The 72089-nt window shown below is 46.0% G+C and overlaps 3 protein-coding genes, 1 long non-coding RNA gene and 1 other non-coding gene across 10 annotated transcripts; 3 read left to right on the top strand and 2 right to left on the bottom strand.

Moving 5' to 3' along the window:
• Positions 1 to 8347: 8347 nt before the first annotated feature.
• On the bottom strand, positions 8348 to 9259 carry LOC125512618 (auxin-responsive protein SAUR32-like). Its single transcript, XM_048677719.1, has one exon. It carries the CDS (start codon positions 9099 to 9101, stop codon positions 8724 to 8726), a length of 378 nt encoding a protein of 125 aa, XP_048533676.1. The 5' UTR covers positions 9102 to 9259; the 3' UTR covers positions 8348 to 8723.
• Positions 9260 to 20840: 11581 nt separating this feature from the next.
• On the top strand, positions 20841 to 25474 carry LOC125514814 (protein ALP1-like). 6 transcript variants are annotated; one of them, XM_048680173.1, is made up of 6 exons: positions 20841 to 21059; positions 21781 to 22673; positions 23278 to 23792; positions 24033 to 24819; positions 24907 to 25017; positions 25132 to 25474. In XM_048680173.1, exons 4-6 carry the CDS (start codon positions 24171 to 24173, stop codon positions 25356 to 25358), a joined length of 987 nt encoding a protein of 328 aa, XP_048536130.1. In that variant the 5' UTR covers positions 20841 to 21059; positions 21781 to 22673; positions 23278 to 23792; positions 24033 to 24170; the 3' UTR covers positions 25359 to 25474. The 6 variants fall into 6 exon arrangements, with proteins under 6 accessions (XP_048536130.1, XP_048536125.1, XP_048536126.1 ...); XM_048680168.1 differs by having other exon boundaries at positions 24907 to 25474; XM_048680169.1 differs by lacking the exon at positions 23278 to 23792 and having other exon boundaries at positions 21781 to 22364; positions 24907 to 25474.
• Positions 25475 to 26782: 1308 nt separating this feature from the next.
• Positions 26783 to 28043, bottom strand: LOC125512617 (auxin-responsive protein SAUR32-like). The gene has a single exon (XM_048677718.1). It carries the CDS (start codon positions 27890 to 27892, stop codon positions 27530 to 27532), a length of 363 nt encoding a protein of 120 aa, XP_048533675.1. The 5' UTR covers positions 27893 to 28043; the 3' UTR covers positions 26783 to 27529.
• A 34054-nt stretch (positions 28044 to 62097) lies between these two features.
• Positions 62098 to 62549, top strand: LOC125512616. The gene is made up of 3 exons (XR_007285455.1): positions 62098 to 62177; positions 62269 to 62359; positions 62466 to 62549. It is a non-coding gene; the product is annotated as an uncharacterized LOC125512616 (long non-coding RNA).
• Positions 62550 to 63134: 585 nt separating this feature from the next.
• Positions 63135 to 63217, top strand: LOC125517703. Its single transcript, XR_007287746.1, has one exon. It is a non-coding gene; the product is annotated as a small nucleolar RNA SNORD24 (small nucleolar RNA).
• The last annotated feature ends 8872 nt before the right edge of the window (positions 63218 to 72089 follow it).

The following is a 72089-nucleotide window of genomic DNA, read 5'->3' as shown; positions in this document are numbered from 1 at the left end:
TATTCTCATAACTATGCTCAATTCTGTCAATTTCTCAACGGTAATTTGTTCGCCCACCATAATACTTATGCTCTCGAGAGAAGCCTCTAGTGAAACCTATGGCCCCCGGGTCTATTTTCCATCATATTAATCTTCCAATACTTAGTTATTTCCTTTGCCATTTATTTTACTTGCATCTTTATTTCTCTTTATCATAAAAATACAAAAAATCTTATCTTATCATATCTATCAGATCTCACTCTCGTAGGTGACCGTGAAGGGATTGACAACCCCTTTATCGTGTTGGTTGCAAGGAGTTTATTTGTTTGTGTAGGTGCGAGGGACTCGTGCGTGGCCTCCTCCTGGATTGATACCTTGATTCTCAAAAACTGAGGAAAATACTTACGCTGCTCTGCTGCATCACCCTTTCCTCTTTAAAGGAAAACCAACGCAGTGCTCAAGAGGCAGTGGGGCAGTAAGCAAGGCAGACAGAAACCAGTGTGGGTATCATGGAAGATCGTGACAATACCTAAGTACATGGGAGGCCTGGGCTTCCGCGATCTTGAGATCTTTAATCTTGCTTTACTAGCTAGGCAGGCATGGAGAGTGCTAAACAATCTGAATACCCTCAGCTCTTTAATTCTGAAAGCTGCATATTTTCCTGAAACAGGGCTGCTGGAGGCCGAGCTGGGGGCGCACCCTTCACAGATTTGGCGTGCTATCATTGGTGGAAGAGATATAATGAAGCAAGGAGTCATAAGGAGGATAGGGACAGGAGAGAGCACGATGATCTGGGAGCACAATTGGATCCCGAGGCATGAAATTCTGAGGCCAATAGCCTCGTTGGTTTCCAACCCTCCCGCTCGAGTGCATGAACTGATCGGCCAAACAATGTCAACATGGAGAGTGGATGGACATGGAGCAGAGAAAAGAGAGGGAATTTCACTGTCCGCTCAGCATATTGCATGATCCAAAATACGAAGCTCAGTCGTGAGAACTGACTATATGGCACCGAGGGCCCGTCCAGCACCGAGGAGAGCAGAAGTTGGTCATCTCTCTGGCAAACACAAGTTCCTAACAAGATTCAGGTGTTTTTGTGGCGATTGGCAAGGGAGTCTATACCCATGTATGATATTCTTCACCACCGCAATATAGCTACCTCACCGGCGTGCCAGATGTGCGGGGCGGCGGACTCCTAGAGGCATGCCTTGCTTGATTGCACAATGTCGAGAAGCGTCTGGGCCTTGGTGCCTGACTCCTTGGTAGTGCATATGAGCACCTGCGACTACCCAAGCGCAAAAACATGGCTGTTCACTATGAAAAATTTGTTATCACATGCGGACTTCACAAGGCTCGAGGTCACTCTGTTGCCGATTTGGAGCTTAATGAGAAAGTTGATTCACGAAGGGGGTGCACCAAACACCATACTCAACTAACGCATTCGTGACCTCTTTTATCAATGATCTCCAGGTGTTAGCTAAACCATAGGGGAGGCCTACAGTTGCACAGCCGCGCTCGAGTCAGTGGGTGCCACCCCAGGAAGGAACATGCAAGATCAATGTCGATGCTGCGCTGATGATAAACAGACCGGTCGGCGCGGTTTTAGCGGTGTGCAGAGATGGGCATGGAGTTTTCTTAGGCGCGTCAACGATTACCTTCCAGGGATTGGACGATCCTACAACGCTTGAGGCCTTGGCAGTAAGGGAGTCACTTGCTTTGGCGGATGACCTCTACAAGCGCATGATTTCAGTGGCCTCGGACTGCAAAAATGTTATTGATGATATCAGATAGGGGAGTGCAGCGGCCTATGGTGCTATCATTAGGGAGATTGTAGATCATTCCAAGTCTTTTGCTACTTGTCTTTTTAGCCATGAATTTAGGAGCTCAAATGTCGAGGCTCACAATTTAACAAACCATGCTCTCTCACTTAGAGTTGGCCGCCGTGTGTGGTTAGGCAACCCAGATGATCTTTCTTTTGTTCCTGTAAACATTGTGACGAGTTAAATAAAAGCTTCGTGAGATTGTCTCAAAAAAACATAAATGACAAACACCCTTAATCAAATTGGATGGCTATATAATCTGATCGACTGATACTTCATTAAGTCTCAGTCGACTGAGATTTAGCATAACCGAATAAAAAAAGGACTGGGCATGTCAACCACCAATAAATTAAATTTATGAATCAAAATGGTTGTTGATCAGGCAGTTAATTGTAGCGTGGAGCTTTTAATTGCACTTAGGCTAGTCGTAATGGGAGTATTATATCATGCACGCCAACTAAGCAATTTTGATGAGGTGACATAGAATTAAATGAAGAAAGAAAGACTTGAGTATCATGTCATGATACCGTATCATATTAAATGATGTGCTACTTTGTGTCATGCATAACAATAAATGTTGTCTGATATGATATCAACATATGATACCATGCATTACGAATGTAGTGTGATACATTAGTATCATATGCATGATATTAGTATATGATACTCCCCATTACAACCAGCATTATGTAATTGTATAGAATCGCCTAGCACGTACGTCAAGCAACACAATAAGTTGTAGGGCTCCGCATGTCAAACACCATCAGCTTAAGTTTATACCATATCAAAATGGTGATGCGCGACGTATATACACTAGTTGGTGCATGACTTGTACGTATATATTAACCAGCGCCCAAGGAGGAGGTACATGCATGCACTTGGGCCATCAAGAGGCGCAGATCAATTGTACCCATGAAGATCACATTTGCTTCTAGATCGATGGAGCAGCCATGCATGGGGCGGCGATGCCATCATCAGAAAAGAAAAGATAAATCCTCAGTGTATGCACCGATTGCGCCACTACAAAGCGGTTCGAGACGAGTCATGCATGTGTTGTTTGCTTTCTTGATCTCTCTTTTCTTTTTTCTCCTTGTCCTTCTCCTTTGACGCTTTGACTTCACCTTTGGGACCGGATCCTCCATTCCCCCCGCCCAGCTTTAGCGTGGATCGCTGTCAGCTGAGCACATTTTCATCATGCAACCGTACCAAAATGTACTGGTGGCCGGTGTGTCACGTTGTCATCTGCACATTTGCGTGGCCAAATCAAGCCGGAGAAAACGGCACGATACACTGCACATCCCAACCAACGAACGAATCCGCCAGGAATAGTAGGAGCGTAGCGGTAGCTAGGAGGACCACCTCACCACCGTATCATCAGGCCGGGCGGCACAAGTGAAATGCCATTGCTTTTTCTGTGCAATAGATGCCCGTCTCCAGGCCAAACATCGGGCATCTTCAGAACTGAAGGAGCTAGTGGCTGTTGACTCTGGCTGGCAGGAACTAACGCCACTTCAGAACTGAAGGGATCCTGTGCCGAAATTTCCTCCTGAGATAACACGGTCGCTATGCATGCATGAAATGCGTGGTTGCTCCCGATCTCAGAATATAAATCAGCGAGACGCAAGGAATATCCAACGGTGCAGGGCGGGCTTTCTGCGGAGAGAATAATGCTGCTTACTGCTGTAGGATGTCTCGCCACTTATGCTAAAGGGCGTGATAAGCACGCTTTGGGTTAGAAGATGGGGGTGATTTGGCTTATCGCCTCAAGATGCCGATGCCGCCTCCACACGAACGTACTTCCTCCGTTTCTTCTTACTCCGCATATAAGATTTGGTCAAAGTCAAATTACACAGAGTTTGACCAAATTTATATAAAAAATATGGACATCTACAATAATAAAACTATATAGTATGAAAATACATTTCATGATGTATCTGATAATATTGATTTCATATTGTGAATGTTTATATTTTTAATATAAAGTTAGTCAAACTTTACAAATCTTGACTTTGATTAAATCTTATATGCAAAGTAAAAAGAAACGGAGGGAGTACATGGTCGCTATCCAGGCCTGGTAATGGTTGCCATCCATTCATCCTTCAGTCCAGAAGCTGGTCAATAGTTCTCGACCCGTTTGTTCCTCTCTCTAGCCTGCTCCTAGTTGTGCTATTTCCTAACATTACAGTGTCAAAAAATGTTCTTATATTATAAGATGGAGGGAGTAGGTAAATGCAATTTTGCTATGACAAAACACGAACGATTTATGCACTACGGTGAAAATCCAGCCGAGCATGCATGTGTGCAGGGGAGCAACGAAATTGCTTCGTGCACGATCCTGCTGCCCGACGCATGCACGACATCGAAATCCAGCGGCCAGTGCCCGATATACGCATGCATGTGTGACTGGATTTTAAACATCGTCTATGAGTCGTCCATATTTTGTCGTGTGTATAGCACAGCTCGGGGAGCAAAGGCCGCCGGATTCTTGGTCGTCCTCACATCGTCTACGCTTTTGTTGTCTGTAGAGGAGTGTCTAGTGGTGTATTGGTCACGCCAAGTCCGATCAACTCCCCGAGTGAGAAAACACTCACGATCGAACGTACGTGCAGATGCTCACCGTTCGGCCGGCTCCTGTCCCGTCGGCTGCCTGTTACGTGGCCAACTCGACTGCACTACACTCCACTCCGCCACCGTGCTTTGTGCGCTTAACCTGACCGGCACCGCACCGCACCGCACGTACGTGTCCTCTGTCGACTGGCCGGCGCCGGCCGGACCCCTAGGGTCTCGTGCTGCGCCGCCGTGCCTCATCCTTGCCCCTCTCGCTTGACAGATCGCGCATGCACCGTCCCTCGCGCCCTACCATTTCCCCAGCCGATCTCCCGTCACCCAAAAGCGCCAGAAAGGATCCTTCGCCTGGCTCCGAGCTTCAAAGGAAATCACTGTGCCATTGATCGACAGGCCTCGCGTCCAACTATTTCCCTGCCGATCTCCCGTCACCGAAAAGCGCCGGAAAGCCCCTTCACCAGCTCCGAGTTTCAAAGGAAATCACTGTGCCATTGATAGACAGGCCACGGCACGCCACTAACACTTGCGTCCCGTACCAGTCTGGTTTCGACTTCGACGTCGATGTGTCTAACGCAGCCTCACTGGTCACTTGACACGACGACGCAAGAGGCCACGGTAGAAGTATGTTCCGTTTCGTTTCTCGGTGCCTAGCTAGGGCTGGGCTAGCACACCTAGTGAGAGCAGCACTGGCCACAACTTGCACCGTACGCACGTCCCCGTCTCACGTCTGACGATGCTGGCCTAACCTTGTACAGTGACAACTGATACCAGGCTAATAGCTCGGTTCAATCACATTTCCCTTCGCTAGAGTACAGAAGAAGTCCGACCCAATATTCTTTGCCGGCTACGAGTGTACACTAGAGTACATCTCTAGCAAGTGCTGGCAAATGCGCGCTTCCGCTGCCGAGATTGCGACGAGCCGTCCAATGGCGACTCGTTACGCCGGCGAGGGCTCCCAAATTCCGATCTCCACTCTGCCTATAAACAAGTGTATCGCGGCCCGTTCGCGCGGTCACCTCACTCGCTGCTTTCCCGCTTTGTGCACTCGCATTGCTTCGTTTTCCATAAACTGGTTTTCTTTATCACCGTCTAAAAGCGTATGCTTTCTTATCGTTTTGAGTTTTGAGTTCTGACGCATCTCACAAAATGATCCAGAGTAATATTTGTATGCATTTTATGTTGCGTTATGAGTTCTGAGTTGTGTGACGTGCGACGTGCGTTAGAAATTTTTCTCCCCATGATAATGTCATTTGTAGATTGCAAAGGAAAGCAAGTTAATTTTAAGCCAAAGTCCTATGATCACGATCTGTAAACTAAGCATGAGAGTTCCCGGAAAAAAAAAACCAAGCATGAGAGAATTGTTCGGTTAATTGAAGAAAAATCAAGCGAAAGGTAATATTCCCTCCGTTTGGAAATATTTGTCGGAGAAATGAATATATCTTAGGCGTATTTTAGTTTTAGATACATTCATTTCTCTGACAAATATTTCCATATGGAGGGATTATAAGATTACAACTTGCCCAAATTGGCCACTGTGAAACATAACAAGTATAGTTCGGATGTTGCCTCGCAAAAGAAAAAACAAGGCACTTTGAAGACAAGCATCATCGTCATAGTCATCACACACCATCCTTGATCTAGTGGCTGACTTCTACTTCACCGTAGGCGACCACTCGCGAAGTGATCACCGCAATGTGGCACGAGGCCCACTTTAATCCATGCCAATAGTTGCCTACACAAGAGCCAGTGACTCGGCAATCTTGATTTGAATGGTGAGCTTCTTAGGGAGTGTATGTAGTATCCGGTCGACCAGTACCCCAACAACATGACCGCCCATCACCTGGACGACACCATCGTAACACGACTTCACAGCTACGAACGGAAAATGAACGCAAAGACCTCCTCAACACGTTAGAATACAGACTACCAAGACCTCGTTGCGGTGACCATCCCCATGATCATGATTTTATGAGATTTTGCAAGTCCACACATAAAATATAGCATGTACAGAGTACATGGTCGTTATTATTACTTGAATTTCTAGAATTTTCATCATTAAAAAAACTACGTCGAAACTACACGAGTGCATCTACACTCTCTCATGAATAAACAAAGTAAAAAAATGTGTATTTTCTTCCGAGTGAAACATCACTATCTCCGTGGTCCTTGATACTTCGATAGAGACCGGCCAGTGGCCATTACCTATCTCTTATCCTAGTAGTAGTTAACTAAAAGTACAATAAGACACTCAGATTAAAGCGTAAAACAGGGCAAAAGCGCGGAGGCGGGCAGGGGGGGGGGGGGGGGGGGTTGTTTAAAACAGTAATGCTAGAGCTACAGGCTTGTTTTACCAGGTTTATCGTACAGACTGATGTGTAGCAAACTGATTAGTTTAGGATTAGCAGCAGGGCCCCCACCCCCTGAAATTAGGAAGGGACGAGTGAATTAGCGAGAGGGGGTCCGTAACAGACGCGTAAAACATCTGTACGTCTAGGATTATTGGGGTTAAAAGATTGGAGACGACGGCTGGACGTTCGTCAGTTAACGAGCTCCGCACTAGGTTTTTTTTCCCTTGCTTTAATTACTGGGAAAATTTAAACTAAGCAGCTCAACTACGCACGGACGTACAGAATACAGAAACGGACGGACTAAAACGACCTTCTTTGGTTCATACCTTTGCCTGCAACTAGGCTGGCGAATGGTATATACGGCGTTTTGTACCAGTTTGACAGTGCGGCGGTGTGATCACTTAAATAATAGTTATGTGCGCCGGCGACTTTGCTTTTTTTTTTTTTGAGACTTCGGCAACGAAAACTCTTGCGTGCTATCGACCGATCGTCTGCCTGCTTCCTTGTGGCCTGGGCTACCAATTAATTAACAGAAGCTTAATCAGTATTATCATTATTTTAACCGAGAATCAGAGGCTTGGGCCTATCACACCGTTTAGTACTATACTAGTCGTGTTTATTTTAGCAGAAAAAATGCAACTTTTTTTATAAAGAGAAAAATTGCACTTACCTTATGTAATTATGTAGAATCGCCTAGCACGTCAAGCAACATACTCCCTCCGTCCCAAAATTCTTGTCTTAATTTAAGACAAGAATTTTGGGACGGAGGAAGTAATAAGTTACAGGACCCCGCATGTCAAAGAGCATTATGTTAAGTTTATACCGAATCAAAAATGGTGATGCACGACCGCACGCATGCGTAATTGTCATATGTACTGGCTAGTTGCTGCATGGCTTGTATCCATCCACTACGTTGCAAATGGGTTAATTCAATGTCGTTTAAAACAAGTAAAAGTGTAACCCGTCGCACAAAAAAGCAGAGAAGAATTAGGTGAATGAAACCTGTACTTTCAAAAGTGTTTTGTGCCGCTGAAACTGTACTACTACTCTCCGTCAAAAAATGACGGAGGTACGTACGCAGGCGTGCATGGTGTGGTACGCGTGTGTATCATGCGTTGCGATGGCCTGGCTTTGCATCAGGAAAGCCAAGTAGGGTCTTCGAATAATAATCCAGAAAGCAAGAAAGGGATAGCTAGAGGTAGATATGGAGGATGTGCTGGGGATCAGGCCGCCTGAAGCGAGTGCTGCCTGTTCCCACCTCTTTCCTCACCTCCTCCTCTCAGACTCGATGCTGATCAAGTGATGATCGAACCCCCACCCCTGAACGACACGACGTGAATCCACCAGCGGAAAGAAACGCGGCACCCGAAATTCCCCAAGGACCCCATGCATGCTTCATCATGATTAATTGGAATATATGATTGCTTTCATGAAAGGATTGAGGCAACACAAGATCATATGTACGCCTATCGAGCTCGAAGCCTGTCTGCCATACAGTAATCCTGATCTTGCTTCATCGCCGGTTCGACATTAGCACTGCTGAACTGTGTGTTCCATTTTGAACTTGATCTTGTTCAGTTTTGGGCTCGAAGTTTGCAGAAAGATATGGAAGCAAGTCAAGCGGAACAAGTTGCGTATGTAGACGGGGCTGTATATATATGACGACTGTGTTCGAATTCAACTGTTAATTATACATCGGTGGTCTGTTAATTAATCAATCTAGTAGTAGTATACATGCACATGGGCAAGAATCAGAAGAGAAAGAAAGCCGTACAAAAACCAAAATCATAAGCAATATGGATCCCAGACTAATCACCTAGTGTGACTGCCTCTCATACCTCTCCGTATCTGGTATCTCTCTCCCTGTCTATGTACGTGTACGTGTACATGTGTACATGTGTGACTGTCGTCTCCGGCAGGTGGCAGAAACACGATGAACTCCTCCCGCTCGCGCGCTCCGGTGCTCAACAGACGAAAGCCGGCCGGCCGGGGCTCGATGTTGGATAATCGATCAGGAGGTGACCTTGGCGCGGGTGCACGGGGCGAAGGAGTAGCCGTGCTGCTGCTGGTGGTGGCCGCCGGCTTGCACGTGCACGCGGTGCGACGACGAGGAGTGCGAGTGCGCCGTCTCCCGGTCGACGAGCGCGCGCAGGCGGAGGAACTCGTCGACGGAGCAGGGCAGCCAGAGCGGGCCGGCCGAGCTGTAGCCATACGTGTCCCGGGCCGCCTCCAGCAGCCGCTGGAACAGCGGGTGGTAGAGGTAGGCGATGGGGATGACGAACCGCCGGAACCCGTCGCCCTGCTCCGCCTCCGCCTGGGCCTGGCCGACCCGCACGGCCAGCCACCCCTTCTTCACCTTCCCCCTCTTCTCCGCCTGGTCCCCTTGCATGATGGTGGCAGCTCCCTCGCCGGCGGCCCGACTGCAGCCGCCCTCTCGCCGTCGCTGCCGCCGGGAAGCTACTTGCTGCTGGATAGCTGGCTAGAGGCCTAGAGCCGAGCGAGAGGTGTGCGTGTGTGGTCTGTGGTGCGGTGTGCTTCGCGGCACTCGCGGTGGTTTTTATAGGACTGCTTCTGCTTGGCTCGACCGGGCCGGGAGGAGATTAGGTTAGAAGATTAAGCCGCAGGTGCGTGGCGCACCCGTGCGCTGCCTGTACGTACGGCGTCCTTTTTGCTACGGAACCCGGCCGACCTTGGGCCTTCGTGTCGGATGGATCGTGTGCGTCGCTGACAGGCCGGCCCGTCGGAATAATCGGGTTACGGTGTCGGGGTCGCTGGCCGTACCGGGCGATCGTCGCGTGCGCGTCAGGCCTCAGTTGCGGTGAGCGGGATAGCCGGATAGGTACGGCGGAGCAGTGAGAGTGGAAGGTGGAGGGATGGCTACGGTGAGGAGGGGGCACGCTGTCGCCGGGCCCGACCGACGGGGTGGTGCACAGGTCGTACGTACGTCGTCCTTTGGTCCCGGCGCGCCTGGCCCACGACGGCGGACTGGCGTGTCAGGTGGAATTGTTTTCCGAGTGTGTTCCTGTACGCGACTGCTGCTCCACGGCCACAAGAGATGTTGATGCATGGGGGCAATTAATTTGTCGGGCTCTCGTCTAGCTTCGCTCATCGCCGAATTGTTGGATCGTAGCTGTTGGAGTGACCCTCTGGGTTAAGTTCTGGTAGTTTTTGTTTGATTTGGTGACCCTCGTGGGCATGCTTCTAGCTGTTCCCGTTGAGGTCTCATGCATACATGGTTTATTTCTCGTTGGCATCGTGTCATCATGATGAGTAGGATGTACTATTTCCTTTTTGTCTAGCAGACATGCTACGTGTATAAACGTAGCTTGTTTCTACTACTATATTAAGAAAAGGAGGGTAGGGTAGGGACTGTTGTTTCTCAAGCCCATCATGATATCCTTAGTATGTTGTCATTTGAACAAGCGCAGGAAAACGTCATACTACCCCGACTCCCACGCCGCCCGCTCTGCCGACACGGGGGTAGAAACCCTAACGCCGCCACCGTTCCTCACTGCTCCCTGCTCCCCCCCCCCCCTCCACGGCCAGAGGGCATCCGCTGGGGAAGCCCGGTCTGGCCCTAAGAAAGGCGGCAGCGGGGCCCTGCTGATGAGGCGCATAGTATAGGGCTACTACTCGGCGCGTCGAGGGGATCTCGAGCTTGCCGGTCTGCGCGCCCTGGATCCGCCCCGATGCACGCCCATGGGGGTGAGATGGAGCGGTTGGCCGTACCCTCGTTGCGACGTGGAGGTGTTGGGCGCGGTTAGTGCGGTGTGGAGGCTATGGCCAACAAAAACCAACATAAGAAGAGGCAAGATCACCGGATGCCTAACTCAGGTGGTGGTGTTGCTCTTGGTTTGATGTCATATGTTAATGTTGTTTGCGTTGGGTATGGAGAGCCTAGGCACCATATGGATAAGTGCACTAAACCAAAAGCTTATTTCATCTGCAAGATGGTGAATCACAGGTGGAGAGTTGTCGCACTAGAAAGAAACCTCATATTGTTGCTAGGTATTGTGGTAGTGTTACTAGAGATCTAGGGTTTTACCATCTCGACATGCCTAATGTTAATGCTCAACACCTAGGATCACTGAAGAACATTGGAATAGCGTATACTGAATATGGCAAGATTAATACACATGAATTAGCTAAACAGTTCTAGGACATTTACAAAAAGATTGGCCCTCGCACATAAATGCACTTGATGACAGGACCTTCCTAGTTAAGTTCTCACATGAGATTACAATAGAGTATGTGGTTGGCTATCCTTGTTTTGGTTTGACTAAGGGGAGTGTGGTAGTTAATTTAGAGGTCTGGAAAGGTGGTGTTGATGTTATTGCCTCAGTGCAAGAGGTCTAGATTAATATTAGGAAAATGAACCCAAAATGGTGTGACTAGACCATCATTGGTCTGATCACATCTGTTTTTCGTGTTCCTTGACATATTGATTGGCATCACAATTTCCAAAGTTTCTATAAGACTATCAGGGTGAAGATTACTTGCCAGGATTACGCCAAGATTCCTGAGGATAAAGTGTTTGGAATAGATGGAGAGTTGTCAAGGTCCTGGTTGACGTTGAGCGTCCAAGTGATGTAACTAAACTACCTGCTATTGAGGATCCTACTGAGGCTGTTAGACAAGAAACTATGGATATGTATGGGATTTCTGATAGAAACAACAACAATATGGCTAAAGATGACAGGTCCGGTAGAAGCTCTATGAAGAGATTCAATCAAGGTGACGGTTAACATGTCTATGAGAACATCAACTCAACTAGACATGTGGTTATGGACTTCTACAACAAATACTCGATGACTATGTTGGGCCTGAGATTCTACTTCTCTATTAAAAGGCCAGGTGCCCGAATCTCTACAGAATGCAAGGAGAGATCCTATTACAGTAGATCACCCAAAATAAAGAATGATGCTTTAACCTGCTTGGAGAAATGGAGATGGTGAGGAAGATGTACAATTTGTTTATGGAAATGGCCAGGATAGTAGAGACAGGATAATGCTGAAGATGACCAAGACACTAATGCTCAAGGCGATGCTGCTATTGTAGCCCATGTTTCTATTCATCCTTGAGAAAGATCGATTTGAAGAGCATTTCCTCGATTTCCTTCCAATTACCGCAGTTGCAGGTAAGAGGTGGGGCCCTATACAAGTAACGAGACAAAGTAGTGGGATTCAGTTCATTGGAACAACTATTATGCAAAGGGCTCATGAGATCAAACAAATTCAGAATCATGCGAAGCCTAAGAACATGACAGGTAATATCAACAAATCTTTTGTTTGTCTTTAACAATACTTCCTTTGAGTCAATACCTAGTAAAATAGGTCTGGACGTTGACAGTCAATTTATTACCCGCATTCTGGCTATTCCACCCGATTTAAATTTATATATTGGTACTTTGGATGAGAGGACTCAAAGAACCGCCAGTTATGTTGCAAAAGAGTTTCATTTTTTTGAATTTTTTACTATTTATTTGATTTTACTGCTCACCGGGTTTAGATGAGCCGGGCTCCGAATTGAATCATCGTGTTTTTCTTTATTTTTAAGGGCACCTTAGACTAGTCAATTATGCCCTTGTTTTTCCTCCCCACCAAGGATGTTCGTGGTAATTTGTACGAGTATAAACACCCTATGGTCACTTGTAAATGATCTCGCATTTGAATGAAAAGTGTTCTCACTAAAGGTGGGACTGGTGGGACCGTGGGCTTCCACTTTAACAATAGGGCCGAGTGGATTCTCATCAAATGGAGCAATTGCTGCCAAAATTACACATGTATAGGAGGTAAAAGGTAGAATTCACTTTAAAAAGGGCCAGACAACTTATCTTACAGGTAGAACCTTTTTTCTTGTGAAGTACCTTATTACTTGCAACCTTCATTACCGCACCAAACTTTTTGCAACCCAAACTTGATCAATAAAAAACAGCTTTGCGAGATAATTAAGCATATTATTTACTTTGCCAATGTTGCTTGTCGTAAAACCACGAAGGTCGCCTTCGGTTTAGCTCCTGAAACTTCGTATAACATGGCGACAAGTTTCGGTTCCACTCAGAAGTTACTGTTACTGCAAAATTGTTTATGATATCCAATAACAAGCATACTTTTGTAATAAAGGTGCGCGAGTTACCTTTGATAGACGTTGAAATGTTCTTACGCGTGGAGATGCTAACTAAGGTTGGTGCTGAGCTTTCCAAGTCCTAACTAAACACGGTGTGTAATAATGAATAGATAAACGAACTGAACCCAACCAAATCTCGGCCTCTCAGCTCCAGTGATAGGAGGATTCGTTACCGCCTCCCAAAGTTTAAACTAACAGTTTGCCTAATTCACATCTAGATGTTCTTTGAGAATGTCACATCTAAACTCTCACAAATACATAGCAACAAGGAACAAAAAAATAGATCACAAACATAGTGAACATCAAGTTAGATGTGACATCATCTAGATGTGTCCTAAACAGATCCATTAATTAAAACTAAAATACGGCCGTTGTAGGCTCGAACAGCCAAACCCAGGGCCAAGGCCAGCGGCGCGCACTCGGGCGGCACTGGCATCGCACCTCCATCCGACGGCATAATGCCCCGACCACCAGCCCCCAGCGCAACTCACCGGGTCCCGGACGGTGCCCATCATCCATGGCCGATTCATGCGCGTTAACACCACGACGGGATAAGCTAGGCAGGCGCGGGTGATGGCGCTGCCACGTCACAGCAGAGATGGACGGCGATGGATGGACGCGGCGCGTGCGTGCGCCTACATCGCGGTCACCCTCGCGCGGCCGCGCAGACGCCCGACGCACGCGTACGAGATGTCGAGATGTGCTTGGTGCGCCCGCGCTTTGCTAGTTTTGCTCGCTTCTCTCCCGCTTCGGCCGGTGAAAACACTGGACCAGTCGATCGGTGCTGCGCGCCCGGACCCGTACGTACTACGGTGGATTGCTCTCCTCGATCCGCGCCCGGGAGCAGGCCGGCATGGACATGGCCGCATGGAGCGGTCTGCGGTGCGCGCGCCGGGAAATGCAAATCACCAGAGGAATATTTGTTTGCTGCTTTGCAGGCTGGCAAGTGGGCAAGTGGCACTGGAGATTACGGACTACGGGTAGATATCAGGTGATACCATCTTTTACATGCTTCCATGATACAAATTTTGAAAAGTCATATTTAGATGTTTCAAAAAATTCTACAGCTCTAGACGGCACGTCCATCTCTCTCGCGCGCGATTGTGTCACCGCGCATTGATCTCCTCGGATAACCAACGGATAAGAGTATCTATAGCCGGACCTCTAAAACCTGTCTCATACGCTTGGACGACCATCGGGTCACTGTCGTCATGATTTTTTGTTCTAGACGGGCCACTCAAATGGTCGTCAAATGCCCGGGCTGGTCGGCACCCCATATCTAGCTCAAATATGGGACAGATATAGGGGCGCCTAGATGCGTCGGGAACGCCCGCTATGTCGGACCTGACCCACGCTGACCGACCCGACCCCACATAAATTCCTCCCCATCTGTACGCCGGACCAAACCTAGCCACTTCACTCCCTTCCTCTTCAATCCCCTCTGTCACTCAAGCTCGTCTCTGGCTCCTTCCGGCTATCTCCGGCATAGCGGGCAGCGGATTTGAGTCCTTCAGCTTTAGATCCGTCGACCCCGAGCTCATCTCACGCGGCCTCAAGGAGGAGATGGCCGTCCGGCTTGCGCCCGTCGTGCCCGGGAGAAGGCCCGTGCACGGCTGCTCTCGAACTCCATCCGTCGGGAATACATTGCGTCCGTCCAAATGGCGCATGTATCCGGCACTAGGCCAGTCGTAGCTGCCTCGCCGGAGGCCGTGCGGTCCTTCTAGCGACCGAACGCGCTGGCAGATGTGCAACCCCTCCGTTGGCACATCTATTGGACGCCGTGCCCATCGTGCAAGGCACCGGACGTGGGAGACGGCGCCAGCCCTTGCGGCGGCGGCCTATGTTGAAGAGGCGGAGTCACATTCTCCGGCGCCCCGTATGGGGCATCAGTCTGGGTGACGCAACCGCATCGTGGTGGACGTCGGCGGCTCGTCCTTGGACTGATCCTTCATCGATCTGATGTCCACTGGCATCATTCGGGTTCCGAGCTCCGAGAAAGAAGAGTAGGGCATGCGAGACGGCGGCGCCTCGTGTCACATAAGCCGGCTCATGTCTCATGCCTTACTCTACCTTGCCGGCGACCGGACCAACACTCTGAGGAGCGCAGCCAGCCTACGGACATGGCCAGGGCGGAGCCGGGCGTGCGGGGAGCGCAACCGGACGAGCTTCGCTTAGATTAGATTTCACGTTGCATGTAATAATATGGATTTAAAGTTTCTAATTTAAGATATCCGGATGTGAAATGCATTTTTTGAGCCATGACCAGTTACTGTCCACAGACGCGTCTACGGGTATTTAAGGGGTTGGATTTATCAAATCCGGCTGCAGATACTTTCACGCGGGAGGCAAAGTTTATACGACGCTTAACATCGAATAATCATGAGTAGACATGGTGGCACGCGCGGTCGGTATCAGGCCCGCTCGTTTCCACGTGATTCGTGCCATCCTAATACGACTAGCATGTATAGTGAGATGCATGCAAGCGGTATAGCAGGAGTATTACCTACGCCCTGGCCAGCAGATGGCCCACAAGGCAACGTCATGCATTCAAAAGAGCAGTGAATTGAGTATACGTCAATTAAGCCGGGCCTGCACCACCCAGGAACCCCCTGCAGCCCATCAAGTCAGCCAGCAAGTAATTAATGCAAACATTTCAGGGCTTTTTGTCTTTGAAATCACCCAACGGATACCCTTTGGCTTAGTTTGACAGGCGAGTCTGATTTTGATTGTAGCGTACTTATTTTCTTAAAATGAGAGAAAACATGTTTCTTGACAATTAGTTTTATAGAAGAGCGAATTTTTTAGAAGAGTGCACCGATACCGATATCTAGCGAATGTTTCAATCTTCCTTTCTAAACGAGTGAATTATAAAAGAGTGAAATGTGTTGTTTTAAAGGGGTGAATCACTATTTGTTTTTAAAATGATTGTAATTTTTAATTTTGAATTGATTGAAATGAGTGTAATATGTTTTGTGAAACAAGTGAAATCATTTTTTGAAAATAATTGAAATTCTTAGTTTGAAATGACCGGAATCTGGTTTTTTTAAGGAGTTGAATGAACGACTGAAATATGTCATTCTAAGAGAATGAAATCATTCTTTTTGAAAATGATTGACATTATTTATTTGAATGAAGTGAAATGAGTGGAATCGGTTTTTAGAAATGAGTGAATGGAGTATGTTGTTTTAAACGAGCATAATCATTTTTTAATGATTGAAAATATTTGTTTGAATAGAGTGAAATGGGTGGAATCTTTTTTTGTTGTTGAAAGGAATGAAATAAACGAGTGAAGTAAGTCATTTTAAATAAATTATTGGAAACATTTGTTTGAATCGAGTGAAACGAGTGGAATCTTTTTTTTTAAGGAGTGAAATAAATGAGTGAAGTGTGTTGTTCTAAACTAATGAAATTTTTATTTTTGTAAATGATTGAAATTATTTGTTTGAATTAAGTGAAATGAGTGGAATCTGTGTTTTGAAACAAGTGGAGTATGTTATTTTAAAGGAGTGCAATCGTTATATCTGAAAATCAGGTTAGGGGTCGTTTCCAGTGCTTGCTGTTCGCTCGTCATGCATCGCTGCTCTCATTTTCCTGCACGCATCGGGCAAAAGAAGGACATGTGAGACTAAGATGACAAATTCTAACACATTGGTACAAAGTGGCCAGCTTGGTAAGTTACCAACAAAAAATTGCAATCAAAAAAATAATTCTAACACATGGCATAATCAAATCATCCCTTTTAACTCCTCCAACTGTATCATCAAGGGCTACATATCTGTTATCCATCCTCTGATGTTTAACCTCATCTGAGTCAACCAGATCTATTCCTGGAATAGCCTCCACAGAATCCAACAAATCTGCGAATTTGTCGGTTTGGTCATCTTCAGTTACCTCTCGCACGATGTCAAGCCTCCCCAAATGGCTAACAAAAATAGTCGAAGTCAGGAAAACAGGCAACTCCCACGCCCCCTAGCACCCCGATCCAGAACTCTCTCCAAAAATACTGACATGCTAAGGGACGGACATGATGGATATAAGTCAGCGCGTTCGTACTTGTACCCAAGAAGCGCAGGAGCAAGCTCAGTGTCAATACGCTAACCTGTGCATCCATTTCTGCTCTTCTTGTTCTTCTACTTACCCATAGGACACAGCTTGAAGAAGAGCTAGTACAGTGCACCACGTCCAGAGCAGTTATGACCGACCAACCCTGCAAGGGGCGCCCCTACCAGACACGCTAGTATTCATACAAAAATAAATGAGACCTGGCCCACTCCTGTGAGGTATATCGCTACGTATTCACCTCGGCCTACTAATAACCCGCACCGTATCACGCAGGGCCTATATTAAGTAGCAATCACGACGCCTTGCGGATGACCGGGATAACGGCAGCGCGTAGCCGCATGTCCCAAAAATTCACGTCCGCTTAACATACAATATAATCTGGGTGGTGCTTGAGTTAACGTACTTTAATTAGGTCTCGAGTTTGCGCGTGCCAACAAGATAAACTTCGAGTTACTTGTTTCGCTCTCACTCCCCGGGTGAAAAGCGATCGATCGAGCTCGACGGCCATGATAAAAAGCGGGAGGCGACATCGTACCACCGATCAACTTCGTGCGTCGGCAGTAACTCGATCACCTTTCTTTTCGAGTTCGATTCATTCTAGTACTTCACCTACAAGAAAACACACGATCGATCGACTCGCCTGATTGGCCACCGGAGCAGCAAATGGATCGATGAACTTGCGTGCGTGGTCACCTTCGCCGGCGACCATAATGTGACAGCATGACGATGACGAGATAGCGCGTGCATGCTGAAGCTGCAGGTGCCTTATGAGCGAAGCAGTACGTAAGAACTCCGTTCCATGCAGTGTGCAAACCCGGTAGAAATGGAGCAGGCGGCAGTACGTCCAGTGCGTCAGCAAATCAAGAATGGCTTGTGCGCGCTGCCTGACGGAGCATGGCTGCCGTCCCATGTACCCGCAAAAAAAAAAAGACTGAACTAGATGATGGAACACAAACCATGTCCATCCGGCCACCAATCTCTATCTCTATCTCTATCTCTATCTCTACTACCTAAAAGAAACGGAGTGTTCCGTTTCCCCTCTTCGTCTAACCTCTCATACGACCCCCTCTTTCCTGTAGCGATTTTCTTTCCCCCCCTGCACCGGTTTTCTCCCTGCCGGTTCTGCCGGTTTTATCATCATCACGTAAGGTAACCAGACGCAATCAATTTGTCGCTGGATGGAATATTTAGTATACGATACAATAAAACGGAGCGATATCTCTGGAGATTTTCTTGCTCCCGATATTTTTTGCATGCGATAATGGTGCTAGCATCAGAAGGAAGCAATCACGTGTATGTAGGGAATATAATCGCGGAGATTGCAAGGCAGTTAAGGCCGTGTCTCACATGCAGGAAGGAATTCCCGAATTCAGCGGAAGAGAAGACGACGGCTGCCTCAAGATCGCCTCAAGATCGTCCTCTAGATCACATGCAGGAAGGAATTCCCGAATAAACCGGTTTTGATTTTTCCGGACAAACCAGGATCAATCTTTGGTAACACATTCAATTCTCACATGGTAATCAATCTCTTCTTTGGCAATGCATAACGCAATCAATTCTCACATGGTGATCACAGGCATATTCTTCCCTTCCTTATCTTGGTTTATTTCTTGCCTTTTCTGCGTGCTGATTTTTTCTCTCCATAAATATCTCTCCCTTCCTTATCTAGGGTACCTGCGCCGTGGATATATAGGATCCCGCTCGCACCGCGCCGGGAGGCCACCATCCTCCTCGAGGAGAATCGGCCGGAGCACCAAAAATCATGGTGTTGTCCAGTACTCGCCTCGAGTCTACAACAACAGTGCAGGACACTAGAGGCCCACCAAACCCGCATCGCCTCTGCGCACCCACGTTGATTGTCGCCGCAGAGCCCTTTTCTCCAAGTAGACGGCGGCGCGACAAAGATCCTCAATGTTTTATAATTTTCTGCTATGTTTCGTATCTGCTTGATTGCCATTTGTAATGTACTTTTTCCTTGGTATAGTTACGGGGATCTGCATGATGACAAGCTAGCCTGCATGATGCAGTCATGTAAGATATGGGCAATGGCCTGATGGGAGCTAGCTTGTTTCTTAATTGCTTCATTGTTCATCTTCCTCTTTGTCAGGGTCATCCCATGAATATATTGATTATATTTCTCAGGAAAAACAGGCTCTCAATACACACTGATTATTCTTTGTATTGCAGAAAACGTAAATCATTTGCGAGCTAGAAGGAACTCATCATTCTAAGTCTCCAGTTGTACTCTTAGTTAGGTTGGATTTTTTTTTTGTAAATATCCTTTTAAGACTAGCACTATTTATATTCCCATGCTTTTTCCAGCATATACTATCTGAGTTGGTTAATTCTTTTCAAATCTTTCTTCTTTTTAAGTTGTGATGCAATGCCACTGTCCATTGTTTTCGTCACAAGAATTTATTATTTAGTCTAGCATGGTCTTATGTATTTGCATGATTGTGCCCAGTATTAAGGTTAGTTTGTTGATAAATGAAAAAAAAGGCTTGTTTGGCTATTAAGATACATAAGAACACGATGAGGCCATGCTTGTGCATCATCAGTTCATCACCAATAATATTAATTGTGGCCATGTATGTACATTATTTTGGAAGAATAATATTTGGGAAAATATTTGTCGAGGACAATTGGAGAGAAGGATTGATGACATGATTCCATTCATGGCGAGCCAAAAGTAGAATCAGGGCAGAACATGCATTTGCATGTGTGATAACTCAAGGAAAGATAAATGGATTATTTATTTATATGTGTCGTTTGAGCTATACATATCTACATTCCCGTGGCAACGCACGTTCAATTACCTATGAACCTACGATAAGCTAGCGATGGGACTCCCCGTGTCGCCGTCGCGGATCTTCAGCCAATAATGTTACCGACCGGTCAGGTCATCATATGCTAGGCTGCCTCACGGCCTCACAGGAACGGCTGACACAACCATTTACCACGGTGTATCTGGACGCAAAACTGCGTGCACTTCCGATTCCCAGCCGCGAGAAACCAGTCACCACCACGCACGCGCGTTCCTTCCTTCCAAAGGGTACGTACCACAGCTCCACCAGTCGCTCGAGATTGCTCTCGCGCATACAGTACATAGAAAGGTGTTGCGTGGCCGTGAACGATCAAGCAACAATGTTCTTCGTGGAATCGGGGTCGATGATGCCATGATGGTAGTGGTACGTGCTCGCTATCTATCTATCTAAAGGGCCCCTTGGCGCTTTGGCACTGAGAGCAACGGAGCCACGGGGGGCACGCAAGCGCAACGCGGCAACGGATGTCCATCGAAAGCCACCATCGTCGATCTGTATCATCATTATGATCGCTCATCACCGGCAAATATTCCTTGCAAAAGCTTCGCCATTGGTGGCCGTCACTGTTCACTCGCTGGTCCCATGGACGAGACGGGAAGCCGATCCTCCTTTGCTTTGATTCGCGGTTGACTGTCAATGGCGGCCACGCGTGGGCGAGATGAGATGCCAAGCAAACACGGTGCACTGCATCAAGTTGGAGCCGGGCACGTACTACGTGCCGCCAACCAAAGGAAAAGCCGAAGGGAGGAGGGAGGGAGGGAGAGGCTCCGGAGTGCCGGGCGGCGGTGCCCCGGTTCGGGCGAGAAAATAAAGTCAAGCTCAGCCGCGTGTGGAAAAGGCTCTCGCGATATGCCATGGCCATGATAAGGGACACCGAGACAATGGTTCTGTTTGGATCCTAGAGTTAGTGTTAGTTTGAGTTATTTTGGGCTCAAATAGCTCAAAAGGATCCAAACAGGTGGGTTAGATTTGATTAGTTGCCTCTAACCCATGTAAAAAAAAATATCCCGGTGGAGAGGTGCTAGTTGGGCTAGTTTTTCCAGGGCCCACACAAAAAATAACTAAAAAAATCGCCCCCCACACCAGATCCCTCCCTCCCGCACCAGATCCCCCCCCCCCCCCCCCCCCCCCCCCCGCGACTTTCCTCTTGTTCCCCACCGCGCCGCCGGCCCGGGCGCCGCGCTGCCCGCCCAAGCCGCGACCTCCTCCGGCCGCCGCTCGTCCTCCTTCGGTCGTTGCTCGTCCTCCTCCGGTCGCCGCTCGCCGCTCGCCCCGCTCCCGGTCGTTTCTCTCTCTCGTGCGCGGAGGCGGCGCATCTACCAGGGATCCAGCGAGAGGTGAGTCCGTCCGTTCCTTCTGTACTCGTGCTCTCCCTCCTCGTACGCGTCCGTCTGTGCAACAAGTCAGCAAGAGTAGTCCATAGCTAGATTTATTGGCGGAACTTCTTGTTGGTTAGCTAGTGAGCAGCGGCGTGGCTGGATCTTTCTGATTAGTTAGCTAGTGAGCAACAAGTCAGCAAGAGTAGTCCATAGCTAGATTTGTTGGCGGAACTTTTGATTAGTTCATAGCTAGATTTTGTACTATTTTATGTTAACAGCACTGGCAGTGATGGTTAAAAGAAAACCAATGATGCATTTTACATAAGAAAGAGACGCGAATGTGAAGAACATTAACTGAATCAGAGTGTGAAGCTAATGAACTGACATTTTGAGAGTTGAATGTGAAGCTAATGAACCAACAGTAACTGGATCAGAACACCCTGTTCAGCCTCCTCTCTTGTTGCAGATGTTCTTGCGCAAATTAGAGCATTAAGAAACGAAGAGCTGATCTATATAGTGTGATCAACTCAATACTTCATCATTAAATAATATTTTGGTACAATTTCATTTTTGTTATGCACTAGCTGTTATAAATAATCAAAGTTAGAAATGTATCTCATAAATTAATATGGACAAGATTACTTATTCCAGAGAATAGCACGACTGCGTGTGCGCTGTTGAGTTTGGCTTGCTTGTAGTACTTCCTGGATGCGCTACTGATTCTTCTCTTCTGGTGCAGGTAGTATAGCTTGGAGCAGAGCACCCGCGATGAACGGAGACGGCTTCGACGTGTGGGTTTCGCAGCCGTCGGCAAGCGGTCCCGCTACCCATGCCGGTCTTGACCTCAACTCGCAAGCGCCGGCGTCGGAGGGGTTCCCGGGGCTTGGGCTCTACGGAGCCTTCCTCTAGAGCGACGATGATGAGCTCCTCCCTGGGCGCGTCAGAGGCTCCGGGTTCCCTCCCTATCGCCCACCCTATGCCCGGCGACTGAACTTCGGCGGCACCTTGTCGGCAGCAGCCGGTCGCGGGGGAGGAAACGGTGGTGTGTTCCTCGACGGGTCATCGTCGGGGGCAGGCGGCGGTGTTCGGCAGCGCGCCAACTGGGCCGTCGCGGCCCCCAGCCGCCGTAACCAGCGCAGCAGGATGGCGTTCAGTGGCGGTGACGTTCGGCAGCGTGCCAACTCGGCTGCCGCGGCACCCAGCCGCCGGGCACCGAGGAGTGCCGTCCGTGGGCAAGCATCCGGCTCCGGCGGTCCCTTCGCCAATGGTGATGAAGAATTGGAGAATGATGTGGAGGAGTTAGCGAGCTCCGGAGGTCCCCTGGTGAGCCAAACAAATCGAGCCCAATGGAATGATGCTAACAGTGCTTGCTTGTTAGAATTATGCCTTGAGCAACGTGCAGCAGGAACGTATAATGGTGTACAAATGACTGCTGAAGGGTACCAAGCTGTTATCGACGGCTTGCTTGCTAGAAGGGGGTTGGTGTATTCCCGTGTGCAGGTGAAGAACCAGATAGTCGTACTCAAAAACACCCACTCTTTTTGGCGATACATGCAAGTGCACACAGGGTTGGGGAGGAAACCAGATGAAACCATTGATGCCGACTCTGAGTTCTGGATAACACATACAAAGGTACACTTTTACTGTTTATATCAATGTAGTATATCTTTAAATATGTTCCACCGCATGTAGAATGTCTTGGGTATGTTAGAGTTTGAGGGGAGTAATATATAGACGTAACTACTGTATTTCTAGCCTGGGAGTAACTAATCCTGGGTATACTCCCTTCATCCATCCAAACTCTATCGTGGGAGTAATATATGTTTAATTGTAACTAATCCTGGGAGTAATATATAGACGTAACTACTCTATTTCTAGCCTGTTATGGATGGATGGGTCACTGTGATTATTTTTCATTGCCCTCAGGCAAGAAAGAGTTAGAGTTTGAGGGGAGTAGTTAAGTCTATATATGCTTTTATGTAAATAAAAAATGGACTGTATACTATCGTAGTTTGATTGACTGCTTGCAACGGAAAGCAATCTGCTACTCTTCCTTTTTACCTTTTCTTGGGTGCACGTACAGGATGACCGACTCGTATACTTACTGGCCATATATATGTTGATGAATCTGAGCAAGTTAAATAATTTAAGTCTCGAGCAGTACATTTTGATCGTTCGTTTTCTATCTGAGCCAGTCTCATATCTTAACTAGTTTTACTTTTTCACTATCCTGCAGAAGAAACCATACCTAAGGAAGTTGCAGTGGGGTCCTCCAGCAAACGAGGAGTTGCTTGATCGACTCTTCAGAGGTTACACTGTGGATGGAAGCACAGCCTTTGTGCCTGGAGATGATTATGGTCAGAATCAAGGGCAAGACGATGCAGGGGCAGAAGAGGAAGAGGAGGGGTTTCAAGGAACACCTACAAGTACAAGCAACCAAAGGAGCCAGAGGGGCAAGAGGTCATTAAGCACTTCAAGCACTTTGACCAGTCCATTGAAGAAGAGCAAGAGCCCAATGGTGAAGATTGTCAAGGACATAGCCAATACCTACAAGGAGTCTGTCGCAGCCAACACTAAGCAAATGCAGAAACGTGCAGATGAGAAGGCTGCATTTTCTGTGAAGAGGTGTCAGGAGCTGGCGTTTGAGTGTGGCGTTGAGCAAACAGTTGAATCTGTCTATGCTATGTCTAAGATGTTCGAAATAGAGTACCAAAGGGAGTTCTTTTGTGGCCTATTAACTCCTGAGCTTAGGTTGGTTTACTTCAAGAAATGGTGCAGGGACAACAATTTGGAGTAGTTCTGAAGTGTGCGTTAAGATGTTGAACCTATTTAAATTGTTGTATGTTGAACCTATCGTGTGTTTGTGAGGTGTTGAACTATTATCTGTGTTGAACCTATTTTGCTTTATCTGCGGGCTGAATTAATTTCATTTGCTTACATTCCTTCAAGTTTTATGATATGTGTTGACAATTTGATACATGTGTGAAGCAGGAAGAAGATCATGTCCCCATGACTGAGGAAGAAGAATATGATGGAGGTAGCACAAGTGAGGATGAGATCATATCCATGTGCCGCAACAATTTGGTGTAGTCTGAGAATTTAATCTTCAAGTTGGTTCCTATCTTGGGTATGTACTCTGATAACTACTTTGTGAAACTACCTAGGAGGGTCAGTGGATATTCTGGTTTGGATTGGGTGCAGGAGACACTAGCCCGAGATACCCAATGCTATAACATGTTTAGGGTTGAGAGACCTTTGTTTAACCGGCTACATAATACTTTGGTGCAATCATATGGCTTGAAGTCCACTTCAAAAATGACATCTGTAGAGGCTCTAGCAATGTTTTTATGGATTGTTGGATCACCAAAGTCAGTTAGACAGGCTGAGAACCGTTTTAGGAGGTCTATGGAGACAGTAAGTAGGACATTTAACAGAGTTTTGACATGCCTCCTCAAGTTAGCACATGACATAATTGTACCCAAGGACCCAACATTTTCAGAGGTGCACCCAAACTTAGAAAATCCAGCATTCTGGCCACACTTCAATGACTGCATAGGAGCTATAGATGGGACACATGTGAATGTTGTGGTGGATAAGAGTAAGAGGATTCCATACTTGAACAGACACAATGAAACCAGTCAGAATGTGCTTGCTGTTTGTGATTTCGACATGAGATTTACATTTGTGATGTCGGGATGGCCTGGGTCAGCACATGACATGAGAGTTTTCAAAGATGCCATAACTACTCATCATCAGAAATTTCCACATCCACTACCAGGTTTGCTACTTGAACTGTCTTCCAACATTTTTTATCCAATTACACTTGTGCATCTAAGTCTCATTGTGTGCCTTCCACAATATGTAGGGAAGTATTATGTGATTGATGCGGGCTACCCAAACCGGCCGGGCTACCTTTCATCATACAGATGCACAAGGTACCATGTGGAACAATGGCAAAACGGCCCGCCGCCGCAAGGTATGAAAGAAACCTTCAACCATGCACATGCCAAAGTTAGGAATGTCGTTGAGCGATCCTTTGGAGTGTTGAAGATGAAATTTAGGATTTTATTGAACATGCCAAAATTTCCAGAGGACAAGCAAAGTAGAATTATTGTTGCTTGTATGGCTCTTCATAATTTCATTCGAGAGAGCAGAATTGCGGATAGGGAATTTGATGCATGTGATGCTGATGAAAATTATAACCCAATGCCTAGTTCCTCTGCATCTGCATGGCCAGAAGACGAACCTCTTGTTAAAGATATCGACATGAATGACTTTCGTGATGAGTTAGCTCATACTTTGTTTCATGGAGTGTAATTTTTTTTATGAAGCTTGATTGACGATATGTATGTTTAAGTGGGACATCTCATTTGTATGGACAAAATAAAATTTATCATGTTTTGGACCCTTGATTTATAAAGATCATTTATTTATGTCAACTGTGAGGGAGAGGAGGCCACATAAGAGCCGGCCACACCAAATCCGGCAGGAAAAAGGGTCTAAAGGAGCCAAATGATTGAGAAAGTACATTTATTGTTAATCTAATCCTGTCATCCAAACACCTTATTGGTTAAAGTTAGTTTAAAGTTAGTTCGGAGTTAGAATCTAACTCTAACATCTAACTGAGTGAGTTAGAGTATCAAACAGGCCAATGGCGGGCAGCGCGACGATGCCGATGCATTTTCTTTTCCCCGTCCATCGTACGGAAGAGAGTTGGATGACGCTACTGACTAACCAGTGACTCTGTGGGATACTGCAGCAGCAGTGGCTTTCGGTGGAGCTGGGGTCGCTTTGCTTGCACGGTCGCCGGCCTGACCACCACTCATGGAAACTTCTACGGCCGGTGCATGTGTTTCTTTCTTCAGAAATTCTTTGTTTTCGAGAAACATCCAATCTATTCATTTTTAGTCATGACTCATGAGAGTAAAAAACAACAGAGCTAATAAAAATTACAACCATGTCCGTCGACAACCTAGCGACAATTATAAGCACTGGAATAAGCCGTAGGCACGTCCCCGTCATCGCCCCTCTCTCACTGGAGCCGGGCAGACCTTATTGTAGCATACAGTCGAGAAGTCGTCGTGCTAAGACTCCATAGGATCAGCGCACCAGAGCAACAATCATCACTGATGAGAAAAGTTGTAGATCAGAAGGATCAAACATGTAAACACTCAAACGAAGACCAGATCCAAGTATATCTACCAAAAACCAGCACCAGACGAATCCCGCGAGATTCGACGAAGATACACCTCCACACACACATCCTCCGATGATGCTAGACGCATCATCGGAACAGGGATAGAACATGGGAGATATTATTCCTTTTTTTAGAAAAGGAGGAAGACCCCCGGCCTCTGCATTTGAACGATGCATACAATCATTTTATTAATTATTGACATAAGACCTTACAAAGTCATACAACAATAAGACTAAAGCCACCGTCTAAGCAACATCTGTCGCTACTCCTATTCAGTTGATGAAGGGACGCTGAAGGTCTAGGCTTAATACCAAACAGACCTTGCAGTCAAACCTAACATCTAAGACTTGAGGTCCCAACCAGGACGCCTTCACTCATTGTTGCTCCACACATTGTCTAGCATGCACGAGCTGTTGTAACGTAGTACAGGTCAGAGAGCAGACCATTCATGCACATACATTGTTGGATCAAGCTCAAGGTGTAGTATGTGTGGGATAACATAATCAATTCATGAAAAACTTGTTGAACATCCAGTTAATCTCGCTGAGTTGAACTATTATTGTACTCACTCCGTTCCCAAATACAAGAGATTCCAACAAATGATTACATACGGAGCAAAATAAGTGAATCTACATTCTATAATATTTCTATATACATCTGTATGTTGTAGACTATCTAAAATGGCTAAAAAGACTTATATTTAGGAACGGAGGGAGTAGTAGACACATTTGCATGCTATTATGGATGATTTGTCTATTTTTCTATCCGAACTTTGATAAATTCGGCGCGTTTGATCAAAATCGTCTGATTAACTGAAATCCGATTTGAAATATATGCAGCTATAGTTAGATGGTCCGCTCCTACATCCGTATCGGCGAACTGGTTTTCTCTAATCCGTGGACGGATGCTGTGTTCGGTTTGGAGATCAGTGTTGAAGATTCCCTAACTTCTCATTTGATGTTGTCTTACAACATAAATCACTTTAATCCTAGAAAAAATATATCCAAAAGCCTACTGGTTTCATCAGGCGACCTGATACCAATCAATACAAAAAGGACCAATCAAATCTTGGCCTGTGCTATACCTGCTCTCGCCGGTAACTGACTAATCAGTAATCACCTACTGACTGCCTCTCATGCACCTCCATATCTGGTATCTCTCTCTATGTACGTATACATGTACATGTGTGAATGTTGTCTCCGGCAGGCCGATGTACTCCCGCCGCTTGATCTCTCCGGTGCTCAACAAACGAAAGCCGGCGGGCCGGGGCTCGATGATCGATGTGGGTCGATCAGGACGTGAGTTTTACGCGGGTGCACGGGGCGAACGAGTAGGCTTGCTGCTGGTAGCCGCCGGCGTGTACGCGGTGCGAGGAGGAGGAGTGCGAGTGCGCCGTCTCCCGGTCGACGAGCGCGCGCAGGCGGAGGAATTCGTCGACGGAGCAGGGCAGCCAGAGCGGGCCGGCCGAGCTGTAGCCGTACGTGTCCCCGGCCGCCTCCAGCAGGCGCTGGAACAGCGGGTGGTAGAGGTAGGCGATGGGGATGACGAACCGCCGGAACCCGTCGCCCTGCTGCTCCGCCTGCGCCTGGCCGACGCGCACAGCCAGCCACCCCTTCTTCACCTTCCCCCTCTTCTCCGCCAGGTCCCCTTGCATGATGATGGCAGCTCCCTCGCCGGCGGTCCAACTGCAGCCGCCCTCTCGCGGTCGCTGCTGCTGCTAGTGGTGCTATTGCAGGCAACTAGAGAGCCAAGGAGCCAATCAAGAGGTGTGTGTTCGTGTGTGTGGTGCGGTGTGGTTCGCGGCGCTTGCGGTGGTTTTTATAGGACTTGCACGGCTCGTGCGGGCCGGGAGGAGATCAGAAGATTAGATTAGCCGGCGGTGCGTGGCGCACCCGTGCGCTGCCTGTACGTGAGGCGTGGTCCGTCCTCGGGGGTACCGTGTCAGGCGGGGACGACGGATGATAGATGATAGATCTTCTGCGTCGCTGACACGGCGGCCCGTCGGAATAATCGGGTTACGGCGTCGGGGTCGCTGGCCGTACTGGGTGACTGTCAGGCCTCAGTTGCGGTGAGGGGGGTGGGTAGGGTGGGGGTGCGAGGAAAAGTGGATGCAGAGGCCGAGCTTCACTGTTCTTGATATTTGAATTTTTTGAAAAACACACTTTTGATGTTCAAAAATATCTGAAAACAAATATGTGAATACGTACACATATTCCTAAGGACTGGTAGAAATCTAGAGAAGAAATACTTTGTATTTTGGGAAATAGAAAAAAAAGAAATTTCTGACAAAAATGACATCTTTTTTCTCCTATATACTGTCAGAAATTTGTTTTTTTATAGTCCAAAACAAAACGAGATTTGTACCGAAACTTGCAACGGGTATTCGGAATGTGTATATGCATCCCGGGAAATAATTTCACATTTTTTTAAAACTTCAAAAATACAAATTTAAAAAAGTCAAATATAGAAAGCACTGGTGCTCGGGCGCTGCAACGCTGCTCTCGGGGATGTGGTTTGGACGGACGGAGAGGAGGAGGAGGGGCACGCTGTCGCCGGGCCGGACCGGCGGGTGGTGCACAGGTCGTACGTACGTCCTACGTCGTCCTTTGGTCGTGGCGCGGCTGGCCCACGACGGCGGACTGGCCGTGGCAGGTGGAATTGTTTCCTTGAGCTGTGCGAGCGGGAGGATTGGCATGTTTGCTGTACGTGATTGCTGCCCCACGGCCACAGGAGATGTTGATGCATGGGGGCAATTAAATTGGTGGGGCTTCAGTCTGGCTTTGCTCATCGCCCAACTGTTGGATAGTAGCTGTTGGAGCGACCCTCTGGATTAAGTTCCTGTTTGGATTTGGGGACTAGGTTTAGGCAAGGTCTTTTTCTTTTTCGGGTCCCTTCTACTAGTTGTTTCCGTTCAAGGTCTCAAACATGGTTTATCTCTCATCGGTTGTACTAGCACATATGTCTGTGCGTTGCAACGGAAGAGAAATTATTGTGCCCACTGTCCATCGAAACTACCGTCATCGTGACATGATAACATCCGAAAGTGCCACCTAAATATGTTTGTACGTTGCAATAGGAGAAAAAAATCACCTCACTCTCCTATCCCAGTAAGCAAGTGATGATTTAAGCCTAAACACAGCCTAAAACATAAGCAATAATTTGATTTAGGATACACATCAATTATTCCGAGATGAATCAAATTGGGTGCTTTCACCATCTCTGCAAAAGGCTACTTTGCATGACTATTCAACAATCAATACTATAGAAAAGCTAACCTTGATTGATCAATGTGAGCTTGCACGGGTAGTTGTTCAGTTGCTCCTTTGCATATACCAAGATATGCAAATTAGCATAAGTAAGTATCAGTTTCCTGAAAGCACGATGAAAATAATATTATGATTTTGGCTTTGAAGATGAACAAAAAAAGTAATTCTCCTTGAAGATGAGGAAAGAAAAGTAACATGCATGCTAATCTGCATTGCACTGAGAGGATCCCAATCCTTGCAAAACATTTCTCTAGCACGTTTCGAGTTATGCAAAATCCATATCATGTCACATAGGAATACATGAGCCGGTGGAAAAAAAAGGAATTTTAGGAATATGAAAATACCTCATTTTCTCCTCCTTATAGAATAGTTACTTATTGTGTAGTCAGTTTAGCTACGAAAACCTGATGCGTGGACGATCGGATAGGAAGAGCAGAAAAGAAAACAATTCAAGTAGCTATTAATAAAATACTAACTTGACTCATTGAAGCTAGGGTTGTGCACATGTTAATTGAATCACGTGCAAGTTCTCAGGGAGCAATTAATCGAGCCATGTAGTTGCCGCCGGATCGATCCAACAGCCTGCTTGACATATACTCATGTGTTTAGCCGGGAAAGAATCAAGCTAGCTGGCACCCTGCAGCTCGTAGCTAGTTTGGACTCCCATGTATATTTTTGGGTCAGGTTACGAAGTGCGGCCGGCCACTTCGCTTTTGTTTCAGTTAAGTTTCCTTTAAAGGTACGTCCTGGTTTCATTCGTATTGTCCCGGTTTTGTTTGTTTGCATTTATGTTTGTCACAAACGGACAAAACTAAAAAATAGTGGACGTAAAAATACTCAAAACTAGTGTGAACTGTTTTTGCGTGTGCCATTACGCATCACGCAGAGAGAGAGAGAGAGAGGAGGAGGAGGAGGAGGAGGGGAGGAGGACAGGGAGGAGAGGGTCATGTCTAAGTGCCATCTCTACATTTTCAATTTTCATCATCGCTATGTGTTCGCAACCCAGAAACCTCAGTTCACCTACTATGGCACTGCCCGGAGGCGCGGCGGACCTATAGCACTGCGGCCAGCGGGTACGGCTGCGCCGCCCTCGACCCGAAAACTTGGCCGGATAGCAACTGCTCGAAGACATTCTGGTCTCATATCCTCAACGCCACATCTGTTGAGCATCAGAAAGGTGTCCGGTCTCTCACCATACTCATCTCATGGGAGCTTTGGCTCGAACGCAACCGTAGAGTGTTCCAGAAGAAGATAGCCGCGCCCTCGGCCATCCTCCAAGCAGTTCGGGGATCCTTGGAATCATGGAGATGTTGGAAATATGCCCTAGAGGCAATAATAAAAGTATTATTATTATATTTCTTTGTTCATGATAATTGTCTTTATTCATGCTATAACTGTATTATCCGGAAATCGTAATACACGTGTGAATACATAGACCATAATATGTCCCTAGTAAGCCTCTAGTTGACTAGCTCGTTGATCAACAGATAGTCATGGTTTCCTGGCTATGGACATTGGATGTCATTGATAACGGGATCACATCATTAGGAGAATGATGTGATGGACAAGACCTAATCCTAAGCATAGCACAAGATCGTGTAGTTCGTTTGCTAGAGCTTTTCCAATGTCAAGTATCTTTTCCTTTGACCATGAGATCGTGTAACTCCCGGATACGGTAAGAGTGCTTTGGGTGTATCAAACGTCACAACGTAACTGGGTGACTATAAAGGTGCACTACAGGTATTTCCGAAAGTGTCTGTTGGGTTGACACGGATCGAGACTGGGATTTGTCACTCCATATAACGGAGAGTATCACTGGCCCACTCGGTAATGCATCATCATTATGAGCTCAGGTGACCAAGTGGTTGATCACGGGATCATGCATTACGGTACGAGTAAAGTGACTTGCCGGTAACGAGACTGAACAAGGTATTGGGATACGACGATCGAGTCTCGGGCAAGTAACATACCGATTGACAAAGGGAATTGTATACGGGGTTGATTAAATCCTCGACATCGTGGCTCATCCGATGAGATCATCGTGGAGCATGTGGGAGCCAACATGGGTATCCAGATCCCGCTGTTGGTTATTGACCGGAGAGTCGTCTCGGTCATGTCTGCTTGTCTCCCGAACCCGTAGGGTCTACACACTTAAGGTTCGGTGACGCTAGGGTTGTGAAGATATGTATATGCAGTAACCCGAATGTTGTTCGGAGTCCCGGATGAGATCCGGACGTCACGAGGAGTTCCGGAATGGTCCGGAGGTAAAGAATTATATATAGGAAGTGCTGTATTCGGCCATCGGGACAAGTTTTGGGGTTATCGGTATTGTACCGGGACCACCGGAAGGGTCCCGGGGGTCCACCGGGTGGGGCCACCTGTCCCGGGGGGCCACATGGGCTGTAGGGGGTGCGCTTGGCCTGCATGGGCCAAGGGCACCAGCCCCAAAAGGCCCATGCGCCTAGGGTTTCCACAAAAGGGAAGAGTCCCAATGGTGGAAGGCCCTAGGTGCCTTGGGGGGGAGGGAAACCTCCCTTGGCCGCCGCACCTAGGAGATTGGATCTCCTAGGCTGGCGCACCCCCCCTTGTGGCCCTCCTATATATAGTTGAGGAGAGGGAGGACTTCATACCCACAGCCCCTTGGCGCCTCCTCTCTCCCCCGTTACGTCTCCTCTCGTAGTATAGGCGAAGCCCTGCTACTGTGACGCCCTGCATCCACCACCCACGCCGTCGGTGCTGCTGGATCTTCATCAACCTCTCCTTCCCCCTTGCTGGAATCAAAGAAGGGGAAGGAGACGTCATCCGTCCCGTACGTGTGTTGAACGCGGAGGCACCGTCCGTTCGGTGCTAGGATCTCCGGTGATTTGATTCACGTCGTGTTCGACTACATCATCCCCGTTCTTTGAACGCTTCCGCTCGCGATCTACAAAGGTATGTAGATGCATCCGATCACTCGTTGCTAGATGAACTCCTAGATGGATCTTGGTGAAACGAGTAGGAAATTTTTGTTTTCTGCAACGTTCCCAACAGTGGGTCTATGCGTAGTTCTCTTGCACGAGTAGAACACAATTTGTTGTGGGCGTTGATGTTGTCAACTTTCTTGCCGCTACTAGTCTTATCTTGCTTCAACGGTATTGTGGGATGAAGCGGCCCGGACCAACCTTACACGTATGCTTACGTGAGACCGGTTCCAACCGACTAACATGCACAAGTTGCATAAGGTGGCTGGCGGGTGTCTGTTCTCTCCTACTTTAGTTGGAGCAGATTCGATGAACAGGGTCCTTATGAAGGGTAAATAGAAGTTGACAAATCACATTGTGGCTTTCACGTAGGTAAGAAAACGTTCTTGTTAGAACCCTACTTCAGCCACGTAAAACCTGCAACAACAATTAGAGGACGTCTAACTTGTTTTTGCAGCAAGTGCTTTGTGATATGATATGGCCAAAGTTGTGATGAATGATGAATGATCTATATGTGATGTATGAGATGTTCATGCTATTGTACAAGGAATCACAACTTACATGTCGATGAGTATGACGGTGACAGGATGATCATGGAGCCCCAAGATGGAGATCAAAGGAGCTATGTGATATTGGCCATATCATGTCACTATTATTATTTGATTGCATGTGATGTTTATCATGTTTTGCATCTTGTTTACTTAGAACGACGGTAGTAAATAAGATGATCCCTTACAACAATTTCAAGAAGTGTTCTCCCCTAACTGTGCACCGTTGCTACAGTTCGTCGTTTCGAAGCACGCCGTGATGATCGGGTGTGATAGATCCTTACGTTCACATACAACGGGTGTAAGACAGTTTTACACATGCAAAACACTTAGGGTTAACTTGACGAGCCTAGCATGTACAGACATGGCCTCGGAACACAGAAGACCGAAAGGTCGAGCATGAGTCGTATAGAAGATACGATCAACATGAAGATGTTCACCGACGTTGACTAGTCCGTCTCACGTGATGATCGGACACGGCCTAGTTAACTCGGATCATGTAATACTTAGATGACTAGAAGGGATGTCTATCTAAGTGGGAGTTCATTAATAATTTGATTAGATGAACTTAATTATCATGAACTTAGTCTAAAATCTTTACAATATGTCTTGTAGATCAAATGGCCAACGTTGTATTCAATTTCAACGCGTTCCTAGAGAAAACCAAGCTGAAAGACGATGGCAGCAACTATACGGACTGGGTCCGGAACCTGAGGATCATCCTCATAGCTGCCAAGAAAGATTATGTCCTACAAAGCACCGCTAGGTGATCCACCCGTCCCACAGAACCAAGACGCTATGAACGCTTGGCAGACACGTACTGATGACTACTCCCTCGTTCAGTGCGGCATGCTTTACAGCTTAGAGCCGGGGCTCCAAAAGCGTTTTGAGAGACATGGAGCATATGAGATGTTCGAAGAGCTGAAAATGGTTTTTCAAGCTCATGCCCGGATCGAGAGATATGAAGTCTCCGATAAGTTCTTCAGCTGTAAGATGGAGGAAAATAGTTCTGTCAGTGAGCACATACTCACTATGTCTGGGTTACATAACCGCTTGACTCAGCTGGGAGTTAATCTCCCGGATGACGCGGTCATTGACAGAATCCTCCAGCCGCTTCCACCAAGCTACAAGAGCTTTGTGATGAACTTCAATATGCAGGGGATGGTAAAGACCATTCCTGAAGTATTTGCTATGCTGAAATCAGCAGAGGTAGAAGTCAAGAAGGAACATCAAGTGTTGATGATGAATAAAACCACTAAGTTCAAGAAGGGCAAGGGTAAAAAGAACTTCAAGAAGGATGGCAAGGAAGTTGCTGCGCTCGGCAAGCAAGCTGTCGGGAAGAAGTCAAAGAATGGACCCAAGCCTGAGACAGAGTGCTTTTATTGCAAAGGGAAGGGTCACTGGAAGCGGAACTGCCCCAAATACTTAGCGGACAAGAAGGCCGGCAACACCAAAGGTATATTTGATATACATGTAATTGATGTGTACCTAACCAGTGCTCGCAGTAACTCCTGGGTATTTGATACCGGTGCCATTGCTCATATTTGTAACTCACAGCAGGAGCTGCGGTATAAACGGAGACTGGTGAAGGACGAGGTGACAATGCGCGTCGGGAATGGTTCCAAGGTCGATGTGATCGCCGTCGGCACGCTACCTCTACATTTACCTACGGGATTAGTTATAAACCTCAATAATTGTTATTTAGTGCCATGTTTGAGCATGAACATTGTATCAGGATCTCGTTTAATACGAGATGGCTACTCATTTAAATCCGAGAATAATGGTTGTTCTATTTATATGAGAGATATGTTTTATGGTCATGCTCCGATAGTCAATGGTTTATTCTTAATGAATCTTGAGCGTATTACTACACATATTCATAGTGTGAGTACCAAAAGATGTAAGGTTGATAATGATAGTCCCACATATTTGTGGCACTGCCGCCTTGGTCACATAGGTGTCAAACGCATGAAGAAGCTCCATGCAGATGGACTTTTAGAGTCTCTTGATTATGAATCATTTGACACGTGTGAACCATGCCTCATGGGAAAAATGACCAAGACTCCGTTCTCAGGAACAATGGAGCGAGCAACCAACTTATTGGAAATCATACATACTGATGTGTGCGGTCCAATGACTGTTGAGGCTCGCGGTAGCTATCGTTATGTTCTCACCCTCACTGATGACTTGAGTAGATATGGGTATGTCTACTTAATGAAACACAAGTCTGAAACCTTTGAAAAGTTCAAGGAATTTCAGAGTGAGGTTGAGAATCAACGTGACAGGAAAATCAAGTTTCTACGATCAGATCGTGGAGGAGAATACTTGAGTCACGAATTTGGCACACACTTAAGAAAATGTGGAATAGTTTCACAACTCACGCCGCCTGGAACACCTCAGCGTAACAGTGTGTCCGAACGTCGTAATCGCACTCTATTGGATATGGTGCGATCTATGATGTCTCTTACCGATTTACCGCTATCTTTTTGGGGCTATGCTTTAGAGACTGCCGCATTCACTTTAAATAGGGCTCCGTCGAAATCCGTTGAGACGACACCGTATGAATTATGGTTTGGGAAGAAACCTAAGCTGTCGTTTCTAAAAGTTTGGGGATGCGATGCTTATGTCAAGAAACTTCAACCTGAGAAGCTCGAACCCAAGTCGGAAAAATGCGTCTTCATAGGATACCCTAAAGAAACTATTGGGTATACCTTATACCTAAGATCCGAAGGCAAGATCTTTGTTGCCAAGAATGGAATCTTTCTGGAGAAAGAGTTTCTCTCGAAAGAAGTAAGTGGGAGGAAAGTAGAACTTGATGAAGTATTGCCTCTTGAACCGGCAAATGGCGCAACTCAATAAAATGTTCCTGAGGTGCCTGCACCGACTAGAGAGGAAGTTATTGATGATGATCGAGATACTTCTGATCAAGCTCCTACTGAAATTCGAAAGACCACAAGAACACGTTCCGCACCAGAGTGGTACGGCAACCCTGTCTTGGAAATCATGTTGTTAGACAACGGTGAACCTTCGAACTATGAAGAAGCGATGGCGGGACCGGATTCCGACAAATGGCTAGAAGCCATGAAATCCGAGATAGGATCCATGTATGAAAACGAAGTATGGACTTTGACTGACTTGCCCGTTGAACGGCGAGCCATAGAAAATAAATGGATCTTTAAGAAGAAGACAGACGCGGATGGTAATGTGACCATCTATAAAGCTCGGCTTGTCGCTAAGGGTTATCGACAAGTTCAAGGGGTTGACTACGATGAGACTTTCTCACCGGTAGCGAAGCTAAAGTCCGTCCGAATCATGTTAGCAATTGCCGCATTCTACGATTATGAAATATGGCAAATGGACGTCAAAACGGCATTCCTTAATGGTTTCCTTAAGGAAGAATTGTATATGATGCAGCCGGAAGGTTTTGTCGATCCTAAGAATGCTGACAAGGTGTGCAAGCTCCAACGCTCGATTTATGGGCTGGTGCAAGCATCTCGGAGTTGGAACATTCGCTTTGATGAGATGATCAAAGCGTTTGGGTTTACGCAGACTTATGGAGAAGCCTGCGTTTACAAGAAAGTGAGTGGGAGCTCTGTAGCATTTCTCATATTATATGTAGATGACATACTTTTGATGGGAAATGATATAGAACTCTTGGACAGCATCAAGGCCTACTTGAATAAGAGTTTTTCAATGAAGGACCTTGGAGAAGCTGCTTATATATTAGGCATCAAGATCTATAGGGATAGATCGAGACGCCTCATAGGTCTTTCACAAAGCACATACCTTGATAAGATTTTGAAGAAGTTCAAAATGGATCAGTCCAAGAAAGGGTTCTTGCCTGTTTTGCAAGGTGTGAGATTGAGCTCAGCTCAATGCCCGACCACGGCAGAAGAGATAGAAGAAATGAGTGTCATCCCCTATGCCTCAGCCATAGGTTCTATTATGTATGCCATGCTGTGTACCAGACCTGATGTAAACCTTGCCGTGAGTTTGGTAGGCAGATACCAAAGTAATCCCGGCAAGGAACAGTGGACAGCGGTCAAGAATATCCTGAAGTACCTAAAAAGGACTAAGGAGATGTTTCTCGTTTATGGAGGTGACGAAGAGCTCGTCGTAAAGGGTTACGTCGACGCTAGCTTCGACACAAATCTGGATGACTCTAAGTCACAAACCGGATACGTGTATATGTTGAATGGTGGAGCAGTGAGCTGGTGCAGCTGCAAGCAGAGCGTCGTGGCGGGATCTACATGTGAAGCGGAGTACATGTCAGCCTCGGAGGCAGCACATGAAGCAATATGGGTGAAGGAGTTCATCACCGACCTAGGAGTCATACCCAATGCGTCGGGGCCAATCAAACTCTTTTGTGACAACACTGGGGCTATTGCACTTGCCAAAGAGCCCAGGTTTCACAAGAAGACAAGGCACATCAAGCGTCGCTTCAACTCCATTCGTGAAAATGTTCAAGATGGAGACATAGAGATTTGTAAAGTACATACGGACCTGAATATAGCAGATCCGTTGACTAAACCTCTCCCTAGGGCAAAACATGATCAACACCAGAATTCCATGGGTGTTCGATTCATCACAATGTAACTAGATTATTGACTCTAGTGCAAGTGGGAGACTGTTGGAAATATGCCCTAGAGGCAATAATAAAAGTATTATTATTATATTTCTTTGTTCATGATAATTGTCTTTATTCATGCTATAACTGTATTATCCGGAAATCGTAATACACGTGTGAATACATAGACCATAATATGTCCCTAGTAAGCCTCTAGTTGACTAGCTCGTTGATCAACAGATAGTCATGGTTTCCTGGCTATGGACATTGGATGTCATTGATAACGGTATCACATCATTAGGAGAATGATGTGATGGACAAGACCTAATCCTAAGCATAGCACAAGATCGTGTAGTTCGTTTGCTAGAGCTTTTCCAATGTCAAGTATCTTTTCCTTTGACCATGAGATCGTGTAACTCCCGGATACGGTAAGAGTGCTTTGGGTGTATCAAACGTCACAACGTAACTGGGTGACTATAAAGGTGCACTACAGGTATTTCCGAAAGTGTCTGTTGGGTTGACACGGATCGAGACTGGGATTTGTCACTCCATATAACGGAGAGGTATCACTGGGCCCACTCGGTAATGCATCATCATTATGAGCTCAAGGTGACCAAGTGGTTGATCACGGGATCATGCATTACGGTACGAGTAAAGTGACTTGCCGGTAACGAGACTGAACAAGGTATTGGGATACCGACGATCGAGTCTCGGGCAAGTAACATACCGATTGACAAAGGGAATTGTATACGGGGTTGTTTAATCCTCGACATCGTGGTTCATCCGATGAGATCATCGTGGAGCATGTGGGAGCCAACATGGGTATCCAGATCCCACTGTTGGTTATTGACCGGAGAGTCGTCCCGGTCATGTCTGCTTGTCTCCCGAACCCGTAGGGTCTACACACTTAAGGTTCGGTGACGCTAGGGTTGTGAAGATATGTATATGCAGTAACCCGAATGTTGTTCGGAGTCCCGGATGAGATCCCGGACGTCACGAGGAGTTCCGGAATGGTCCGGAGGTAAAGAATTATATATAGGAAGTGCAGTTTCGGCCATCGGGACAAGTTTCGGGGTCATCGGTATTGTACCGGGACCAACGGAAGGGTCCCGGGGGCCCACCGGGTGGGGCCACCTGTCCCGGGGGGCCACATGGGCTGTAGGGGGTGCGCCTTGGCCTGCATGGGCCAAGGGCACCAGCCCCAAAAGCCCATGCGCCTAGGTTTCCACAAAAGGGAAGAGTCCCAATGGTGGAAGGCACCTCTAGGTGCCTTGGGGGGGGGGGAGGGAAACCTCCCCTTGGCCGCCGGCCCTAGGAGATTGGATCTCCTAGGCTGGCGCACCCCCCCTTTGGCCCTCCTATATATAGTTGAGGAGAGGGAGGACTTCATACCACAGCCCCTGGCGCCTCCCTCTCTCCCCGTTACGTCTCCCTCTCGTAGTATAGGCGAAGCCTGCTACTGTGACGCCCTGCATCCACCACCACGCCGTCGTGTTGCTGGATCTTCATCAACCTCTCCTTCCCCCTTGCTGGATCAAGAAAGGAGGAGACGTCATCCGTTCCGTACGTGTGTTGAACGCGGAGGTGCCGTCCGTTCGGCGCTTGTTCATCGGTGATTTGGATCACGTCGTGTTCGACTACATCAACTCCGTTCTTTGAACGCTTCCGCTCGCGATCTACAAAGGTATGTAGATGCATCCGATGACTCGTTGCTAGATGAACTCCTAGATGGATCTTGGTGAAACGAGTAGGAAAATTTTGTTTTCTGCATCGTTCCCCAACAGGAGACTAGCGGGAGCAAGATGCATGCAGCACCCTTTGGGGTTCCGACATGAGAGAGCACCCTACCCACTGTGTTCCCTAGGGCCTTTTTCTTTTCTCTGAACTTCTTCCTTCAGACCGTGCGTACGGCCTTGTAAATATTGCTCCCTGCCTCATAATATAGAAGCCAACAGTTGCTGGTAGTTTCAAAAAGAAATTACTCAAAACGGGACGAAACAAAGCGGAACCAAACCAAAAATATCTATTCCTTTTAATAGTTGGTATAGATATAGATTGTACGTGCTAACTTAAATTCATGTGTACATAACTATAGTTATGCTTAACTTTTTCTATTTTTTAATCTTTTTTTTGGATTTCTATCTTTTAATCTCAACCGTAAAAATCAAGATCTTTTTTTTCACGGGGCGTAAAATTAAGATCAATAGACCATATTTTTATGCTGAAATTATACAAATCAAAATAATATATTCATTTTTTAGATGTATGGTGACCTATGACCTCTAATTTGCTATAACACAGCTGTGACCAAGCGAAAAAATATCAACACAGTCGTACATATGGAAGTCTATCCGGAAAAAAAAGTGGAAGTCTATCGTGAAATAGTTGGCTTTGTGAACAGCCAATTCAAGAGAGGACGTCTATTGTAGCAGTGATAATGTTATCATGTGCCTTACCCTTTTTTGACTGGGTGAAGAATTGTTTTCGGTTTGCTATTCCTTGTATCCATACATTTGTACTTTCCCTTTTAAGTTTAGAGTCCGGATGTGGTTAGTACATATTTTTTCCTAGTATATGTATACGTGACCATGGCTATAGGTGTTTTAGAGTCCGGACGTAGGGGCGTGCCTAGTACTTTTTTTTCTAGTACGTGATCATGGCTATACATGTCATGTGTATCTAATAATGTTGTGTGTAATCTTTTCGTGATCATGGCTATACCTATACATGTCATGTGTATCTAATAATGTTGTGTGTAATCTTTTCAAAAAAAAAACTCAAAACGGGACGAAACAAAATGGAACTAAACCAAGAATATCTATTCTCTTTAATAGTAGGTATAGATTTCATCTTGGGTTGCAGACATGCTACATATGTAAAACGTAGCTTGTTTCTACTTATACTACTAAAAAAAGAGGGTGGGGATTAGTTGTTGTTTTTCTCAGGGCATCTCCTGCCGCACCCCCAACAGGCCCTTCCGAGGCGATTTTGCCGCGCCGGCGTCAAAAAAATGGCCCAGTCGCGCCCCCAGAAGCCTGTTTTTCGCCGGCTCGGGTCAAAACTGGTGCCGGCGGACCCAGGCCGAACCCGACGCCCTGGAGGGCGCTTGGGGAGCCGGCACAAGCGAAAAAGGCACGTGGGCCCGTCCTGGCGGCGACCCGAGGGCCTTTTCCCGCCGCTTCTTAACGCTTTTTCCTCGCATCTCTTCCGCTCGCTCGCCTTCCTCCCGCCATTCCCTCCCTTTCTCCCGCCAAACCCCCTCCAGCTCGCCTTCCAGTCGCCGCCATGCCGCCGAAGAAGTACGCCATGCCGCGCGCGGCGGCAACCACGACTGGCACCGTGGCCTAGCCGAAGCAGAGGAAGCCGAGGGCGCCGCCATCGAAGCCACCGGGCATGTCGAGCGCCGAGTGGAGGGTGGAAGTTCAGCGACGCGACGCAGTCACCACTGACCGACGGAACAGGGCCATTGCCAAGAAGGCCCGCGACAACGCGACGCGTGCGGCGGCGTCTTCCTCATCGGTCGACCACGCGGGGATGATGAATCCACCCGTCGTCAGCCACGCCCAGTACGCGCCCTGGGGACAGTAAGGCGTCGGATCTCCATGGGGATCGTCGTCGCCCGGCTACGCTGACGGCGACGCGCACGGGGGGTTCAACCCAAACGTGACCTTCCCCCATGGCCACCCCACGACGCACACACCCTCGCCCGCCTTCGTCGGCGTGCAGTACCCTCCATACAACTACGCGCCGCCCGCCGCCTACGCGTCCACACCGACGCCCCATCTCCGTCGTGGACCGCTGCCCTTCTCGCACCTCGGCGACACCGACGACACAGGAGCCGACATGGACGACATCATCGCGATAGGATCGACCGCGGCCGCCGCGTCTCCCAGGTTCGCCACCCAGGACGAGGTAGTGGATCTCAGCGGCGACATGGAGGCCGAGCTCGGCTACGTCTACGGCGAGGACGCGCACGAAGCGCAGGAACCCGAGGAGGAGGAGGAGGACGAGGAGGAGGAGGAGCCGGCTCCTGTTCCGACGAAGGGGCGCCAGAAGAAGAAGAAGCGGGTGGCTAGGTCAGGCGAACCGCGCATCAAGTGGACGTCCAAGGAGGAGGAATGCCTCGCCGAAGCATGGAAAGTCGTCTGCCTCGACCCGACCACCGGCGCGAACCAGAGCTTGGAGACGTACTGAGACCGCATCAAGGCCGAGTTCGACGAGCGGAAGCTCGTCGACCCATACTTCAAAGGCGTCTACATGCAACGCGGCTCCAAGGCGATGGCGAACCATTGGGGGCGTATCCAGCTGGCGTGCAACAAATGGCATGGAATCGTCGAGGAGGTCGCGGCTCGCCCGGAAAGCGGCGCCAGCGTTGAGGATCAGGTACGCACGCCGTTCGCCCGCGTCTCTTCGTCGTCAACGCCCGCCGCCCGCCAACTGTTGTTCCTCCGCGCGGCTGCTGCGTATGTTCACCATGTATCGGCGCGACAACCAAGACGCCGACTTCAAGCACCTCCACGTCTACAAGCGCATTGACAAGTGCGAGAAGTGGGCGGAAGTCCGACGTACCCTCGACAAGGCCAAGGAGACATACAAGCCGGACGCGACGACTCCGAGCGCGTCAGAGGGGCAGCTGGGCGGCCACAAATTGGCAAAGAAGGAGAAAAACGCCGACGCGGCAACCGCGTGAGTGCAGGAGTCCATCGATCATTGCCTTGCCGACGCCCAGGCCCAGACCATCCTACGTGAAGAGAAGACCGAGGCGCGGTGGTCGTCGCTGATGAAGAACAGCGCCATCAAGCTCGACCTGCTCCGGACGAACGTCGCCGCGAAGAAGAGGAACACCGACATGGCTTTTCTGATGGGCGGGGCAGACATGCTCTAGAGCAACGACGAGCAGCTCAGGGCGTGGTACATGGCGGAGCGCGGCCTCATCCTGAACCAAATGCAGACGGCAACGCCGACGACGCCGATGACGCAAGCTCCCGTGCCCACGACCACACGGATGCCAAGCCCGAACGACGCCTCTACATCGCTGCCCAGCAGTGCCGAACCCGCGCCGACACAGCCCAGCACCGAAGCAGCTCCGACACCGCCAAGCCCGCGCACGCCGACTCCGCCAACGCCTGGAGCCGACCCTGCCGAGTGAATCATTGCGCACGCGAACTTGCGGCGTGCGGCGCTCTGTTTTTTGTAACGCCAGACTACGTCCGATCACCGGATTTGTGGCGTCTTTTGAGAGCGGGAACGACCAAGTTTAAATTTCCCGCATCCTGGGGCCGGCGCTTGGGGGCGTGACGGGGAGCTAGGTCGCCCCCAGGGGCCGAACTAGCGCCGGCACGCCCCCATGCCGCTCTATTTAGGCGCCCTGGGGGGGCGAACGGCTGGAGATGCCCTCATGGCCATCATGTCATCATGAGCATGTTGTCATCGTGGCTTGTAGGGCTTGCTACATTCATGTATGTCGGAAGTGCCATAGTTATCTACTGTGATATGCTAGAGGGCGTCAAAGATTTGATCAATCATAAGAGATACATTGTACAATTCAATTAATCATCAATACCCAAGATCATAATCATGTTTATTCACCTAAAAAAATCATGTTTATTATTCATAAGATCAAAGAAAATGGGTACATGACACATAGCTGCTATCACAAACCCTCAGCCTCGAAGGCGGGCTTCCCTCGGATCATCATGGCAGCAGCAAAGGTTGATGAAGAGGTTGAAGATAAAGGTTCTCCCCTTCGGCATAGGGCTAGATCAGGGGTAAATACAAAAATCATCAAAACAGGGAGTGGAGACAACGTGGAAAATCTGTAATAATTGAAGGTAGGATTTTGGGGGTATATATAACTAACTGGACACCAGAGGAGGCCTAGGATCCCCACAGGTCGTGCCACCCCTCTGAAGGAAATATGCCCTAGAGGCAATAATAAACTTGTTATTTTATATTTCCTTATTCATGATAAAGGTTATTATTCATGCTAGAATTGTATTGATCAGAAACTTAAATATATGTGTGAATACATAAACAAATAGGAGTCCCTAGTAAGCCTCTACTAGACTAGCTCGTTGATCAAAGATGGTTAAGGTTTCCTAACCATGGACATGTGTTGTTAATGAGATTACATCATTAGGAGAATGATGTGATGGACAAGACCCATCCGTTAGCTTAGCATATTGATCATTCAGTTTATTGCTATTGCTTTCTTAATGTAAAATACATATTCCTTCGACTATGAGATTATGCAACTCCCGGATGCTAGAGGAATACCTTGTGTGCTATCTGCCGGGGTTTCTGATCCACGGACACCTATGGGACCGGCGGACCGGGTCCCTTTTGGTTCGGCGGGGGGCGGAGGTTGCGCAAAGAGCAGATCGAGGCGAAACACGCGGGCGGTTGGTCGTGCGAAGGGAAAATCGAGGCGAAGCATGCGAGCGATTTACCCAGGTTTGGGCCGCACGGATGCGTAAAACCCTACTCCTGCTTTGTGGTTTGGTATTGATTTCTAGCTCGGGAGCGCGGAGTGCTACAGTACACACCGGCGACTAGCAAGACCGAGCGTGGGTGTCTGGAATGGCCTCCTCCCCAAGGCTCCCAAAAAATGGCCGACCCCCGTTGCACTCGGGCCTCCTTTTATATGCTCAAGGGGTTACCGACATAGAGCAACGGAGGTCAAGGGCAAAAATGGAAAGGCGCTGTAGTAGGGGCAGCTAGGTGCTGTAGCAGGCACAGCTACCTGCTACAGTGTTATCAAACCTAACCCTGACGGCAGGGGACAAGGGCATTAAATGCCCGTCTGTGTCGCCTAAACAGTACCGAGAGGGACCGCTAGGGACGCCACCGTTTTCCACGATGGTTATCTTGTCAGCGCCTGCTCGCCACCTCGCACCCTTAGCTGCGCGGCCTCCCGCCACGTGTGCTCGGGAGAGCGACACGTGGGCGGGTGTGCTGGAGCGCAGGCTCGGAGAGGCGGTTCCCGCGGCAAACTCCTCGCCGCGGTCGTCGTCTTGTCGCGCCCGGGAGCTTGTCGCTCACCGGGTCTTGCCGGGGCGCGTAGCGCGCCGCGGCAAGTTCCTTGAAATGCCTTGGATGGCCTTCCCGGCAAGCTCCTCTTGCCGGGGTCTCGAGGTGCTTTTGATAGCCTTCCCGGCAAGCTCCTCTTGCCGGGGTCTTGTTTCCTTCCCGGCCAGCTCCTTGCCGGGGCCTTGGTTTGAGTACTTTGTTCTTGAATGGCTCCAAAGGAGCCTCGGAGGATCTTGGTGGTCACCCGGCAAGCCTTGCCGCGGGATGCTGCGACGGTCCGTGCACAAGTTCGGGATACTAGGGTACCCCTACTCTAGTACACCGACACTATCAAACGTCATAATGTAACTATGTGATCATAAAGATGCTCTACGGGTATCTCTGAAGGTGTTTATTAAGTTGGCATAGCACAAGATTAGGATTTGTCACTCCGAGTATCGGAGAGGTATCTCTGGGCCCTCTCGGTAATACACAACATAAGAAGCCTTGCAAACAAAGTGACTAATGAGTTAGTTGTAGGATGATGTATTACGGACACTAGTAGGAAAAGGGTCAAATGTGAAGCACATTAGTGCCGGTTTGAATTTGAGCCGGCACTAATGTGACCATTAGTGCCGGTTCCAACGGCTAGGCGGGCGGGCATCATTAGTACCGGTTCGTGGGCAACCTTTAGTACCGGTTCATGGCACGAACCAATACTAATGAGTCCAGTGCGGCTATGGTCAGGCTGGGGCCCCCACGAAGACCTTTAGTACCGGTTCATGGCATGAACCGGTATTAGAGTTTCTTAGTAAGCTGATTTTTAGTCCCACCTCGCCAAGAGAGAGGCAGTATGCGGTTTATAAGCCGTGAGTGTAGAGACAATGACGAAGAGGCGCAATGCTCACCTGCACGTTGATTAGCTTCGAGCCTTTCGGAATAGCATAGATTGCACTAAGCTATGTGCAGTCAGTCTACACTATTCCGAAAGGCTTGAAGCAAATTAACCAGCATTACACCTTTTTTTTATTTTTAATAGTAACTTATTTGAACTCTGGACTTCTTTTGTGTTCAGTATGCAGCATTCAAAGCGACGTCATCAATTTCCAACATGTTCTGACATCATTTGTTGTTTTTCGGTCATTTACCTAATTGTTTAGAGAGCTAAATGACCGTGAAATTGAAAATCACTACAAAATGAATTCTGAAAATGTTGAAAATTGGCACGGTATCATCATTTCACCCGCATAGCATGTGCGAAAGAGTAGAGAGGGTCACGGCAAAAACTAGATGCACTTCGTGTACAAACTGGACAAACTCTTTCGGAGTATCAGGGTTTCGCACGAGAACTCATCTGTTACATGGGCACTTCAATGTTTTTTAAACTTATTTGAACTCGGACTTCTTTTGTGTTCAGTATGCAGCATTCAAAGCGACGTCATCAATTTCCAACATGTTCTGACATCATTTATTGTTTTTCGGTCATTTACCTAATTGTTTAGAGAGCTAAATGACAGTGAAATTGAAAATCACTACAAAATGAACTCTGAAAATGTTGAAACTTGGCATGGTATCATCATTTCACCCGCATAGCATGTGCGAAAGAGTAGAGAGGGTCACGGCAAAAACTGGACGCACTTCGTGTACAAACTGGAAAAACTCTTTCGGAGTATCAGGGTTTCAGACGAGAACTCATCTGTTACACGGGCACTTCTATGTTTTTTAAACTTATTTGAACTCCGGACTTCTTTTGTGTTCAGTATGCAGCATTCAAAGTGACGTCATCAATTTCCAACATGTTCTGACATCATTTGTTGTTTTTCGGTCATTTACCTAATGGTTTAGAGAGCTAAATGACCGTGAAATTGAAAATCACTACAAAATGAATTCTGAAAATGTTGAAACTTGCAATGGTATTATCATTTCAGAGTATCAGAGTGGAGAGGGTCACAAAAAAACTACTCCGAAGTAAATAGAAGAAAATAAATAAAACAGAAAAGAACAAAAGTATATAAAAAATTACTCAAAAATAAATAGAAGAAAATAAATAATGCAGAAAAGAAAAAACTATATAAAAAATTACTCGAAAATAAATAGAAGAAAATAAATAATGCAGAAAAAAACTATATAAAAAATTTGTTGGGGCGCTGCCCAGTGGGCCTGCCAGACCTAGGGTGTGCAAATGCAGGCCCAGAAGGGCCAGCAGACTCACAGGGCAGCGCGCCCTTGTTAGGCCCAGAAGACAGATATATAGAGAAGCTCGAAGGAGCAGCCGCGGCTGGGTTTATAAACCAGTGCGGCTGCCCTTCGCTCGGTGAGGTGGGACTAAACATTGTGCATCGCCGGTGGCAGCGCACAACCATTAGTACCGGTTGGTGGCTCCAACCGGTACTAATGATTGGGCCTTTAGTACTGGTTCGTGGCATGAACCGGTACTAAAGGGGCCGTTTCCCGCCCCTTGGCCTGGCGAAAATTGGCCTTTAGTACCGGTTGGTGGCTCCAACCGGTACTAAATGCCCCTCTTATATATATGACACTTACGAAAAATTCAATTTCATCGACCACTTCTTCTCGATCCAACTTCTTCGCCGCGCCCGTTGCCCATCGCGCGCCGCCCTCGCCGCCCCCGCCACCCGTCGTCGCCGTCACCGCCGTCGCCCCCGCTGCCCGTCGCCGCCGCCTCGCCCGCCGCCCGTACGCCGCCGCCCCCTGCTCGTACACACACACACATACCACACACACATACACACACACATTGTTTTTACTTATTTTCTATTTTCTGTTGTTTAGATTAATGTTAGATAAATTACGTAGATAATAATGTTAGAATGTTAATGTTAGCTAGATGAATTATATGGAAAAGATGTTAAATATTAATGTCAATTTTAGATGAATTAGCTAGATATTAATTAGGTATATATATGAGATTTGAACTAGTTGAATTAATATAACTAGTTTATTTTTAGTATGAAAATTAATAGAATAATTTTATTTTTAGTAAAAAAAATTAGGTATATGAGATTTGATGATCTAATCAAAATATTACTATATAGAACTACCTACTTTATTTTAGTAAGAAATTAATAGAACTAGTTTATTTTTAGTAAATGCTTAGTTGAATTAATAGAACTAGTTTATTTAGTTGAATTAATAGAACTAGTAAGTGTTTAATGTTTCACCTATATATGAACATATGTTAGATATTAATGTCAAATGTTAGATGAATTAAATATAAATTATATGTTAGATATATATTTAATTTAATTATATGAGATTTCATTATCTAATTAATATTTTATTATATAGAATTAGCTACCTTATTTTTAGTAAGAAAATTAATAGAACTAGTTTAGTTGAATTAATTAGTTGAACTAGTTAGTTGAATTAGTTCAATTAATTAGGTATATTTTTCGTAAGTGCTTAGTTGAATTAGTTCAATTAATTAGATGAACTAGTTGAATTAACAGAATTAGTTGAATTAATAGAACTAATAAGTGTTTAATGTTTCACCTATGAACATAGGAATGTCGTCTGACGACGAACACGATTTCATTATGTGCGAATATTGCGAAGACCAGCGCGGCCTGTGTGGCAGAAATTTTCTAGTTGATGATAGACGCTTCAGCATCAAGCTGGATGAGAACTTCGAAGTGGATACAGTAAGTCACAACGACAAGTCTTTTTTCGTAATTAAGCATGACTTATGCTTCATTTTCTTCAACTTTTAATTTTAATTTTTCACTATTCTACTAGCGTATCCCCTGCCATGCAAGAATTTTTGTCTTGGATAAGATAGGTTTCAGTCCTAACGAAACTATGGAGGTAAAAAGAGTTTACTTGAAGACCGAGCATGGTTATACCTTCAACGTCAAATTATACAATGCAGACACATACACCTATTTTGAATGCAAAACTTGGCAAGCACTATGCAAGGCTTATGCATTTGAGCCTGATATGGTTATCACCTTTGATATTCGTCCGGAAGATGATATTGAAGGTAATAGAGACATCTGGATCGATGTGCAGACGCCTCCAGTTCTACCATTATGTGAGTTTCTCAACCATATTTATGTCTTTGATATGAGATTATTTGAACTGGTTGAATAATTAATAGATCTCAATTTATATTGACAGCTTACTTCCAATCAAGCAAACATGTCCGACACTTGGTAGACAGGACCGCCCACTGTCTCGGGGCTGAACTAAATTGCAAGGAGACAAGTCATTATGTTTCATGGCTTGAGAATCTTGATGCTGTCAAGACAAATTTCTTTCCTGCACTTAGAAATGTTAGTACTCAAAACGTGCGACCAATAGTGTTCGTACTGAACTACGGTTACATATATTTAGGAAAGATGGTAAGATTTCTACTATTTCTCCTCAGTGCATCTTTTGCATACATTATTTTTTAAGCTAAACTTCATTGCTAATTATGTTACTATACGATGTTCTTCAACAGGGACTCCCGATGAATGGTGTGCCTGATTGGATCGAGACTAAAGGTACCATGAATATTGTTAGCTTACGGCCAAGATATCCTACAATGCACTTTAGTGCATTCAGGATTTCTAATAGCGAGGAATGCTTAATAGTAAAAGACTGGAGCAAAATTGTGAACGATCATAGAGAAGTACTAGGGGGCAGCAATCAGAAGCGCAACCAACGATTAGGAGACAGGTTCATCTGCATGCTCCAATATGATGAATCAGCAAAGCTATACATGTTCTATGCTATTTTACCTGAGAGAGAGCAGCAGAAGTGATTAATTAGCTAGTTCATGCTCTTAGTACTTGTCCTCTCATGTCCGTGTTCTTCGTCCTGAACTTAATCTCAAAGAGTGATTTGCTTTTGTGGTGTTATGAACGCTTATAATATCATTACCATGTTGAACTCGATGATATCTTTGCTATGAAAACCGTTGGTGATGATATATATGATGCAAGAGTTTTTATATTAATATGATGATGATGATGAGTTATTATATCGTTTATGAAAAAAACTGCATATTAGTTTCAACTGGATGGATTCTAGCTAAGTGATCAAGTATATGCCATATCCATATTACCTCGATCACTTAAGTAGGTGATCAAGTATATATAATATGGATATGACATATACTTGATGACTTAGCTAGGATCCACGCATCCAGTCAAACTAATCTGTGGTACATTCACCTAATAATTTAACAACTCATTATAATGTAAAACAATCACTAAATTAAATTGAAAACACAAAATTAAAGTAAAAATAAAAAATAAAACCAAAACACACGCAAACATTTAGTACCGGTTGGTGTTACCAACCAGAACTAATGTCCTACGCGCCCACGGAGCTGGCTCGTGCCACGTGGTTGCCCTTTAGCACCGGTTCGTGCTGAACCTGTACTAAAGGGGGGGCTTTAGTGCCCACAATTTAGTGCCGGTTACCGAACCGGCACTAAAGGCCCTTATGAACCGGTGCTATTACCCGGTTCTGCACTAGTGGGAACAAGTAAAGAGACTTGTTGGTAATGAGATTGAACTAGGCATGAAGATACCGATGATCGAATCTCGGGCAAGTAATATACCGATGAACACAGGGAATTATGTATGTTGTCATAAGGTTCGCCCGATAAACATCTTTGTAGAATATGTTGGAGCCAATATGGGCATCCAGGTTCCGCTATTGGTTATTGACCAGAGAGGTGTATTGGTCATGTCTACATAGTTCTCGAACCCGTAGGATCCCCACGCTTAACGTTCGTTGACGATATAGTATTATATGAGTTATGTATGTTGGTGATCGAATGTTGTTAGAGTCCCGAATGAGATCACGGACATGACAAGGAGCTCCGGAATGGTCCGTGTAGGTAAAGATTGATATATAGGATGATATGGTTAGTACAAGGGGTAAGGCCCACAGGGCTTTAAGTCGGTGCAAAAGGAGTTTTGCGGAGGCCAGGGGGCCAAACGCCGGAGACCCTAGCGCCTGGCCCTGGAAGTCCGAGAAGGACTCTTCCTTGCGGGAAAAACTGACTTTGAGGAGGCTCTTTATCCAAGTTACGACCCCAGGGCTCAACGTATAAATAGAGGGGCAGGGCTAGCACCTGGAACACGTCAAGAATCACCAAGTTGTGTGCCAGCAACCCCGTCCCCTCTAGTTTATCCTCCGTCATATTTTCCGTTGTGGTTGGTGAAGCCCTGCGGAGATTGTTCTTCACCAACACCGTCACCACGCTGTCGTGCTGCCGGAACTCATCTACTACTTCGCCCCGTCTTGCTGGATCAAGAAGGCGAGGATGTCATCGAGCTAAACGTGTGCTGAATGCGGAGGTGCCGTACGTTCGGTACTTGATCGGGACGGATCGTGAAGGTGTATGACTACATCAACCGCGTTGATAAACGCTTCCGCTTAGCGATCTTCAAGGGTATGAAGATGCTCTCCCCCTCTCGTAGCTACACATCTCCTTGGATAGATCTTGTGTGTGCGTAGAATTTTTTTATTTTCCATGCAACGTTCCCCAACACCCTCCCCCCAGGCACCCTTGTAAGACGGAGGTCTAGAGGGGGTAGGGGATCTAGGCACCGAGGAGCCCACCAGATGTTGTGCCTTAGTCCATTGGTTTTCTTTCGGTGAGAAAACACCTCTTGTTTTTCTTTCTTTTTTTACATTTTATATGGTGATTTCCTGAAATTTCGAAAACAGCAGAAAATAGGAATTGACTATGGGAACTGAATTAATAGGTTTGTCCAATAATATAGTAGCATGAAACATAAAAAATTGTAGACATGTTTGGGACGTATGACTTCCCGGGTCACAACGAGGAAAACGTCAGGCGCTGCGATGAAGCTGACGCCTCCAAAACTAGCTCTGGGCACCAATACTTCCCCAGCAGAATAGACGCCATGGCCACCCACTGCTACACCCCTCGTGCCCTGACGACCAAGAAGCAAAGCCACCACCGCCACTTGAGGCCCGTCGGAGAGCCAACCGAAAAGCCCACCACCCGTGGTCACCGCCTCAACATCCATCTTCGAACCTCTCCCTGGCGCCATGATACGCGACTGCCATTGGCCGAAGGGGAAGCCAACACATCTCCACATACCCATAATGTCCGACCACAAGGCATCACCGGAGGGGGCTCATAGCCAAGCAGCACCGCCATTGTGGCTGGTCAACGAACAAAAACTGGGCCACATGTGAGGCCAACCCATCCTGGGAAAGGGGGAGCGCCCCGCCCCTGCACCCAGGCTTGTGCCGAGAGTAACGATTAGTCGAAAAAACCATGCATTAATGGGTGTTACGGGTTGGACACCTCCAGGTAGCAAATCCGGAGGGAGCGGCAGCCAGCGTCCCATCTATGCGGCTTGAACTACGTCGGTATTTTCCCAAAGAGGAATGGATGATGCAGCACAACTACCGTAGGTATTTCCCTCGGTGATGAGACCAGGGTTATAGAACTAGTAGCAGAACCATGCAACACTACGTAAACGGTGTTGGGGAACACAGTAATTTCAAAAAAAAATCCTACGCACACGCAAGATCTATCATGGTGATGCATAGCAACGAGAGGGGAAGAGTGTTGTCCACGTACACTCGTAGACCGTAAGCAGAAGCGTTATGACAGCGCGGTTGATGTAGTCGTACGTCTTCACGATCCGACCGATCCTAGTACCGAAAGTACGGCACCTTCGCGATCTGCACACGTTCGGCTCGATGACGTCCCATGAACTCTCGATCCAGCTAAGTGACGAGGAAGAGCTTTGTCAGCATGACGACGTGATGACGTTGATGATCAAGTGTAATGCCCCGAGACCGTTGCGCCAGGTGTCTTCCAGTTATGCACCGTCATTGCCATGTCATTCGCTTGCGTGTTGCATCGTGTCATGTCATCATCCGCATTGCATCTGCATGTTTTTAAAACCTGCATCCGTCTGGGTTCTCCTAGTTCTTTCCGTTGTCCGTTATGAGCCCATCCACACTTGCACACGCCCGTGGCACGTCCGAAATATTATTTTATAAGTGGTCGGAAAATGTTCTCGGAATGGGATGAGAGTTAGCGTGCGGTCTTGTTATGTTTTTAGTAGGTCGCCTGCCAAGTTTCCTCGCATTCGGAGTCCATTTAACGCCCCAACAGTTAACTACAACGACATTATAGCCGGTCTAACGTCGGTCGTTTTCGGTCTCCGGAAACTGTTGTCGGGCTGCACTTCTCTTCTCTCCTCTCAGTCCATGGCCCTCTACACAGCCCACTAGGCTCATCCTACCCCTTCTCGTGTCCGGGGCCCTCTAATGGCGATCGCACGGTCCAAAAACCCCTCCTAACCCCTCAAACCCTAACTCTGCCTATAAAAGGAAGTCTTCCCTTCCATTTTTGAGAACACACAACTCCCTCCTCAAAATCAGTGCGCCGCCAGCCTCCTCCCACCTCCACCTCGCATTCCGCACCGGCCTAAGTCGCCGCCGCCACTTCGGGCCGCCATTCGCCCCTGCCGCCATCTGCACTGGGTGCAGTCAACCGTCGCGCGCCACCTCAGCCCTTGTCTCCCTCCACCTCCCGCGGCCCGCAGAACCAAGATCGGGCCCGCCCCGGGCCCGACCGCCGCCGATGCAGCGCATCTGCGCCGAACCGCACCGATGCCCGCTCCTCCCGTCGCTCGAACCCTCCCGAAGCCTCAGCTCCTCTGCGCCCGAACTGCACCAAGCCGCCGCCGGACGTCTCCAAGCCGTCGCCCCTCCAAGTCCGTCGGCCCGCCTCTGCTTGCATGCTCCAGATCGAACGAGCAAGCCACCATGAACGCCGACGCCTGGACCTCCAAGTCCATCGTTGCACTGATCCGGTCGCTCCGCCTTGGATCCGGCTGGACCCCCCCCACTTGCCTTCGCCGTCTCCCGCTGGTCCCGAGCACCGCCGGTCACCTTCTCCTCGACCGCCGGAGCTTGCCCCGCTGTTGCGTTCCTCTGCCTCGTCCAGGACCCCGAGCGTCCGCTTCCAGCGCTCGCGTTGACCATCACCTTTCCCTTCGTCAGATCCAGCCCAGCCGCGCCCTGCGCGAGGCCCAGCGCTCGAGCCGACCACTGCTCCGCCGACCAGGCCCATGGCCCAATGTGAACAGCCACGCCAAACCCCCCTGTGAACTGTTGGGTCAGCAGTTTCGGCCCAGTTCATATTTTTTTCGTCCGCTACGATTTTGCTAATAACCAGTGAATTACCTATTTTACAGAAAAGCCCCTAGCTTCATGCATTTAATAACTCATAAATAGTGCATCGGATTAAAATGATGTAAACATGTAAAATGCTTAGAATTTTGTGTAGTTTCATAATATGCCACTTTTATCCATGTTTAAAATGTTTAAAGTGTTGTTTGTGTTTATTTTGCATTATGCCATGTTAAAATGATTTAATTCATAACTAATTAACCGTAGCTCGGTTTTAAATAATTTATATATGTAAATGGAGTAGAAAAATGCCTAGTTTAACTTGGTGACACTACTTTGCGTGTTTACCAACTCTAAAATTGTGTTTAGGGCAGAACAGTACCAACTTTAAAATATGCACATGAGGATTTACCGGAATGGTTATTTGTTGTTTCCGGCCTCATTTAAACTTGCCTAGTTAGGTAGTTTTATTATGCTTCACCCTTGCCATGCTAATCAACATTTAATATTGTTGGGTACATAAACGAGAGTGAACTAAATGATTGGATGTGGTGTTTCGTCAATATGCAACTCGTTGCATATTGAGCTCCACTTAATTTGTAGTATTGTTTGTGCATATTGCCATGCCATGCCTCTTTAAACCAAACATTCATCATACTTGGTTGTGCATCATGCCATGTTTATGTGATGGTTGTTTACTATATTGCTTGCTTCTTTCCGGGTTGCTTCTCTCGTTAGCTTCGGTTTCGGTCCGGAGTTGTGAGGATTCGTTCGACTTCGTCCGTTGTCTTCTTCATGGACTCGTTCTTCTTTCTTGCGGGATCCCAGGCAAGATGACCATACCCTCGAAATCACTTCTATCTTTGCTTGCTAGTTGTTCGCTCTATCTCTATGTCGCGCTACCTACCACTTGTTATATCAAGCCTGTCATATTGCCATATCAAGGCTCTAACCACCTTCCTAGCAAACCGTTGTTTGGCTATGTTACCGCTTTTGCTCAGCCCCTCTTATAGCATTGCTAGTTGCAGGTGAAGTTGAAGTTTGTTCCATGTTGGAACATGGATATGTTGGAATATCACAATATCTCTTATTTAATTTAATGCGTCTACATACTTGGTAAAGGGTGGAAGGCTCGGTCTTATGCCTGGTGTTTTTTTCCACTCTTGCCGCCCTAGTTTCCGTCATACTGGTGTTATGTTCCTTGATTTTGTGTTCCTTGCGCGGTTGGGTGTTATGGGAACCCCTTGACAGTTTGCTTTGAATAAAACTCCTCCAGCAAGGCCCAAACTTGGTTTTACATTTGCCTAACAACCTAAGCCTTTTTCCCTTGGGTTTCTGGACCCCGAGGGTCATCTTTATTTTAACCCCCCGGGCCAGTGCTCCTTTGAGTGTTGGTCCAACCTGTCAGTCGCCGGTGGCCACCAGGGGCAACTCTGGGCTGGCCTACCGGAAGCTTGGACAATCCGGTGTGCCCTGAGAACGAGATATGTGCAGCTCCTATCAGGATTTGTCGGCACATCCGGGCGACTTTGCTGGTCTTGTTTTACCATTGTCGAAATGTCTTGTAACCGGGATTCCGAGTCTGATCGGGTCTTCCTGGGAGAAGGAATATCATTCATTGACCGTGAGAGCTTGTGATGGGCTAAGTTGGGACACCCCTGCGGGGTATAAACTTTCGAAACCCATGCCCGCGGTTATGTGGCAGATGGAAATTTGTTAATATCCGGTTGTAGAGAACTTGACACTTGACTTAATTAAAATGCATCAACCGTGTGTGTAGCCGTGATGGTCTCTTCTCGGGGGAGTCCGGGAAGTGAACACGGTCTTGTGTTATGCTTGAACGTAAGTAGTTTCCGGATCACTTCTTGATCATTTCTAGCTTCACGACCATTGCGTTGCTTCTCTTCTCGCTCTTATTTGCGTATGTTAGCCACCATATATGCTTAGTGCTTGCTGCAGCTCCACCTCATTACCCTATCCTACCCATAAGCTTAAATAGTCTTGATCTCGCGGGTGTGAGATTGCTGAGTCCTCGTGACTCACAGATACTTCCAAACAGTTGCAAGTGCCGATGATATCAGTGCAGGTGACGCAACCGAGCTCAAGTGGGAGCTCGATGAAGATCTTGATCATTGTTTTGTTTCGTTTCCTGTTGATCATTAGTGGAGCCCAGTTGGGACGATCGGGGATCTAGCATTTGGGGTTGTCTTCTTTATTTTGGTTCCGTAGTCAGACCTTCACTACAAGAAATATGTCAACTTATGACCTTCTGTCAGTGACCCTCGAAGAATTGGTCATAAATTTATGACCATTTTAGACCAATTGGTCAAAAGCTGTTCAGGTGGCTCCAAACCCTAAACCATTGCGACCATTTTGGTCAGAAAGGTCGTAATTTCCTTACACGAAATGGTCACAAAGCAAACAGTGCTAGTCCGCTGCCTTATGTCTAGTTGTTAATGACCAATATAGATGGTCATAGCCTTGTAGATTATGGTGGGTTGTGATGACTAGGCGCCATCTCATCCGTTTTGCCTATGTGTCATGTCCATGTGGCAGTTTTTGCCCTAGGTTGTGAAGCAACCTATATTTCTATCATTCCCAAAATTCCCAAAAAAATATCATAAATTCTTTGGGGCATATCTTCATCAAATATGTAAAAATCCTTCCTTGCCTAGTTCAAAACTAATTCAACAATATTCATTTTCCTATTATGTTCGCAACAACACTTTATGAAGGAAGTGCTATTTATATATTCTTGATTGCCCTCGGAATTTTTGGAAACTCTTTCCTATCCAAATAATTACCGTATGAAAAAATTCAGCTCCATTTGCCTAGCAAATCTTCCTCGGCAAATTTCCAAAGTTTTTGTCCACCTAGAAGCATTGTGAAGGAAGTACATTTTTATATCTCTAAATGTCATGAAATTTATACAATTCCTTCATATGCCCAAATTATCACCCTCCTCCAAATTTCAGCTCAGTCAAATCATCTATGTGAGCCCAGATTCAATTTATATTTTACGGCCAAATTGGCACGTTGCAAAGCAAGTGTTATATAGACCCCTCCTATTACCCTCAAACTTTTCGGGCACTCTTCCATACCCAAATCATTGCCACATGATAATATTCAGTTCAATTTTCCTAGTAAATATTTCTCAGGAAATTTCCAAAGTTTCTACCTCGAGAGAAGCTTTGTGAAGTAAGTACTAGCTAGGCTTACCGAAATGATCTGAAAATTTACCAGCGCATGACCATACCTATGTAACTTACCTACTCCAATTTTAAGCTCATTTCATTCATCCAATCTCTCTCACTAGTTTTCCCAAGTTTTTGTCCATAGAAGAGCATTGTGAAGTAAGTACTACTTTGGCATGTCAAAATGATATCAATTTTCTACAATGCTTTTCTATGCCCAAATAACCATCCTCCACCAAATTTCAGCTCAATCCATTCATTATTTTGAGCCCAGCTTCAACATTCATATTTTTGTCCAGTGTGGTACTTTGCAAAGAAAGTACCACCTAGGATCCTCCTTTTGAGCTGAAAATTTGTGAATACATTCTTCTTAGTAGATGATCATCCTCGGCCAAAACTCACGCCCATTGGCCATGTGCATTTCCCGTACCGCTAATCAAACACTTGGCTGCTTATTCATGTTTGAGCATCGATCGGTCTCGTGAGAATCTTATGTTGTGATTTTCTTCCTAGTACCTACCTGGGGAGTGCCCAACCCACTAGACATGCCTAGGCCGCCCAGAACACATGGCAACGCCACGACCACGCGGTGACCACGCGGCGGGCATGCGAGTTTACGCGCTCTAGAGTTGGGGGCCTCGGCCACCGCCCAAACCTCGACGTATCGCCACCAAACCATGTATTTATGATTAAATAGGTACTTATGTAAATAGAAATGATTTTTGGAAAAAATAAATAGCAAACTATGAGGCAGCTGCAGTTCAAATTTGACCCGCTTCCAACTGAATCGGCGGGAATTTGTCTTTTTCACCAGAGGTGGATCAAAATTTTTGACACCCAACCATTTTTTCAATTGTGCATTAAATATGGCCTAGTATTTTATAAAATTGATTAGGTCCAATTTTGCAACAAATATATGGTAGGTCCTTCACAAAAAAACTCATTTCAGGCACTCGAAAAATGGAAAATGGTTTTTTCGTCCAAAGAAAATGAAAACTTCCTTAGGCAACATTGTTTGCCATTTCAATATGCACCCTTGTGCACAATATGAGATCATTTGAACAAACTATGCCATGAATGTGGCCATAAGATTGATCATTTGGCTTGAAAGCCATGAATCTTCACACTTGATAGCTCATTTCTGAGAACACTTTTTTAAAATAATTACTGTATTACAATTTTATTATTTTTCCTGGAAACTTGTTCACATATAATGACACAAATGTGAAGGTTTTCCAATTTTTCGATTTTTTTTGAATTTTTTTATGCCCGTTTCAAAATGCAGTCAAAACGTCGGGCTTGACCGTTCCTAGCTAGTGGTTGAATATTGGAATTTTTTTGGTGTTTCTCTGATTAAATAGATACTTATGTACCTAGAAGTGATTTTTGGAAAAAATAAATAGCAAACTATGAGGCAGCTGCAGTTCAAATTTGATCCGCTTCTAGCTGAATCGGCGGGAATTTGTCTTTTTCACCAGAGGTGGATCAAAACTTTTGACACCCAACCATTTTGTCAATTGTGCATTAAATATGTCCTAGTATTTTATAAAAATGATTTGGTACAATTTTGCAACAAATATATGGTAGGTCCTTCACAAAAAAAACCTCATTTCGGGCACTCGAAAAATGGAAAATGAATTTTCCATGCAAAGAAAATGAAAACTCCCTTTGGCAACATTGTTTGGAATTCCAAGATGCACTCTTGTGCACAATATGAGATCATTTGAACAAACTATGCCATGAATGTGGCCATAAGATTGATCGTTTGGGTTGAAATACATGAATCTTCACACATGATAGCTCATTTCTGAGTACACTTTTTTAAAATAATTACTGTATTACAATTTTATTATTTTTCCTGGAAACTTGTTCACATATAATGACACAAATGCGAAGGTTTTCCAATTTTTTGATTCTTTTTGAATTTTTTATGCCCGTTTCAAAACGCCGTCAAAACGGCGGGCTTGACCGTTCCTAGCTAGTGGTTGAATATTGGAATTTTTTTGGTGTTTCTCTGATTAAATAGATACTTATGTACCTAGAAATGATTTTTGGAAAAAATAAAGAGCAAACTATGAGGCAGCTACAGTTCAAATTTGACCCGTTTCCAACTGAATCGACGGCAATTTGTCTTTTTCACCAGAGGTGGATCAAAACTTTTTTCACCCAACCATTTGGTCAATTGTGCATTATATATGTCCTAGTATTTTATAAAATTGATTTGGTCCATTTTTGCAACAAATATATGGTAGGTCCTTCACAAAAAACCTCATTTCGGGCACTCGAAAAATGGAAAATGAATTTTCCGTGCAAAGAAAATGAAAACTCCCTTTGGCAACATTGTTTGGAATTCCAAGATGCACCCTTGTGCAAAATATGAGATCATTTGAACAAACTATGCCATGAATGTGGCCATAAGATTGATCGTTTGGGTTGAAATACATGAATCTTCACACATGATAGCTCATTTCCGAGAACACTTTTTTAAAATAATTACCGTATTACAAGTTTATTATTTTTCCTAGAAACTTTGTCACAAATAATGACACAGTGCGAAGGTTTTCCAATTTTTTGATTTTTTTGAATTTTTTATGCCCGTTTCAAAATGCGGTCAAAACGGCGGGCTTGACCGTTCCTAGCTAGTGGTTGAATTTTGGAATTTTTTGGTGTTTCTCTGATTAAATAGATACTTATGTACCTAGAAATGATTTTTGGAAAAAATAAATAGCAAACTATGAGGCAACTACAGTTCAAATTTGACCCGCTTCCAACTTAATCGGCGGGAATTTGTCTTTTTCACCAGAGGTGGATCAAAACTTTTGGCACCGAACCATTTGGTCAATTGTGCATTAAATATGGCCTAGTATTTTAGAAAATTGATTTGGTATAATTTTGCAACAAATATATAGTATGTCCTTCACAAAAAAACTCATTTTGGACACTTTAAAAATGGAAAATGATTTAAAAAAACTAATTTCTCCTAACTCTTTTCAAAGATATTTGTCTTATTTCAATTTGTCATTATTCCTGAAAACTAAGGTCAAATTTGATGAAACATGAGAATATATTTTATTTTATTTTTATTTTTTAGATCATAAAATAGCCAATATGATTTAGCACCTTACTTTTAGTCGATTACGACCAATTTAGATGGTCAAAAAATGTAGTACTGGTATACTGCGTTCTGATTGGTCCAGGAGCATCTCACGCGGATCGTGCCTAATCACCGTTGGATGCTCCTGGATCCAACGGCCCGCCTGTCTCACCCACGTCGCCCAACCCACAACCCGCACTCCCTCTCACGCACCCAACCGCACCCAACCCCTCATGCCCACTCGCCTCTCTCTCTCGAACCCTAGCGCTCCACTCCTCCCTGGCCGCCGCCACCTCCGGCGCCCTCTGCCCGGCGAGATCCATATGGATCGATCCCCTCCAATCCGCACCACCTCCGGCGCCCTCTGTCCGGCGAGATTCATATGGATCGATCCCCTCCAACCCTCCAACCCACGACTCCTCCTCTCCTCCTCTCTGGATCTCTGGATTGACCCAAGCGCTTCTCCCCCAATCCCGTCCTCCTCCATGCCGAGCCGAGAGACACTCCCCACTTCCAGCTGAAACCCTAGCCTGAGACCCCTTCCTCCTCGATGGCCAACCCCTCCATGGTGGCCGGCGGCAGGGTGCCCTTGGCGGAGGGGGTCCGTGCCGTCGAAGCCCAGATCCGCAACCGCATCCGCGTGGCGCCCGTCGACCGCGTGGCTGCGGCCCTGGCGACGCGATGGTAGCATCGGCCCTGGCGGCGTTGGAGGCGGCGAGCCAGTCCCTGAGAAACCGCGAGATCCTCGGTGCCGTGGGCACCACCGCGGCGGCGCTAAGCACCACCGATGCCGATGGGGTCCAACGAGGCGGACAAGCCGTTGCGGTGGATCGGTGCGTCGTTCGAGCAGCTCGCTGCCGTCGCCAAGCCACAGCAGCAGCCCGCGATGGCGGCGGGGGACTTCTCGCGTGCTTGATCCAACGTCTCCATCCTCTTTGGCTGCCTCGGCATCGCCTTCAAATTTTCCTTGATGGACTACGTCGCCAAGGCAAGCGGCCGCTCCTCAGCCCCCCTCTCCTCCCCCGCTACCTGCTCTGCTGTTCGGTATGCTACTTCATTGTGCTTGTACTGTATGTGGTAAAATTTCTGGTGATTCCTTCCCGGGACATTGATTTAGTTGTGTGAAGCTGAGAGGTTTGGGATGAAATGACCATTGCTTATTCAATCAGTAAATTCTTCAGTGTTCTTGGCTTCTTAGTACATGCACATTGAGTACATGCACATTCACATCTATTGTATCTGAATTGTATCAACTTGCCAGTTAGCTAATTACTAAAATCATGTGCACATAACTATGTGAAGTCGATGTTCAACCATTACATGTGATAACTAGGAAGCATATTTTTATCAGTGGACTGCTATTTATTTTCTTGCTTCTGTTTGCAAAATTAGGTGATCATGGTAACCTTGTTTTCTTTAGTGTTAAAAAAAGTACTAGGCTGCAGTTTTTTAGTGTTTCATCTTTATATGTGTCTTTCAAGTGAACAAACTATGCTAAAGGTAGATCAGGACTTTCATCTGAAGTGGAATTCTATCTTGGGTCTGATCTTTTGAATGAAAAGTTTTAGTTAGAAATACACTGCTTTCTATCTGAAGGGGTGTATAGCTGTGTTGTATGACGTTGTTAGTTTTTGATGTACAAAAATTTGGTAGGTATTCTAGGCTGATGATTGTTGGGACTCTATAGTTATTGAATGGATTTGCTAGCAACAAGGTGCCAGGCACAATTTACTGGTTATGAGAAGACTATAGTTGTGTTATTGTGATATTCAATTTATAGAATTGACTATGTTCTGTTTTTGCTTCAGGTAAACCAAGGTTTTGCTCATGGCTCGTACTAAGCAGACTGCTCGTAAGTCCACTGGAGGAAAGGCTCCTAGGAAGCAGCTAGCCACCAAGGTTTGTGACTGCAATATTGATAGTTTACCTATGCCATGTCTTTATTTATGGTTTAGGTAAATTGAACTGGGTATAATTTGAACCTCAACCTTCATTGCCAGCTTATGACCAGATATCCTACTGATGTATATGGACTATCATGGTATTATTGTTAATTTGACCATGTGCTCTACTTTGCTTTTTGACAGGCTGCCTGTAAGTCTGCTCCCACAACTGGAGGAGTGAAGAAGCCTCACCGTTACCGCCCTGGAACTGTTGCTCTTCGGTGTGTAAAATCTTCCAACCTATTCTAGCATGTCTTATAGTTTTGTTTTGAAGTATTCTCAAATGAGTAAATTTTGTGCTTGACTTTGCAGTGAGATCCGCAAGTACCAGAAGAGCACGGAGCTGCTCATCAGGAAGCTTCCATTCCAGAGGCTTGTTAGGGAGATTGCCCAGGGCTTCAAGGTGATCAATCAACTTGTGCACTACATTGTGATGCTCCTGTTGTGTCAACTCTTATAGTATGATGAATCAAGTAAACTAAAAGCACCATCCTGTTTTGTCTGTGCAGACTGACCTCCGCTTCCAGAGCCATGCGGTGCTGGCCCTTCAGGAGGCTGCAGAGGCCTACCTGGTGGGTCTCTTCGAGGATCCGTGGCGAGAGGGCTTAAGGTGCTTGCTTTGCCTGTGGGAATGTCTCTGGCGGGCATCTGTGTCTGCTTTTGCTGTTGTTTTTAGTGATTGTTTGGAACTGCTAGCTCTAATTTAACTTACTTCTCGTTCCCCTGTTTCTGCTGTCAGTATTCCCATGGCAATTTAGGTAACTATAGTAATACTGGACAAGAAACATCATTGCATTACAAGTTGGGTTTGAATCTACTTGTGAGCAACTGGGTGCGCCCATTCTAGAAATATGATATGTAGATTTGCTTCACAGAACTGATGATGATGCATGTATTTGGAACAGTCCAGTCCATTCTCACAACCAATTAAGTCCAGAGCTCACACCTCTCTGTTGATGATGCACGTACATTCCAGTTAAAGAATAACACAGGATTAATTAATTCTTGGGCTCTTCTAGCCGTGCTTCTTACTCTAGGTTCCAAGTAGAGATTCCTATATACGTATACTTGCTTTGCTGCCGATTCCTGACTCTGTCTGTCTGTTTTGGAACTGTAAAATGCAGTGATGCCAAACATCACCTCTGCTTCAACTGATTAATTTTCTGCGTGCCAAACAGAGCCTGTGATGTTATCAAAATATTTGCTACTCTTAATGGGTTTATCCCACTTGATGATCTTAACCACCAAGATCTCTGAGGCTCTTATTTCTAGTCTAATGTTATCAGTACAGTACATCCGCTGTTTGCATGATAGATACATACATGTAACATAAATTTGTCGTTGGATATTGCTGGAAACTAGCTATGTCACATCAATTTCTTGGTTGTCTAGTTTGTTATGTCACATCAATTATATGCTTTTTCTGAGATTGTGTTTTAGCTACTGCCACTTTGAGTTGTTGTATATTTTAGTTATCAATTACAACAAAGCATTCTTACATTCCAGACTTGATCTTACTACTAAATAGCACCCCCTGTTGTTGTTGTTATTCACCCTATCCTTGCTGTTCTGTTTTCTTGTTGGCAGATATTTTGAGTAAATTCAAGACGAAAGATGTTCAAAGAAGCTCCAAGACATTCTTATATAGCAAGTTATGTAATAATAGATGGGTTATCTGGGAATTTAATGTATCTTCTCTCTGTTTGTGAATGAAATAGTAATTATGTATGTGATTTAATGTATCTTATCTCTATGAATTTCACGTATGTTTCAGAATTACAATTCCTGTTTCATATGAAATAGTAATTATGTATGTGATTTGAAAATGTGTGCAATGAGAACATGACTCATGCGACCCACTTATCAAAATAATTTGAGCACATTTGAAATTTCTGACGTGTGGGACCAGTGTATGATATTATGATATTTGGGACAAATGTAAAACAGTGGAAAATAAAATAGCAAAAAGTAAAAGATCATACGCTGTAAAAGGCCGCACCTAGAAATAAAAAGGCCAAATTGTTGGGCCAGACCCATGTAGCTAGAGAAAATTAATAAAGAAAATATACAGTAAAAAGGCCGAATTGTTGGGCTAGGCCCATGTAGAAAACCGAATTGGACCGGGCTGAATCTTGTGCCACATCATCTTGGCACGCTGGATGCCTACGTGGCCTGGGGAGGTTGCTAGTGACCAAAACGCCACAGTAGACGTATTTTGGTCATAAACGTCTTCGACCATTCCATAAGAAAGGTCGCTAATGTCAGTTTATGACGACCAGCTTTTGACCTTATGTTTTTGGTCACAAAAAGGTCACAAATGAAAATTTGTGACCATTCAGTGACCAATAGTGGTGGTCACAAGTTGACATATTTCTTGTAGTGCTTGATTGTATTTTGGATGATGTATGTTTAACTTGTATTTGTGTGAAGTGGCGATTGTAAGCCAACTCTTTATCCCTTCCTTATTCAGTACATGGGATTGTGTGAAGATTACCCCATTTGCGACTAAACCACCATGCGGTTATGCCTCTAAGTCGTGCCTCGACACGTGGGAGATATAGCTGCATCGTGGGTGTTACAAGTTGGTATCAGAGCCTTCCCCGACTTAGAAGCCCCCCTGCTTGATCGAATTGCTGACGTTGTTGAGTCTAGAACAAAATGTTTTGAGTCTTACGATTATATATATCGGAGACTAGGATTCTTTTTACTCCTCAGTATCTTTGTCGCTCTGGTGAGGCCTCCTAATGTACAAGTTTGACTTTCCTCTCCTCAAATTTCACGATCTTTTTAGGATCACGCGGGTATCTTGGGATCGTTCCGATAGTCTTGTGATGAGAACATTGTTCTTGGTGCCTCCTGACATTTAGGGGTTGTGGCAGTGTCCTGGGGAGTTGAGATCCGAGGTGTTGTCATCACAATTTTATTGTTGCAGTTCTGGAATACCTGAGTTTCGCCGACATCAAAAATCTCTTTTATGCAGTTGTTGGCGAGATAACCTCGACGCCACCCAGTACTGGGGTGGGAGTTCGGGAGTATTGCCATAACTCGTATAAGGAATGCTTTTCGAAGGTTGAGGTACACTATTTCCGAAGGTTTCTTGGTTATGTGTTGAAGGATGGATACAACTGGATGTAGGGATTGTTAGTTTGGGTGAGATATTATGCTTTCCCTGTATCCCCAACACCTGATTGCATAACCAGAAAGTTTCGTGAGTTTATAAGTGGGAATTCAAGTATATCGTAGGATATCTTTCCAACAGACACATGATACGATATGGGATCTATCATATGTTTGTTTCCGGCTTATTCTGCAAGCCAATCCTTTGTTTTGTTTTGAGTTGTGGTATTTGAGTTCCTTCGAAGTCAAATGTGGATTCCATACCTTTCCTATGCGGTGTGCTCATATTTCTATGTGAATAATAATCCTTCATGATAGTCGAGATTGTCATGTCAATCCTTTTCAACTGGCATGTTTCTCTTCAAGTGGATTCGATCATTTCAACATCCGCGAGATCACCTCTCGGTTTTCCCAACGTTGTTCATTTCGTCTGTCCCCAAGTTGCCTTTGGTTTTCCCCCCCCCCCCCCCCCTTTTTTTTTTTATTCAAATTTCTTAATCAAGTATCCTTTTATTGATGGGGAGTGTCTCCATTCTTTTCCATCAATGTTCTTATCCGGTGATTCTCGGGAACATGCTAAGGAAGCTTCAGTTCTATCATTCTTCGTTCTCTTTTCTTCTTCAGTGGATCCAATTCAAGATTTCAGTGTTGATCATATCATTTCCTCGTTTCAAATGCTTTCTCATGCCGGTGCACCTCTTAATCATCCACTTCTCGCTATTCATTTGTTCTGGAGTACTAAAGATAACTCAGAAGATTCAAGTTTCCATTCTTATGTCTTTCAGGCTATTTACGAGGCTGTTATCTCATTCAAGCCATTTAATTCAACCGATGCAATCTCTCCTTCAAAATCATTTCCAATGGTGGGTCTTTTGAGTGGCCCCTAACCCACAGGTCTTTTCCCAGGATCTTACCTGACTCTTCCATTTTTTCCGGAGTTATCCTCAAATTCATTTCAAAGTTTGACGTAAGAATGATGCGTCATCAGTCAAATGCCTTCTCCAAGATCTTTCACATTCTTTTCATGATTGGTTCAACCTTTCTAATTTTCATTCCGGAGTGCCTCAACAATTCATGGTGGTGTTTCTCGTTGTCATTCTCAGATTTTGAAGACCGAAGAAGAGTTTTTCCTCCAAATCTTATCCGTTCTCTCAGAGATGCGTAGTTCAAGCTTGTTGCTATCCTCTCATAATTGTTTTTGATTGTGAGAATTCTTTTCACCCATCCGGAGAAATTCAAGAGTCTTTTCAGTTTGATTCTCCGAAGGCCATCATTTTGGGTTTATTCATTCTCAGCTTTCAGCTCTCGTTCTCAAATCTTACCGGTGCTTCATTCAAATATCCTCTATTCAGCTCGTGATCTCTTCGTTTCACTTGTATCTTAATTCTTCTCAAGTATCTTCTTTCATTTTTAATTCTTACGGTGGTCCGTTCAAGATTCCTCTTCCTATGTTCTCATATCAATTCATTCGTTCATTCCAAATCCTACCGGTGGTTCACTGAAGACCTTCCGAAGCTTGTGCTATATCGCTCTTTAATCCTTTTCAACAAGAATAAGTAGTGTGCCATATCCATTGCTTTTCATCAATCTAAATTGGTGAAGGATACGCATAACATAATTCTTATTCTTGTTTCATCCAAGTGATGGATTCATTCTTCCGGAGTGTGTTCTCAATGAGTAAATTCTCGGTTCAAGTGCTTCATACTTTCCCGGAGTTCCAAGATATCTCAATTATATCATCGTGAAGCTCCATCTAATCATTGCAAGGCTTCAATCTTGTTCGCTTCAAACTTGCAATTCTTTTTTGTTATCATTTCCTATCTGGAGTTTCTTCATGGAGGCTCAACAGGGTGGTTCGTCAAGGTTTCTTTTCATTCTTCAATTGTTCTTCAAGTTTTCAATCGAAGCTAAGATCCGCCAAGATATACTCTAAAATGAACATGGTGTTCAACACATGTCTTGTTTTGAGGAGTTTAAGCTTTCTTCATCTTGCATTTTGAAGTGCAATTCTTTCTACCTTATCTTTTGAGGTGGTGTTATGTAACTCTTGACAATTTCCTTTCGGGTGTCCTGATTCAACAGTTGTCAAGAATCAGATAGTTAAACCCATCAATTCCTTCGAGCATGAGTTCTTCTCAATCCATCAATCTCTTCATTGGAGTTATCTTGGGTTATATTTCACCTAAGATCTTCCCTAAGGAATGTTGCTATTGTGGTGCTTATCAATAATTCAATTTTCCTCCTATTCTCACGATGAAAGAAGTTTTCATCTCTTCGTTGCTCTTAGGCAAGCAATTGATTCCGTTAGTGGCTGAATTTCACCTCAAATTTTCAGAAGTTTTTTTCCATAAGCCCACTACAAGCTTTTCATTTCTTTGTCTGTCACACCCTAGTTAGTTCAAGCATTAGAGTGTGCATCATGTTTAAATTCCTCTTAAATTTGAAATGGGGAAGACAGAACCCCCAACACCCCCTGGAAACAACTAGGGTTTACTAAAATTATTTTTCAATGAACCTGAAATGCCCTTCTAAAAAGTTCACTCTCTTTGTCTTGGGTTAGAACCTCTAGCAAAATTGGTGCACAATTTTCTAGGTCAATAGAAGGTCATTGAATTAAATCATAAGTATTTGATTTTGGGCATTTAAATGCTATAAAATAATTTAAATGCTCAAATAATCCTGGAAATAAATGTATACTGTTGGAAATATTCTAAACAGAGCCCACATTTATTTTCAGGATTTTTGGAAATGTTTTAGTATTTTTTAATAAAGCCCAACAGTTGCAGTTAAATAGAAAAACAGAAACAAATCAAAAAAAGAGAGAGAGGGAAGCCCACCTGGGCCTTACCTGTGCTGGCCCAGCCCACTTGGCTCGGCCCAGCCGACTGGCCTTGCCAGTCGTCGTCCTCCTCCCGCCAGGAGGACGAGGAGCGCGTGGCCGGCGCCCGCGGCCACATGCCGGCCACCTCCTGCTTCTGCCGACGCCCTGGAGACGTCCAGGGATGCCACGCCGACCCCACATCCCCCTCTCATCCTCCCTCACTCCCCCCTCGTCTCCCTCACCCTCTCCCACGATGGCCGAGCGCGATCCTCGCAGCCGTTCACCATAGACGTCACCAGAGCCACCCCTCGCCCCTCCGACAAGCCCAATAGCTCCGCCTCGTCGCCCTGGACCTCTCCGCTGACCCACCCGACTCCAAATGCCTCCGAACGCCGTCTTCGCCCTCGTCTTCAACCTCGGGCACCCGAGCCATCTTCGGTCGATTCGTCGCCGCCAGGACCTCCCCGAGCTCGCTGACCCCCTCTCCGACCCCACTGTGAGCTCCTCTTCCTCTTCCCCTAGCTCCCATGCTCGTTTGGCCTTTGTAGTCGCCACTTCCACCGCACCCGAAAGCTCCCCGCCGCCGGCCATGGCGCCATCATGGATAGAGCCACAGTGGCTTGAAGCCAAGCTCCGTTGTGCTCAGCGCAGCACCAGGAGCCCGTAGCCACCACCAGCTCTTTCTCCCGTGCACCGTAGCGTCGAACCCAACCCTGTCCGAACTCCGGCCGTCGCTGTCGAGCTCGCCGGCGTCGTTTCCGGCGTTCCCGTGTCCAACCACTTGCACCACTGGATGCGGCAGCTCCCCAGCTACGCGTAGCACGTCTCCACCGACGATTTGGTCACCGAAGGACCAAATCCGAAGCTCTCCGCCGTTTCGGCCTCGCCGGTGACTCAACGCCGGCGGGATTAGCCCCGCTGACCAGGGGTTTGACCCCAGTTTGACTCCATCTGAGACACTGATGTGTGGGGCCGGCTTCTAACTAATTTAGATTAGTTTAAATTAGAGCTAATCACTCTATTAGAGGTTAATGACGCCGTTAACTACCCCTCTCTCAGTGACATGTGAGCCCAGAGCCTAACTAACCCAGTTTAGTGCTAACTAAACACTAACCAACTCTATTAGTTAGCTGAGAGACTGACAGAAGGGGCCCACCAGTCAGGTTTGACCTGGGCTGGCGCCTTTGTGAAGGAAATATGCCCTAGAGGCAATAATAAAGTTATTATTTATTTCCTTATAATCATGATAAATGTTTATTATTGATGCTAGAATTGTATTAAACGGAAACATAATACATGTGTGAACACATAGACAAACAAAGTGTCACTAGTATGCCTCTACTTGACTAGCTCGTTAATCAAAGATGGTTATGTTTCGTAACCATGAACAATGAGTTGTTATTTGATTAACGGGATCACATCATTAAGAGAATGATCTGATTGACATGACCCATTCCATTAGCTTAGCACCCAATCGTTTAGTATGTTGCTATTGCTTTCTTCATGACTTATACATGTTCCTATAACTATGAGATTATGCAACTCCCGTTTACCGGAGGAACACTTTGGGTACTACCAAACGTCACAACATAACTGGGTGATTATGAAGGAGTACTACAAGTGTCTCCAAAGGTACATGTTGGGTTGGCGTATTTCGAGATTAGGATTTCTCACTCCGATTGTCGGAGAGGTATCTCTGGGCCCTCTCGGTAATGCACATCACATAAGCCTTGCAAGCATTGCAACTAATGAGTTAGTTGCGAGATGATGCAACCGGAAGGTTTTGTCGATCCAAAGGGAGCTAACAAAGTGTGCAAGCTCCAGCGATCCATTTATGGACTGGTGCAAGCCTCTCGGAGTTGGAATAAACGCTTTGATAGTGTGATCAAAGCATTTGGTTTTATACAGACTTTCGGAGAAGCCTGTATTTACAAGAAAGTGAGTGGGAGCTCTGTAGCATTTCTGATATTATATGTGGATGACATATTACTAATTGGAAATGATATAGAATTTCTGGATAGCATAAAGGGATACTTGAATAAGAGTTTTTCAATGAAAGACCTCGGTGAAGCTGCTTACATATTAGGCATTAAGATCTATAGAGATAGATCAAGACACTTAATTGGACTTTCACAAAGCACATACCTTGACAAAGTTTTGAAGAAGTTCAAAATGGATCAAGCAAAGAAAGGGTTCTTGCCTGTGTTACAAGGTGTGAAGTTGAGTAAGACTCAATGCCCGACCACTGCAGAAGATAGAGAGAAAATGAAAGATGTTCCCTATGCTTCAGCCATAGGCTCTATCATGTATGCAATGCTGTGTACCAGACCTGATGTGTGCCTTGCTATAAGTTTAGCAGGGAGGTACCAAAGTAATCCAGGAGTGGATCACTGGACAGCGGTCAAGAACATCCTGAAATACCTGAAAAGGACTAAGGATATGTTTCTCGTATATGGAGGTGACAAAGAACTCACCGTAAAAGGTTACGTTGATGCAAGCTTTGACACTGATCCGGACGATTCTAAATCGCAAACCGGATACGTGTTTACATTAAACGGTGGAGCTGTCAGTTGGTGCAGTTCTAAACAAAGCGTCGTAGCGGGATCTACATGTGAAGCGGAGTACATAGCTGCTTCGGAAGCAGCGAACGAAGGAGTCTGGATGAAGGAGTTCATATCCGATCTAGGTGTCATACCTAGTGCATCGGGTCCAATGAAAATCTTTTGTGACAATACTGGTGCAATTGCCTTGGCAAAGGAATCCAGATTTCACAAAAGGACCAAGCACATCAAGAGACGCTTCAACTCCATCCGGGATCTAGTCCAGGTGGGAGACATAGAGATTTGCAAGATACATACGGATCTGAATGTTGCAGACCCGTTAACTAAGCCTCTTCCACGAGCAAAACATGATCAACACCAAGGCTCCATGGGTGTTAGAATCATTACAGTGTAATCTAGATTATTGACTCTAGTGCAAGTGGGAGACTGAAGGAAATATGCCCTAGAGGCAATAATAAAGTTATTATTTATTTCCTTATATCATGATAAATGTTTATTATTCATGCTAGAATTGTATTAACCGGAAACATAATACATGTGTGAGTACATAGGCAAACTTAGTGTCACTAGTATGCCTCTACTTGACTAGCTCGTTAATCAAAGATGGTTATGTTTCCTGACCATGAACAAAGTGTTGTTATTTGATTAACGAGGTCACATCATTAGTTGAATGATCTGATTGACATGACCCATTCCATTAGCTTAGCACCCGATCGTTTAGTATGTTGCTATTGCTTTCTTCATGACTTATACATGTTCCTATAACTATGAGATTATGCAACTCCCGTTTACCGGAGGAACACTTTGGGTACTACCAAACGTCACAACGTAACTGGGTGATTATAAAGGAGTACTACAGGTGTCTCCAAAGGTACATGTTGGGTTGGCGTATTTCGAGATTAGGATTTGTCACTCCGATTGTCGGAGAGGTATCTCTGGGCCCTCTCGGTAATGCACATCACATAAGCCTTGCAAGCATTACAACTAATATGTTAGTTGTGAGATGATGTATTACGGAACGAGTAAAGAGACTTGCCAGTAACGAGATTGAACTAGGTATTGGATACCGATGATCGAATCTCGGGCAAGTAACATACCAATGACAAAGGGAACAACGTATGTTGTTATGCGGTCTGACCGATAAAGATCTTCATAGAATATGTAGGAGCCAATATGGGCATCCAGGTCCCGCTATTGGTTATTGACCGGAGACGTGTCTCGGTCATGTCTACATTGTTCTCGAACCCGTAGGGTCCGCACGCTTAAGGTTACGATGCCAGTTATATTATGAGTTTATGAATTTTGATGTACCGAAGGTTGTTCGGAGTCCCGGATGTGATCATGGACATGACGAGGAGTCTCGAAATGGTCTGTACGTAAAGATTGATATATTGGAAGCCTATGTTTGGATATCGGAAGTGTTCCGGGTGAAATCGGGATTTTACCGGAGTACCGGGAGGTTACCAGAACCCCCCGGGAGCTATATGGGCCTTAGTGGGCTTTAGTGGAAAGGAGAAAGGGCCAGCCCAAGGTGGCTGTGCGCCTCCCCCTTCCCCTAGTCCTATTAGGACTAGGAGAGGTGGCCGGCCCCCTCTCTCTCTTTCCCCCCTCAAGGAATCCTATTCCAACTAGGA

This window comes from Triticum urartu, chromosome 6 (assembly GCF_003073215.2).
Source record: "Triticum urartu cultivar G1812 chromosome 6, Tu2.1, whole genome shotgun sequence".
NCBI lineage: Eukaryota > Viridiplantae > Streptophyta > Magnoliopsida > Poales > Poaceae > Triticum > Triticum urartu.
This window is presented reverse-complemented; position numbering and strand designations above follow the sequence as displayed.

Bases quoted from the DNA above. Each gene is read 5' to 3' on its own strand.
- LOC125512618 (XM_048677719.1), bottom strand. From the start codon at position 9,101: ATGCAAGGGGACCAGGCGGAGAAGAGGGGGAAGGTGAAGAAGGGGTGG.
- LOC125512617 (XM_048677718.1), bottom strand. From the start codon at position 27,892: ATGCAAGGGGACCTGGCGGAGAAGAGGGGGAAGGTGAAGAAGGGGTGG.
- LOC125514814 (XM_048680169.1), top strand. From the start codon at position 24,171: ATGTACTCTGATAACTACTTTGTGAAACTACCTAGGAGGGTCAGTGGA. The intron at 24,820-24,906 runs GTTTGCTACTTG...CACAATATGTAG, and splicing joins ATTTCCACATCCACTACCAG to GGAAGTATTATGTGATTGAT.